The sequence below is a fragment of the Crassostrea angulata genome, chromosome 2 (assembly GCF_025612915.1).
Source record: "Crassostrea angulata isolate pt1a10 chromosome 2, ASM2561291v2, whole genome shotgun sequence".
NCBI classification, from domain to species: domain Eukaryota; kingdom Metazoa; phylum Mollusca; class Bivalvia; order Ostreida; family Ostreidae; genus Magallana; species Magallana angulata.
In genome coordinates this window covers 10,014,965-10,087,053 of record NC_069112.1, presented here as the reverse complement: position 1 = coordinate 10,087,053, position 72,089 = coordinate 10,014,965, and the positions used below count along the sequence as shown (strand labels likewise).

General features: G+C 31.2%; 4 protein-coding genes and 1 long non-coding RNA gene across 6 annotated transcripts in view; 3 read left to right on the top strand and 2 right to left on the bottom strand.

Annotated features, from left to right (window-relative positions):
• Positions 1–8,627, top strand: part of LOC128172990 (multiple epidermal growth factor-like domains protein 10) — an 8,917-nt gene extending 290 nt beyond the window's left edge. Inside the window, exons 2-9 of the mRNA XM_052838739.1 lie at positions 748–957; positions 1,812–2,048; positions 5,122–5,262; positions 5,454–5,594; positions 5,896–6,033; positions 6,226–6,363; positions 7,131–7,268; positions 7,647–8,627. Coding sequence (XP_052694699.1) covers positions 748–957; positions 1,812–2,048; positions 5,122–5,262; positions 5,454–5,594; positions 5,896–6,033; positions 6,226–6,363; positions 7,131–7,268; positions 7,647–7,870 — 1,367 coding nt within the window. The 3' untranslated portion in view covers positions 7,871–8,627. The remainder of the gene's footprint in view (positions 1–747; positions 958–1,811; positions 2,049–5,121; positions 5,263–5,453; positions 5,595–5,895; positions 6,034–6,225; positions 6,364–7,130; positions 7,269–7,646) is intronic.
• A 3,566-nt stretch (positions 8,628–12,193) lies between these two features.
• LOC128172995 (multiple epidermal growth factor-like domains protein 10) lies at positions 12,194–39,407 on the top strand. Its single transcript, XM_052838745.1, has 8 exons — positions 12,194–12,296; positions 18,634–18,774; positions 18,918–19,055; positions 19,292–19,429; positions 19,717–19,854; positions 19,943–20,083; positions 38,208–38,345; positions 39,056–39,407. The coding sequence occupies exons 1-8, from the start codon at positions 12,230–12,232 to the stop codon at positions 39,277–39,279; spliced, it is 1,125 nt and encodes a 374-aa protein (XP_052694705.1). The 5' UTR covers positions 12,194–12,229; the 3' UTR covers positions 39,280–39,407.
• Positions 27,520–37,470, bottom strand: LOC128173043 (uncharacterized). Of its 2 annotated transcripts, none has more exons than XR_008242401.1 (5): positions 37,218–37,470; positions 32,152–32,232; positions 31,810–31,892; positions 28,292–28,377; positions 27,520–27,529 (listed from the first exon to the last, which is right to left on the bottom strand). It is a non-coding gene; the product is annotated as an uncharacterized LOC128173043 (long non-coding RNA). The 2 variants fall into 2 exon arrangements; XR_008242400.1 differs by lacking the exon at positions 27,520–27,529 and adding an exon at positions 27,541–27,708.
• A 2,683-nt stretch (positions 39,408–42,090) lies between the features above and the next one.
• LOC128173032 (receptor-type tyrosine-protein phosphatase alpha-like) lies at positions 42,091–63,697 on the top strand. Its single transcript, XM_052838785.1, has 28 exons — positions 42,091–42,179; positions 48,859–49,068; positions 49,849–50,067; positions 51,449–51,589; positions 51,727–51,864; positions 52,090–52,227; positions 52,520–52,657; positions 52,746–52,886; positions 53,803–53,940; positions 54,182–54,319; positions 55,159–55,285; positions 55,509–55,573; positions 55,661–55,815; positions 56,356–56,449; positions 56,548–56,615; positions 56,724–56,760; positions 56,863–56,960; positions 57,434–57,565; positions 57,816–57,964; positions 58,128–58,263; positions 58,418–58,567; positions 58,717–58,810; positions 59,023–59,096; positions 59,831–59,965; positions 60,285–60,395; positions 61,055–61,200; positions 61,450–61,585; positions 62,384–63,697. The coding sequence occupies exons 1-28, from the start codon at positions 42,119–42,121 to the stop codon at positions 62,504–62,506; spliced, it is 3,492 nt and encodes a 1,163-aa protein (XP_052694745.1). The 5' UTR covers positions 42,091–42,118; the 3' UTR covers positions 62,507–63,697.
• A 2,879-nt stretch (positions 63,698–66,576) lies between these two features.
• Positions 66,577–69,884, bottom strand: LOC128173881 (uncharacterized). Its single transcript, XM_052839558.1, has 2 exons — positions 66,730–69,884; positions 66,577–66,607 (listed from the first exon to the last, which is right to left on the bottom strand). Exons 1-2 carry the CDS (start codon positions 69,882–69,884, stop codon positions 66,577–66,579), a joined length of 3,186 nt encoding a protein of 1,061 aa, XP_052695518.1.
• Positions 69,885–72,089: the final 2,205 nt, after the last annotated feature.

The window sequence follows — 72,089 nt, the reverse complement described above, 5'->3', positions numbered from 1 at the left end:
TCGGATTGTTCGGGTGTAGTTTTTGGATTCCCAGAAATCGCCCAAACCGACCTAAAGTTAAATAAAATGCATTTTTACCATCTTGAGCATTTTAATGTTATTGTCGCCTGATATAAAGAAACACCTGATTATCCCCGAAGATAGTTTGAACAGCATTTGTAATAAGAATACCGGCATGTAGCATCGTTTTTGAAAGTGGGGTGGGGGGGGGGTAGACTTCTCCAAAAAAAAATCTTGACAAGCCCCCCCCCCCCCCAAAAAAAAAAGGTTATTTTCTGAAATCCTGGAAATCTTAATCCGGGGGAGGGGGTGTGGGTGATTGTTTTATATAGAAAACAAGCACACGATTAAAATTGGTAGGTGTAGAAAATAATCCTATGATAGTTGAATGTAGAAAGTTATAACCATTGTTATATTTTCAACAAATTCCTTACATGAAACTCATGTTTCAATCTTTTTTTATTCATTCACTAACCCTGAAGCTTTGGGTTTTTGTTTTGGTTTAAAAAAAATAATATTGCAAAAGTTAAGTACATGATTACAAGATAAAATCAGAAAAAAAATCAAAATTAACACCCCTTTCTTAAAAGATATCTTAAAAGCCCAGATTAACAGTATCCAATTTACTAGTGCAAGAGGATTGATTTACTATTAGATGAAAATACCATGATTAAGACATTACAATATACTAAGTAAATATAAAATTTAATATTATATGACGTTAATTTAATGACAATCTTTTCCTAGCCCAACTTGTCAATTCCAACACAATCGCTGTAAGCAGTTCAACCTACCGAAGTTACGTGGCATCACGGACTGTGGACGGTAATACCGACCAGAATCACACAAGTTGTTCTCACACCAATGTGGGCAGTAGTATCACAGAGGCGTGGTTACGTATTGACCTTGGTACAGTCTACAGTGTCAAATCAGTCAAGTTCTGGTACAGAGGGGACAGTAAGTATTATGTTGTAGTATTTATTCATATTATGATGAAATATAAGTAATAATATTTGTTTTAATGACCATATATTAAACTGTAATTTAGAAATGTAATTATTCTAATAATAATGACCAAACTTGATTACGTGTTTGAATATATATATATTTATTCAATAAGTTGAAAATAACATAATAAACTATTTCAAACATTCTGCGGGTTAAATATATATTATATAAATAGTGCCTGTTTGGGAGGGTAACAGTTGAAATTGACACCCCGAGAAAACCATTGTCAACCGACGCGAAGCGGAGGTTGACAATGGTTTTTGAGGGGTGTCAATTTCAACTGTTATCCTCCCAAACAGGCACTTTTTATTTTGTTATACTGAATGTTTTTTTTAAAATTTTTAAGAAAATTTTACTGCTTTTATATAGGAATAACGTGAATTCTACAGCGAACCGTACGCGCATAATTTTCGCGCATGTAACATTTTTTAATGTTACCCGTTGCCAAGTGCGTTGCTAACGCTGAGGATAATAGTAAATATTATTAACTGCGTCTTAACCAATCAGATTTCAGTATTTAACATGAAAGTATAACAAAAAAAATTACCTTCATACTTATTTACATAATTAATTACCTCATAAAATTTACTGCATAGTGGTCATTATCATATACTGATATACGTAATCATATTTCGATGAAATATAATTTACTTAAAGAAAAAAATTATCATGTTTTATGGTTTTCTTTTGTGACATAATTATAAACAGATTTAATTAAAATGTTCATGACTTGAATATTTACCCAGGAGCGTCCTTAAAAAAATCATAAAAACTTAAACTCTTTTCATAAAACCATTACATAGGGGGATCAGCGTACTACAACACATTACGACTCCGTGGGTACTCTCTCCGTGTGTCCAATGATACCACTGTACCACCTCCAGAGTCATCATGTTACACAGATCCAGGAAACGTCATACTACCGACCATTGTACAGGAGGACTGTGAGAGGACAGCTCGATACATCTGGATTTATCAGAACAATTACCCAAATAACGACCTGTGTCCAATGCTTGCAATATGTGAAGTCCAGGTTTTCGGTATGTAGCACTTTTCTATAACAGGATAATATGTTAATACTTTTTTCTTATTTGGTTTGTTAATGACTAAGCTTCGGCTTCGCGTCGCCGTCTATGAGCTGGATTAACCCGATATATTTATGTAGCCAGTCACCAACAAACCTATATCAAGTGAAACATTCATTCAGAAATTTCAATGATCTACCCAAATCCATGTAAAAATGGCCTTTACATCTCGTCCAATTTTACACATACTCTCCAAAATATCATTCTCATCTTTCAAAGACTCTTTGAAAATCTGCGCTGCATCTTTGTTAATGAACAATTTTTTGTTGCTTTTCAATTCTAAATGTTTCTCCCTTTCCTCCACAGAGATTCGAGCAAATCTCGACGCCGCATTTTATTCTGCTCCAGGCAAAACAATATGAAATCAATTCAAAGGGCAACTACTCTAATTTGAAAGTAATGTCAAAGGGCAACTACTCCAAATATTTTTTTAAACCTTAAACTTTTATTAAATATCATGAAATGTCCAGATGAGTAGGCTAAGCGAATCGTCAGCCATATTGCAGAATATTGATTCTCACCTGATGGTCATAGAGATATATCCTGCAGTCACGTGTGGTGTATAAACCAATGAAAGTGTGCCATTGTAGTTCATTTTGTTATGATCAGTTGTGTTATAGCGCTTAAGGTACCTCAGTACACCTGCACTCGGTTTGTTCCCGTTTTGCACACATTTGAAAATTAGGTATCGAAAAAATGTGTGCGAAACGGGAATTTGACCAGGTGAGATAATTGCTTAATTGCTATAGTCTATATCACAATTCCTGCGAGGGCAATTGACAAGAAAATAAATAAAACATATCTACTCGCAATTGAAATTTACATGAATTTTATGTTACAATATAACTTGCATAAAAGCACATTTACATAATCATTGACATCCATATTCATGAATTGGATTTCAAACATCAATTTGGTCATGAACAATTTCATCATTTTTATTAAACAAGAAAGATTATTGAAAAAATGTTGAGTATGTAGTGCCTTTGTTTAACTTACTGCCTATATAGGAAGTACATATACATGCTAAAATTTCGAAGAGAAATATCATATGTTAATATTTAATTATTGCTTTTGCTGACATAAATGGAAGAAATGTGTCTAGTGAAAACGCTGCTAAATATTTTTCATTTATGTTGTGTTATATCTTGAATAATCGAAGAAAATAGACAAACTGTATGATGATAAATAGGAAATGCTATATGCATGCTTCAAAAACTGTAAAGATTATTTCACAAAACCTATCAAATGTAGACCTAATTCATGCATTTTCAACCTTTTCAGTTTGAGGTATATTGCATCAATATTAAAATATTATTTTTGTCAGATTTTTTATGTACTTTACCTCTGATTTGAAAAACTAGAAAGTGACCCGCCATATACTAAAGCGGTGATGTCATAAGAACTACTGTAAAGGTCGCTACTTCAAACATTGAAATATTTTGTGATAAAGATCTGTTTTCTTTCATAATATTTTTTCTGTTGATACCAAACAATCAATTATAAACATGCGTTTTACATAATTTGCAACTCAATTGTAAAAATAGACACGGAGTACCCCATATGACTGTCTATGTAGTTTTCTCCTTTATCATATAATAATCCATTGAATCAGCTTCCATTTGGCTTTGGACCAACAATTTTTCCTAATTCATTTGGTTTTATATTTAAGGTAAATGGACAAAAATGTAAAAGTCAATTCATCTAATCTAATCGTTAATTTTTTATCAGACTTTTTAAATATATCATTATCTTTATTTTATCAAACGAAAAAAACGGTGATAGTTATTAGACCTAAAACACAACAAAATATCTGTATTCTTCTTGTTTTATCGTCAAGGCACTGATAAAACACAGGTAAAAATCCAGGTAAAATCTTTGACCGAAAGCAGACTATAATTGCTATCACAACATAAATCACACCTATTGTTCTATACCCAATTATCAAATGTGTGCAAAACGGGAACACACCCTGCACTCATACTTTGTAAGACACTACGTCACAAGATGGCGATTTAAATGTTTTGTTAAACTGTTTATATCGTTTATATCGGTTGTATATCGTATTGTATTGTTTATTAGTCAACAGATGTACAGCTCATAGACATATACAATTAATAAACACATGTTATAATACATATACTGGTCACTTGAAAAAGGCAAGTTTATACATGAAGTTTTCTGATTACAAAAGCATTCTTAATATATTTACCTAAATTGCACAAATCCTTTACATTTTGTGTTGACAATAATAGAATTAATTTAAAGACAGAGGGTTTAATATAATAAAACTTCTTAAGGAATTTTTCTCTTAAGTTACAGTAATAGGGACATTTCAATATAAAATGATATTCATCTTCTATATCTAAAGTACAAAGAGGACATAAACGTCTTTGTAATGGAACATTGTTATATCTGCCAGTTTCGATGGTAAGACAATGGGATGATAATCTTAATTTACATATAAGTTTCTTATATTGTAAAGGAATTCTTTTTGTTAGATATGACTGCAAGGTACAATGATCAACTAGATATCTATAGATTGTACATTTGGAAGAGGCATTTATGTCAGCTAGTAAAGACTGTTTAAAATTATCAAAAATACGTTGCTTGGCGATCGTTAAAATAATTTCTGGCTTTTCAAAATTTAAATTTTTGAAAACGAAATTGTTCATCCAAAATTGCATTTTTTTGTTGCCTATTAGACTTCAGAATCAAATATTTTCAGCTGATTTGAGAAAATATTTCACGGTGTAGTGAGCCACCTTTAATGTTATCATAAACACGTATAAAAGCAAAAAAAAAGTAGGTGACTCGAGCCCCTTTGCTTAATACATATCTTTAAGGAGTTAAAATATCTCAAAGATAACTTGTTCTAACATTTGTATTTTCGTGGCATCCTGTTATGCGTCGTGGTTATTTATATTTTTAAGTGACAATTTCGGGTTTTCATTCACTTAACAGTTATGAAAGAATGACATATTTTTTAAAATACCGCATTTTGTTTTCATGAGATGATTTTTTTAAGGATGTGAAACTGGACATTATGGGGAGAACTGCTCAAGTAATTGTAATCATTGTAAGAACAACGCTACTTGTGGCATACAGAATGGAGAATGTGATAATAATGGATGTGCTAGCCTTGTATACCAGCCTCCGCTTTGTAAAGGTAAATCTCTACCTTATGACACTAGGTTTCAGCCCTTTCCGCGATATTTATAATTTACATCAAGGTAAAGGTACCCACCTACATAACTATATAGACACTCTGTAGGCCTTAAAACTTCGACGAAATATCGATTTTCAGTTTATATCAGATAACCGACATTAGGTGATATTTTCACAAGTTATTTATCCTAGAATGTTATACTGGACATTATGGTGAGGACTGCTCCATGAAATGCGACCATTGTAAAAACAATGCTTCTTGTGAAAAACAGCATGAAGAATGTGATATCCTTGGCTGTGCTTACTCTGGGTATCAGCCTCCTCTATGTAAAGGTAAGATGATAAACAACTTAAGGAAAATAAACTAGATTGCTTTTGAAACCAGTTTTGATATAAAAAAAAAAAAAAAAAGAAATTTCGTTTTATTTGTAGTGCTTGGTAAAAATTTGGTCAAAGTATATATATGAAATAAAATCTAAATATTATTTATATAATTTTCATGAAAAACACAGCATTTTCCATACATTAAATCAACGTCACAAAGATAAACAAATAAAATACCTGGGTATAGGACAGACTTATAAAGACATCATTTATTTTGTAAGGACTATATAAACAATAATTGTATTAACAGGTTGTATTCTTGGGATGTACGGTCTTCATTGTGAGAGGAACTGTAGCCGATACTGTGGGTTCGCTGACTGTGACAGAAAAACGGGCACCTGCTTAGACGGCTGTAAGAGTGGATACATCGGGAGTTTCTGCAACCAAAGTAAGGCCCACTGAAGAAAGAGCACACATTCCTAAGACCATTTATTGTTTATTAGTTTACAAATGTCTTAATGTATACACATATACACTGTCTGCCTATCTGCCGGTCGGTCGCTCCGTCCGTCCATCCATTTATGCATCCATTACTCCATCTACTCTGACATCATACCATTTATATATAAATGATTTTCAGCTTGTCCTATTGGTAAATACGGACCAAACTGCAGAGAAATATGTGGACATTGTTACAACAACTCAGACTGTTACCATGGTAACGGGACATGTCTGGAGGGATGTGATCCCGGTTATTGGAACCATGAATGTAAAACACGTACGTTTTTTTTACTATCAATCTCTAAAACACATGTGTGCTTTTTATGATAATTCAGTTAAATTTTTGGGTGATTTTTTTTACAAAAACAATGCCGAAACTTGTGCATAATTAAACGCTTAAAATAACCAAACTTGTTTGAATTATGGTAATTTTTTTTTCATTGATCAGAGTACATTTATATTAAATATAAATATTGCTTAGTAGCGGGGACAGATCGTATTTATGTTAAACTTTCTTCAGATAAAATTATTTTCAATTCAACAAAATAACCGTATATAATTCAAAACCAAATAGAACAGACAAACATGTTTTTCAAGCGTCTTCTATAACAGCTATGACAGTTTTCGTGCGGTTTATGAGATTTAAGCTTTGGAGTTTTGACTGACTTGATAACGCTAATCCTATTGAAAATAAGCAATGTTTTATCGTTCCACTCTAAAACATCAATTACGAAAAGGGTACATAACAAAAAATCATATATACCCGTTTTCTGGTCTAAATGGAGGAATGTTTATATTCAATTCAGAATTCCCTCCTAAATTCTCATTGGCTGTCCCAAAATAAAAACCGATCATGGTCAGAAAACATGGCGGACAAATTCAACTTGCGTTGTTGACATACAAGAAAATAACAAATACTAGACTATGGACTATACTCTTTATTTGTGGATTATTTCCTGCCATACACAACTACAATGTTTGAACTTAGGTAAGAAACGCAAATTTTATTGTCATTTATACGCGATTTAATACATTTAATTCTAGCCTGCGGCGACGGCAGATATGGTCAGAATTGTCAGTACACATGCAGCGGAAACTGTGTAAATGGAGAGGCGTGTGATAAAACAAACGGAAGTTGTAGGTCCTGTGTCGATGGATTCCAGGGATCTAAATGTGACAGAGGTAGATCATTGAGTTAAAAAAAACAACAGAGATTATGATTCTTTTCTGTTCTTATATATACAGTAGATATCATCTAGTTACTCTGTATCAACGCAATTTATCCTCATGTTATAACACTGTTTAAAGTATATTTTAATTGTAAATGATGTATATACAGACTTGTCACCTGTCATAGTAAGTTATTCAAGTAAAGCACACAACCAAACCAATCTGCTATTTATCACTAGGATTAATGTTTAAAACTTTTTCATCTGATCTAATTTGTATGTTTGAATTTACTGCATTGTTCAACGGATAATTAGCATTTAAGTATGCATTGCTTTTATTTTTAATATAGAATATTTTTAATGCTTAACATATAAATGATGTTAATTGTAGATATTCGCCAGTCACCAACAGATTTAAAGAAGGAAATGGATATAGATCATCTGAAGATGGAAAGAATGATGCTAGAAAATCAGAAAACAGAAAAAGAAATCAAGAGGCTGGAGGCAGAGACAGAGGTTCTACGTGTTAGAAAGAACGTTTTACTAAGACTGCAAGGAATACTAAGCGAACTCTCTGAAGTTGTTGTTCAGTTGCTAAATGACAGTAACATTTGACCGGTCAATATCTTTCATACTAAATTTATTACATTAGTTAATAATTTTTGTGTCTGTTTACGCGTCTGTTAATGCAGGATATGACATGTTATGATTTAATAGAGTTTAATTCACTATAATGGCAGATCAAGTAGTGAAAACGAATCAATGCATTTATTGCTACTCAATATATCTCCAAAATATGTATTTCAGAGCCCTTGCATTTCATATTCACCTCTGAAATCAACTTATTACGCAGATTAAAATGAGTGACCATTTCTTCGTTAAAATGTAAAGGATTTCTTAAGGAACTTATTTGTTATTAGGAGCTGCTGATTAGGATGGTCTTGAACACACACAATTCGATACCTCGCATGGTTTGGTATCACGGCTTGATAGATTTTGTCATTCTTCGCATTTATCTTATTTATAAGAATAAAAAATCAAACGACTCAGCTATAAAATACTCCCTGGTGTTTTAATTTCTTTGATTAGAATATATGCTCCTGTGTGTTAGGAAAATGACACTATAATCCACACAATTTGTCTACCATGTAACTGTGATATGATGTATCGTAAAGCATGCTTTATTTTTTTTGAGTTATCTGAAAAAGTCATGTATTTACCTACATTTTTATACTTCATTCTATCGTCCACATTTTTAACAGCGTAATGTCTTTCAGGATATACAGTGTTTAAGTACTGCATGCTTTCATAATGGTGCATGCTATTTTTTGTTGTTGTATTTTACAGTTATCTTAAAAGGGAATACAATTACTGACATTGTTACCATTCATTTTGTCGCCCACGTCTAAAACAGCACTTTGTCGTTTAAGATGTAGAGTGGGTAAAGTACTGCGCACGTTGAACACTCAGCGTCCACTTTAACGGGGATCTTATAAGAGGTAATTGGGACAAATTTAGATAAGTGACCGTGTTTTGTACTAGTTTACAGAAACAAAAACTAAACACTGGGCAACATTTGAAAGTTCATTCTTATTTAGATTTGATGAGGTTCTGAATCCTAATGGAAGTATTAACTAATGATTAAATAAAGAAATTGCAAGATAAAAAATGTTATAATTTTGACATTAACCATCCAGTTACTCCCCCTTAATTTATTCGATCTGAAAAATGTTTTTTTTTAATTCATGACCACTCAGTTTTTCTTAATGAAGACAAATTATTTGTTTCAACTATTGATGGCTATATTGAGATATCGTTTATCATAATACTAGAGATAAAAAAGCAACAAATAATGTGTATAATTATACACCTTTTGATATATATTATAAATAAAAAAAGCCATGTTAATTGCCACATTATACATTTTAATTCTTTTTCATATTTATCATACTGTTCAGATGTAACTCTCATTTATTAAGACTGTGTCATGCAGGTTTTTAAATGCATACAATGTATGGCTGACATAGGATTTATGGCCATCGTTAAGCTCTTCTTAAAATTGCTTTAAGGTGCAAAAAGGTAGCTTAAATACGATATATAAGCCACATTTAAGCTATATATGATGCTTTAAGGGGGGCTTAAAGGGGGCTTAAAGAAAGCGTAAAGATGACTTAAAAGTGGCTTTAAGCAGCTTTAAGACTATCGTTAAATCAATATTATGCCACCTTCAAGCCATTTGATAATGAATAAAGTCTTTCTTCAATTTTTATTCATTTAATTTTATGATTATAAACAAAATTGAATTTGATACCCTATAAAATGACTGATTTTTGTATTTCTAGTAAATGAGATTCACAAAATTCTATCTAGTACCAAAAATTGATTTAAAATGAATTTGTTGAAGATTAAAGGAGAACTGGACACTGATCACTTGACTATCATTACAATGATGCTTTGATGTGCTTACTCTAGTATGACGTCACAATTGATTTGATTGTATGATGATATGATATCATATCAGGCATGGGCACGATTACTTGAAAATGTATTCGATTTATAATCGATTACATAGTGGAATTTTGTGTAATCAATTATTAATCGATTGCACTCATTTTTGTCCTGTAATCAATTGTAATCGATTACTTAAAAACCGGTAATCGATTAATAATCGATTACTTCTATTATTTTTCACTTAAATGTAAATGATACCTCTTCTAAACAAAGTATATAAACTCTTCAAGTTGATTTGAATTTAGAGTTATATAGGGATTTTCATTAAGAATGATATAAAAATTTTAGATTTCAATTTCAATCTTATTAAGATAACATTTTATTATTTCTACTGCTTATTCAAATTCAAATGTCAAAGTATCAAAATGGAGAGATCAGTAAGTAAACAAGGTTTATTTGTATGGTTTAGATGGAATCTTGACATTGCACCTTTAACTATTTTAATTATTATGTTATTGGTTTCTTGAAAATTAGAATTTGATTGAAATTTGATAATTAAAATATTATTGGTAATATGCAAAAATAATTGAGGGAACCTTTCTTCTTGATTTGGATTAATTGTTTTTAGAGCTTGTAATTGTTCTAATTAAAATTTAAATCCTTATATGGGCCATAGTTTAATTGTGATCTAAACATAAGGGTGGTCATACCTCATTAACTCCATTATTGTGGATTCCTTAACTGACCAGTACAAACACCCTTAGTGACACTTACACACCCCATTCTCTCTTTCTCTGGCAAAATAGACACAAAATACATGTATACCCCCTGTCCCTCTCTGTTTCTCTCTCAATAATGGTCAATCATTAAGCAGTTATACTGAGTACTCTCTCTCTCCTCTCTCTCTTTCTCTCTCTCTCTCTCTCTCAGAGTAACTCTTATGGTCAATTCTCTCTCTCTCTCTCTCTCTCTGTCTCTCTCTCTCTCTCTCTCTCTCTCTCTCTCTCTCTCTCAGATTAACTCTTATGGTCAATCAATATGTAGTTCTAGTGATTTTTTCTCTAAATAATGAAAAAATGGCAAGGCAGAGTGAATGCATATTGAACAACTGACTATCTGATTATATACTCAAGTTAACCAATAGTTCTATTTTAAGTGAAGAAGGAAAATCATACTTACTACATAAATATTATCAAATTTATTCTAATTATAATATTATAAATCACACTTGTAGAGTATTTTTTCTTTTAATATGTGCATCACAAAATATTTATGCGAAGAGTAATCGAAAAAGTAATTATAATTACACTGAAACTTTTAGCTGTTATCGATTAAAATACGATTACAAGTAATCGAAAATCTCTTCGATTACAGATTACTGTCGATTACTTGAAAAAGAGTAATCACTACAATCGATTACGATTACTCGATTACGCTTACCCCATGCTTGTGTCATATATCCATTAAAACATCATACAGGATTTGATAGATCTTTTTTCTTTACTTAACAGCTCTAAAATAGTCATTGTCACAATATGAGCTGGGGACATTTAACATTTTAATTTTAGAAACGTTAATGTATAATATCATATACGGTTAATATAATCAGATATATATTCTGATAATAATCGGTTCATGTTAATTGATACATCTAAATAATGCATTACTTTTTTGATAGTTCAAAACAGAATTTGTCACAAAAAGGTCATAATTCCAAAATAAGGGTTAGTATTGATTCCTATTGTTGCATCTCTTTTAAATGCCAAGGAAGTATCCATGGACATTTTATAAGTAATAAAGCACGTTGACAAATTTTTATGTGCCATCACATTTTTTTAAAATTAAGAATCAGAAACTTAAAAAATTGAAGGGCTGATTTCAGCAAAATATTGATAAAATTAAAATATTGCTTTGTAAAAAAGCCAATTTTATTTAAAAAAAAAATGAAATTTGTTTTCTTTCTCAAAAGTAATGAATGTAAAAATAAGTTCCATCAAATAAACAATTAGCGCAGAAAATTGAAAGCCTTAAACAAATTAATATAGCCAAAAAAAAAAGGGGGGGATAAGTCCTATCAATATATCTTTCTAAGGTAGGCAAGTAGTCATGAGAATAAGATATGTTGTAGTGGACATCTTGCTGTATATATTTTTAAAAAAGCCCAAAAAAAATTCATCGACAAATAAATTCACACTGCAACGTTCTGATCCCCCTTAAATTACAAATATGAAGGAAAACAAGAATCACATTAGATATCAAGGAGTTCACCCTGGCAATTCGATATAACATTTCAAACAAACACATATATCTATGATTTAATAGTTATTTTTTTAATCATGAATATCAGTTTTTAAAATATAGATCATTTAATTACTGATCAAAACAAAATAGCAAGACACACTGCCTGGAATATCGACTGCTGCGGCTATTCTTAGTTCTATTTTTAGAATACTGCACAGTCTGCTTACAATGGAGATGCAATGGAGATGCAATGCCACTGTGTGTGAAGTCATGTAGCAGGGGATGAAAATGGCCGCAATACTCAATGTATTCCTGTTATCTCTATCTGTTTCCAAGACTGTGACGTACGGTGAGTAACTTGAATTAACTCTTTACTTTGTGGACTTGATATAATTGAATCGGTCAAGTTAAAGTTTTACTCCGTGTCATCTGTCACTCATGCCTATATTGCTAATAACTATTGTTTGCTATTCTTATTTATATCGATCATTTGTTCATTATTATCATTAGTCAAGAATTAGGCTTCTGATTGTTCGGGTGTAGTTTTTGGATTCCCAGAAATCGCCCACACCGACCTAAAGTTCAAATAAAATGCATTTTTACCATCTAGAGCATTTTAGTGTCTTATTGTCGCCGGATATAAAGAAACACCTTATTAACCCCGCTGATAGCTTGAACAGCATTTGTAATAAGAATACCGGAATGTAGCATCGTTTTTGAAAGTGGGGTGGGGGTAGACTTATCCCAAAAAATCTTGACAAGCCCCCCCCCCCCCCAAAAAGCTTACTTTCCGAAATCCTGGAAATCTTAATCCGGGGTGGGGGTGGGGGTGATTGTTTTATATAGAAAACAAGCACACGATTAAAATTGGTAGATATAAAAAATATACCTATGATAGTTAAATGTAGAAAGTTTTAACCATTGTTATATTTTCAACAGATTCCTAAAATGAAACTCATGTTTTAATCTTTTTCTTTTATTTATTCACAAAGCCGAAGCTTTGGACTTTTGTTATGGTAAAAAAATAAAACTCTTTTAATTATAGTTTCGTATTATTCTTCAAAATATAATGCTGCCATGTATAATATTTACCCGAATAAAATAAAATCCTGAGATCTATTCACCCATTGTTACCCTGACGGATCCGGTTCTTCTAATCGAAATTTTTGCAAGGTAATTCATAGGTAACAATTTAGTTCATACATTTCTATACATAAATTCCCATTTAAGGCATGCCTATAACATGTACATTGACATTGGTTGCCATTGATAACAAACACTATATACTTATTCCATCTACAAATATACATCTATAAAAATGCATGTTTATTTCATCCATGTATGTACTCATAAAGATAATGACAAAATAACACACACAATCTCTCCGTCATGTAACTGTGGTATGATGTATAATGGCGCAATCTTTTTTAATTGTTTTTTTTCTTGAGATCAATCTTATCTTAAGAGACGTGTATTTTCACCATGCAGTCTATCGCCCACGTCTTTATCAGTGCCATGTTTTTCAAGATGCACAATTCACTACTCGGCGTGCGCTTAAGAAAGGATCTTACAAGAAGCAATTAAAACAAAGGAAGATAAGCGTACAAGCTTTACTTTATGCGCGTTTTACCGAAATAACAGCAAACAATAGAACACACAGAAGTATGACCGTTCAGTTCATTGGTCATATTTACTGACAATAATTTTTTTATTACTCGTGACGTCATGTAAACTCTACCAGTTATATAATTGAGGTCATTCTGTCTTTCAGATGAAAAAAAAACAAGATTTGGTTGATGATTCATATACTTTACTTAAGCCAGAACAAAGAAAATAAAACATCAAATGGTATGCGCTAATGCCAAATAAACTGGAAAATCCCCCAAAATCGCTTTACAAAGTTAAGAGCACACAACAACACATTTCACTTTGTATACTCTATGTATCACATCGAAAATATTATGAATTCTTTTTTATGTGTGTTTTTATGAATACTTATAGTTTTGAATGATTCACATTTTGTTCTTTAACACCACAAGAATTAACAATTTATTCCCGTCAATTCTTCCAGATTTAATATGTTAAGATTAATTGTCCCCATTAAATTATATACTATTATTCACATCTTAATAAAGAGAATTAATCTTTAATCTTAATCATTATAACATTTAAAGTATTCAAAAATGGATTTCATTGGTTATTTTTTAATCTTTGAATCGATTTAGTTGTTTATTTTTTTAAAGTATCAACCCAATGCACTCCTGATTATACAAACGTTGCTTTATACATTTGACAATATATAAACTAATAAAGAATGTTTTATTTCTCCCTCAAGAAGCGAATTTGATTTCAATCAAACAAAGGTAACCCTCGCCCACTAGAAAATGAGGCTTTTTTTAAAATATCGCGTCTCAGTTGTTTAACTGAAGATCAAATGACAAACAATAAAAGTAAAATAGACTCCATGTGTTTTAAATTAAAGATTGCGTACAATACAAAATAGTTTTGAAGAATTATTAGAGAAATAAATAGTTCCTATCATTAAGTATAATCCATGACACAAAAGTCTAGAAAATAGCAGTCCATACATATTAATTTTATCTAATTTTTTTTCTTCATTGCAAAATCGATTTTTATCTTTTCGTTTTTGAGGTTGGAGTAATCATGTACGTTTAATATACATATGGTCTAATGACACAGCTAAATAAATGTACATGTAAAATTCAAATTCCAATTTATGTTCCATCAAAAGCATTCGGACCAATTTTTGTTGAAATATGTTTTTTGATTTTTAAAACTGGTCTCATTTACCTCAAATAATAGCAATTGTATTACCTGTATATATTCGTTCCCATTTTATTATTGCCCCTTTCGCACCGTTGTAAGCGGGCAAATTTAGGACTGTTCCATTTCCACTATTTCAAACATCTCTTCTTAAACACAGTTGTGACTGCAATTTCAAGACAATGCTACTCTGTTTGCAAGTAAGGAAGGGCAAAAATGACACGGGGCGAACATAGCCCTGTATACAATATTAACATACAGCCAATTTATGACCGGCACGTAGAAAATAAAACTTTATAATCCGTATTTATAATGAGAATAATGTTACAAAATGAATGAATGAATAAGTGGATGATAGGGATCCATCGTACGTATACGATGCTGCAACTCCTTAGTCATCAATTTTCACAACACTGATTTCGTTTATCTAGTTTATGCAATGTTTGTTAATTTAAAAACATAAACTTAGCTAACTATCAGGTATTTATCCGTCAACATTTTGTATTTAAAACAGATACCTTTTTAAGAGGAAGAGTTCTATTTATTATCTTAAAATGAAATAATGTTATTTAGGTTCATCTTTAATAAAGCGCTTTCACATTTTATTGTAATATATACTGACTTAATAATTTTATTCATGTTGGACTATTAGAACCTTTGATGACAGGACACTTCAATGAAAAACATCTTTACAACAACAGTTGATGTAACACTAAATACAAACACCAATACGAATATAGCTGGGTTTTTTTTACACAATGTAACCCGGAAGAATTTGACTTTTGTCGGGAATGTAAACGAAAAGATATACTATTATGTCGTTTGATATGGATCAGAACTAGTTGGGAATGGCTGGGTTGTTCAGTGCTTGTTTTCTTTGTCTGTTTGTTGTCCATGTCCGAGCATATTGTAAGTACAAATCAACTTGATATGGAATTAGCAGTTAGTAAGGTACTGAAAGATAAAACGACTAATAAATATAAAAAATAAGTTCAAGAAATGCTGAACATCTGTTTTCCCACATTATTTTTGGGTTCCTTTTTTATATATTTGTAGAAATATTCTTACCAACAGTGTGCAAGTACTGTTAATTTATTTTAGAAGTTTTAATAGGAGCTTCTAAAATATGATTTTCGTTACGGTTTGAATGTAAATGTGGAATTAAAAAAAAACCCACGTACATTATTACATGTATCTTGAAGATTTATTTATAGAGCTTAGTTGAATATAATGTTTCCAAAATATTAACGGCAGAAAAAAAATCATAAATGTATAGATTAAACTTGACAGCTGAGCATTTTTGAATTAGTATAATGGGATGATTATAAATGCTATTCAATTGTATTCTTAACCTAAAATTAAAAATATGCTGGAGTTTAATGAAATCCCTTATTTTTTACTATCTATTTGGAACACAACTAGTAAATAAGAATAAATCACAGTAAATACTAAAACTTGCAGGACTATAAATTAAAAAAAAAATGCTACAGATACATTTATGTAAGATTGCAATATTTAGTTCGTCATAGCGTAAAAGTGTTACAAAAAATCATATGTAAGTATAAATGGCACGTTCATGTACGAGTGGTATTATTTAGCAAAAGTCATCCTTACCAATTTTTATATCTATCAATTATTACTGTTTTAACTGTTACGTTTGCATCATTAATATCCAGCAGATTATATTTTTTATTCGAAAGCAACAGTATGTTTTTAGTACAATAAATTAAAAGTATTTTTTCCTTTTAATATTAGCTCCATTTGTGAATAAACAGACAGTAGTAAACATCAGTTCAACATACTCAGATTATTCTGTGTCTCGAACTGTCGACGGAAATCTTGACCAGAGTGTCTCAAGTTGTTCTCATACTAGTAATTTTGGAAGTATTAAAAAAGCGTGGTTACGTATAGATCTGGGACGAGTCTACAGTGTCAAGTCTGTCAAGATCTGGTACAGGGATGATAGTGAGTATCTACTAAAAGATGGTTGAATTATGAAAAAAAATGTTGAATATAATCTGTTCATTTAATATCATCTTCGAAAATGTCATTCGAATCCAATTTAAAAAAAAGAAGAAGCACCTTTTTGAAAAAAATGTTTTGATTGTAACTGTGATATTTAGTTAGTGCAAAAATGTACATATAAATAACTGTATAATATAAACAGTACACCGAAAATATTCATTGTAAAAATCACCTCCACGTTCAAAATTAAATCAAAAATAGAGAAGTTATGAATTTATTTCAGTTGAATGCTACATGTAAAAGAATATTAAAATGTATATATATGTTAAAATTTTGGAATTAAAATATGTATTAAAAACGCTCTATCGATCGATATTCATCGAGTGCTTTTTTTGTATTTTTAATTTTAAACTTGATATTGAAAAAAAAATTATTCCATGGTATTTTATTATATAAAACCGACCTTTTTCCAATTGAAAACTTACTATCATAGAAGGATCACCTTACGAAAACACTGTACGACTCCGTGGGTACTCTCTCCGTGTGTCCAATGATACCTCTGTACCACCACCAGAGTCCTCGTGTTACAATGACCCAGGAATCGTCACACTACCCACCATTGTAGAGGAGGACTGTAAAAGAACAACTCGTTACATCTGGATATATCAGTCCAATACACCAAACGAAGAGCCTCCAATGCTAGAAATATGCGAAGTGCAAGTGTTTGGAAAGTAGCATGTATTGTTGCTTAATTTAAGAATAATACACCCATCCTACTATATTTCCTTTACCAAATATTACGATGTAAAACCGTTGAAAACAACCAAACTTGTTCACAAAAATGTGAATTTTATAAAATGAAATAAGTTACGGTTTTAATCTTAGAAACAAAATCATACTATCTCTGTTACGTTAATGCAGACAGATGTACAGTAGTGTTGTGTAATAGTATGTAGTACTGTAAGGATGAAAAACACCATTAAAACCCCAAAATTTGAATGCTTCACTCACAAATTGTAACAACTGGTCTTGTAGTTTCAACGAGGAATTTAAAAATGTAAAATTGTCAACGTACGTGGACGATGCATGACTCAGGATTCAAGACACGACAGTCAAAAACCATTTATAATTGGTCCGTCGTGCGTCATAAGTTTTCATTCGTCGTCTTGCATAGACTCTTTAACAATCCATTACCAGAGTTATGGTACCAAGGGGATCATTATGGCCTGCGTGCCTCTTGTTTTTATTATGAAAGTACATAATATAGTTATCATTTTTAATTACTTTAAGTAACAGCAATTTAGTTGTTTTGTGAATTTAATTGTTTCAAATATGACAGTTTCATTTTTCTAAATTAAAAAAAATTCCAAGGATGTTCCAGAATGTTTAAAATGTTTTTACATGTAAAAAATGGGGTGGGGAAGATATCTTCACCTTCATACTTTTTTACAAGGGTTCTCAATGACAAAATATTGTCTTAAGATGGACTTTAGTCATATTGAGGTATAATATTTATTATGCTTAGGTTATACGATGAAAATAAAAATGAAAAAAAACCCCAAAAAACAAAAACAAAAAATCCTGTCAAAAAATGTTTTAAAATCAAAGTATTTAGTATTTGATAATTGTGGTTTGATCTCTGACCGACACATATCAATTAACTTGATTTTGATCGTTGTGATTCTCGTTTCCTTGGTATATGACTATATTATTTTATGATATTTTGAATACTGTTTAAAGAAAGATTTGTGGTAAACCGGGTATGAATATATGGTCTCTAGAAAAGTTTAATGGCTATTTCTAAGTCAGTTGCAACCGACGTAAGCGTAACATTAAATTGAAACATAATTTGACTATTGTTAAATAAATGGAAATAAAATTAACAAATATCAGTACCTTATAATCAATTAGCACTGTATTCGGTATATTTTATCTAGGTTGTGAAGTGGGATATTATGGTAGAAATTGCACAAACAAATGTGACCACTGCAAGAATAGTGTAACTTGTGGAGTACAGAATGGGGAATGTGATGCTCTAGGCTGTATAAACGATGGATACCAACCTCCATTATGTAAAGGTAAGATTAAATGTATTATTTTTTTTTTCAAATACAATATCAGATAATACTTATTCATTCAATACGTACATGTATATGTAATTTTTACTAACTCAGTTATATTTGTTTCATTTTTTTGAGCAGTTTGATTGTTATTTATTTAGAGTGTAAACGCGGTAGGTATGGACTTAATTGTATAAAACAGTGCAGTCAATTTTGTATCGACGATGACTGCCAAAAAAATGAAGGAACCTGTATAAAGGGCTGTGAGAGAGGTTACAGTGGAAATCTTTGTAATGAAAGTAAAGTGTTCATCTATCTATCTATCTATCTATCTATCTATCTATCTATCTATCTATCTATCTATCTATCTATCTATCTATCTATCTATCTATCATCTCCTTTCTTTCTTTTATTCTTTTTTTTAAAAAGATGGATATTCGCATCATGCATTTCATGAATTTTGGGGGGTTTTTAAATGCATTTTATTTATTGAAATGAGTTTTATAAATTTTAACTTTGCTATATATTTTCTTAGCATGCCAGAAACAATGGTACGGACTTAACTGCTCTGAAACGTGCGGAAACTGTTTAAAAGATACTATATGCCATCATGTTACCGGGACTTGTCTTGAAGGATGTGCTGCGGGTTATAAGACACAAACTTGTAAAACCTGTAAGACGACTATTCACTTAAACGTTGTATAGCAATGATTTTATAGAAATACACCAAATATATAAAATATAAGAGAACTTGATATAACATATACTGCCAATACCTTAGAAATTCCGGTAAAGATTCCGAAAATTGATTTGAATCGAATCTTAATTATCTTGGTTTAAAAGGAAAAATATTAATAATTGTAATATTATAATCTCCATTATCACTATTTTAGAGCATCATAAAACTTTGCATATTATTTGAAATAGTTTATCGAAACATTTTTATTGATCAAATTGAAGCTTGCGACGATGGAAAATACGGAATGAATTGTCGGTTCGACTGTAGCAGACACTGTTTGAATGACAAGGTGTGCAACAAAATAGACGGTAGTTGCCGGTCCTGTGCAGATGGATATAAAGGACTAAAATGCAACACAAGTAGGTTACATTTATAACAAACGTTGATCTAAATTGCAAAGTTAATTTTGTATAAAATATTTTATTGATATTTTTTTATTTCCGGAAGCATGTGAAACTGGAAAGTATGGTAAAGGTTGTTCTCAGAACTGTGGAGCCTGTCTCAATTCCACTATCTGTAATCACATAACTGGAGATTGTGGACTTGGATGTGAGCCAGGATGGCAAAAAACAGATACATGTACAACAGGTAGTTCTTACAATCGTCTTTTTAAATTATATTATTTTGTAAAACATAAAGTAATGGAATTCATGAATGTTATCTAATAAACACAATGATAAGACAATTGCTTATATTTGGTTGACACGTTATGCGTATTAAATCTAAATTAATCGTTTTCAATGTGAACCAAATATTATAAATATTCAAAGAACATGGTGTAATTGTGTAAGTTTATACTGTAAGTCGTTTTAATTCCATGGTGTTAAAATTTCACGAATTTTCAAAAAGTACCAATTGCGATGGTTTTAATTTCACGCTCTAAGAAAAACGGTTGATCAAAGTACAAGCAATAAAACGTTTAAAAAAAACTAATGGTAATATTTACGATGAGTTTATTTTAGCGAAAGAACGGTAAATCGCGAACATAGTGAAAATAAAACCAACGTGATTATTTACCAATCTACAATATATCAAACGTTATGAACTTTGTACATTTCATACCAATACGTTATCAATTTGTTAAATGTGTTATATATTTCGCATAGCCTCCTAACTCCGTCACTATCCTAACTCCGTTACTTTCGGGAAACTCCTCGCCGTTTGAAATCAATTGCGATTATGACGTCATTTTTCGCATGTCAAAAACTTTCAACCAAATGTCAACAATTTACAACGGTTAAATTTAAGAATGTGTTCAAACATAACAAAATTACACATGTTCATTTTATGCAACAATAATTGCGATAATCAGCTTACACTTTTTCACGGGTGCACTGAAATAACGATTTTTATGACATTCGGGCCCATTTGATGATTTACAATGGTCAGTCATTTTAAGAGAGGTCAAGAGAAAGCATTTCACATGTAATTTATTTATTATTAGGTTATGAATACATTTTCTCCGTCTGCAATAGCGTTTATGCACTACACTTGATGATGACGTCAAATCCCTTATGCCGTAATTTTTGCCTTATACATGGTTACAGATATATACGGCATGTCGGTATTTAGAATATGCTACATTTAACAAATATGTAATAAATGAATAATATAATCATTAATATATTCAAAATTGATATGATTTTATTGACTGAGCATTACTAGGAACATAATAACATTTTTAAAAAAATATTTTGGATAAAGTTTTTCTATGCCATTATATAGACAATGTGACAAATTTTTGGAGTAAGAATCATTTTTTACATATTCTACCGGGTTCAAAGTTAGAGGTTAATTGTATTTATATGCCACCATTTGGTGACTTTTAACAAGGTTTCGTGTATTTAAAAAAATACCATAGGACAAAAATGCAAAAACTAGACAAAAATGTGACTAATTAGCACTTTTTCAACAACAGAATTCTTTCTACCATGATATCACTTGTTATACCTAAATATTAATTATTTATGGATAAAAAAAGGTTAATTAATTAACCACCCCGATTCTTGGAGGTTTCTTGAAGGGTACTACGTGACTCAATAATAATTCGTTGAAAACGGGCTAAATAGTAAATGCGTAAATCTCACAGATTTTTTGATGTCGGCCTCATTAGAGGTGTAAGATACATATTTTCTAAAGATGATTACAGGTTCGCTATTATTCATAGCTTGTTTAAATGGCACGTTTGGACTTAACTGCCAATACAACTGCAGTGGAAACTGTCTAGATGAAGAAACTTGCAATTCAACAGACGGAACGTGTACATCCTGCTCCCCGGGATGGGACACTGTGTGGTGTAACAAAAGTAAAACGAATCTTAAGAGATTTGTATTAATTAGTATTGCTGAAAGTTGAAAGAAAAACATTCTTGTTGGTTCGGTAATGGAAATGTCACCTTTCTATGTATGGCTAAGAACAGTTTTTTTAACTTATAAAAAGTTTGATTACTCTAATAATCTTAACGGTCAAATCATGCTGTTATGAAGAACTTAGAATTACCTTATGATGTCAACTTTTATAGACATATATAAATTTCATGTATCTAGCATGCGATGCCGCTTGGTATGGAGCTGGCTGTAAGTTTCAATGCGGGTACTGCTTCGGTGAGGATAATTGTCACCACGTCAACGGCATCTGTCTCTTTGGCTGTCAAAAGGGTTTCACTGGAGACTTATGTTTCAATCATAACTGGTGTATTTACGTAATGATTTAATACAACATCATGGAAAATCATATAATAATTATTTGCACTTTTAACATTATTTTAAAGTATGATTTAAACAAATGTTACGTATTTAATTTTAAGCTCACCTGAGCTGAAAGCTCAAGTGAGCTGTTCTGATCACATTTTGTCCGTCGTTCGTCTGTCCGTCCGTCTGTAAACTTTTCACATTTTGAACTTCTTCTCTAAAACTACTGGGCCAATTTCAACCACATTTGGCACAAAGCATCCCTATAGGGAGCTGATTATAAATTGCAGAATTGAAAGACCGATCTTTATGTAAAACGGAGAAAACCTCGAAACTGTAGAAAAAGGGGGGGGGGTGCATTTTAAAAGATCTTTTTCTGAAGAACTACTGAGTCAAATTCAACGTTATTTTGCATGAATAATCCTTTTGGAAAGGAAAATATAAATTTCAAAAATTACCGGCGAATTCTGTTTAAATTAAAGTAATTTACGAAAATAAAAATAGAGATAATCGCGTTCAATCAGTTTATAACTTCGGGTTCTGTATTCCATATCGAAAGTGAAAGTTCTTTGTATAAAGCAGTCATGTTTGAATGTTGACGCATGACAAACGGGTCAAACTGACAAAGATGTAATTGCTTGTTGTGCAACAGTTTACGTGCGAAGGGATACTTGAAACGTGCTAAACATATTCATGCCGATTTCCTGAAGTAAATTGAGGGTAAATCTTTCAATGCGTTAACATTTTCACTCGTGACGGTGGTCTTACGTTGTTTTGAATATCGTTTATGCTTTTTAACTTGAGGGGAAATATCGCCTGTATTTTGGAATTTTTACGTATCGAATCAAATATAGACTTCAGTAAATCAGACAGTTAATTGTTTACCTGCACAAAATGAGCAAAATTTGATGCACATACAACATATTATATTACAAATACTATACATTCTATTGGTAATTTGGTACGATCTCTACGTAATGGTTGATTATAATGCAACGTGCTTTGTTAAGATGCTGTGCATTTTCAGTCAAAACAGAGATTGTTTTTGCTGCTAGAAATATATATATATATATATATATATATATATATATATATATATATATATATATATATATATATATATATATATATAATATGAAAAATAAATTGTGCTCTTTCTTTGTTTTAGTGTATGTTTCTTCTGTTTTAATTGTTTACGGTTTTCTCTTTACAAACCATATTCAGCTGTGTTAAGTTTCGAATTATAGGCAAGACACAGAGCTTTGCTCACAGAACTGAGACCATGCTTTTGTTCATTCTGAATAGGAAATACCTATAAAAAATCTAAGGTGGCTTCGCGGCTAAGTTAAGGCTGCCCGATTAATTTCACAGCGATATGTAGAAAGTCACTTGTCTGTACTTCATAAGATATGACGTCATAGTTAACTTTGACGTCACCATCTGCATTCCTTTCGATCGTTCTTAGGGAATGTATCGTAACGTAATAAGTGATATTCATTGTGCATAATAAAATCGCTTCATTCCTCTACATAGACAATGTTGTAAATACTAGTGATACTAAATTCAATATCACCGATATGGAGTATAAAAAAATCAACAGTTTTAAAGCTTCGTAATAGGTAAATAACTATTCATAAATTAATGGTTTTGAGACTCCCCCTGCTACGTGTAATCTAATGAATGGTGATATGTATGTGCATATAAAAAACGGCTTGGCACAAGTGAAAGATAAAAACAATCTTAGTATATTTTACGTGAAATCGGGAGAGAAAATAAGTACCACTGTGAATCTTGCTGGGGGAAACCTACCGATTGACCCGATATTGTGTAAATCGAGCCTAAAAGGTAAAAATGTGCCTAATTTCGATGGCGGTGCGAAATGTTTTGACAATATTTCAAATAAACGAAATATTTATATGAACCCCCAGCAAGAACTGCAAAATACATTACTTGTCGAAGGATTTTTCATAAAAATATTTTTGATTTAATGTCATTATTCACTTGTGGCGATGCGATTTTTATAGATTATTTACCGTGTTAGAATACACCCGTCACGTGCTTAAGAAAAATATATGACGTCACAAAAATACATCAAATATAGTGTTGGATGCCACTGTTAACTTATGTAATAAAAGTTTAAAGAAACTCGCTCGGTTAAAGCATTTTTCGATAATTAAAATAGTATCATTTTTCGATATATATTTAGCTTCGGACAGCCTTAACATAGCCGCGTACGGTTTTCTCTTTACAAACCATATTCAACTGTGTCAAGTTTCGAATCATAGGCAAGACACAGAGCTTTGCTCACAGAACTGAGGCCATGCTTTTGTTCATTCTGAATAGGAAATACCAAGTTTTAAAAATCTTAATTTGAATATAATTATAATTGAACAATAAAATAACTCAAACCAAGCAGAATTGTGAGTTCTGTATCTTGCTTATAATTCTGCGACTGACGCTGAAATTTCGATTTATGACTAGAAATGTCTCAGTAAACGTTAAATACTTGTACAGAAAAATGAAAAGGATGATATGCTGTAACAACTTTTTTGAACCCCCTCCTTATACGAGGAATCTACACCAACTTTGTTGGCTTTTCAGACACAATTAAATAAAAACGACCTCTTTAAAACAGTTTAAAACATTACTGTTACGGGGATAAATGTATTATCGCTTTTAAGAAAAAAATTACAGCAGAAAATCATCTCGATTTGTAGCCATTTGTTAATGTTGATTAACATTTGTTTATGTTGAATTTGAATAAAGAGTAAAATAAAGGATGGGCCTTAGTAAAATAGAGCGATATGGCTGTCAATACCTTGCAGTCTGAGGTTCATTGAGGGGGGTTGGCTAGACCTTATCAGAAATCTTGACAAACAAAGAAAAAAACGATTTTGAATACGGCTATATCTGAAAAAAAGGGGGGGGGACCCCTCCACCCAGTTCCGACGCCTATGCATTGATTATACATGTAATAGCTCTTCAACATATCACATGATTACATTTTTCATTCGAGTGTATTCATCGATCAAGTGAGTAAGGTAACCGTTATAAAACGTACCACGAGTTCACGCCTGGTAAACAACAATCGTTTATAATGCAGAAGACCAATCAAATCGTTTGATGTTCTTAATTTAAGCGCCTTGAGATACAATTATTTTCTATCACATGTAGGAATTTTTTAAATCAAATACAATAACTATCTAGTACAATGTAGTTGAAGATGAATATGTACACACACACACACACACACACATACTCGTAAAGACATGAAACTCACTACACATGACTTTTCACCAGAAAGTCACTACACTATTTTCTAAGGGTCGTGAAGAAAAAATTTGAGCAAATTTATAAAAGACTGTCTACTCTTATTAGCCTAGGGGGCTGATAATTCGTAAATTCATTATATTAAAAATTTGGGTTTTCCCCTGAACTCCACTACATCAGACCACGTGACCCACCAGTTAGACACACATGATTCTCACTACATTGTCAGGTTTGAAATACACACATGAAACTGACTACTTACATTAATTTTACTTATTTATCCCATCTTCTCATTATGAAATGATTTGATACACCATACATTCTTTGTACAGTTTCTAAAGAATTATAGCACACAAGTTTTGTGATTTATAGTGGATTTTAAATAACGTGTGTGGCAACGCACTTTGAGAAAAGTACACACTTAAAAAAAAATAAAACGCGTTTAACTTAGGACTAAGCTAACGCAGTTTGAAAAAAAAATTCAAGGTGCGTTATGAAGGAACTTCAACATTTTTTATTATCGAAACACTTAACGCACTTTAAAAAAATATGTTAAAATAGAAAAATCTGGAATTGAATTTCTAATTTGCTGATTGTATGATGAAATGTTAACACTAGTAAATCTCATTTACCGTCTTTGAAAACGGGGGTGGGTGTGGGTTAACCAATCATACAGTGCATCATTTACTAGTAATTGATTTCAGGAAGAATGTTGCCTACCCCTTATCTTTCTATCCAAAACGTATGATATTCAGCAACTTGAAGTAAACGTTTCTGACATAGCCCAATGTATCAGATAAGAAGTACATTAATTTTGCTGCATAGACAAAAAAAGGAAAAAGGCAATTGCTACGCGATGCAGTTTATGTCATATTTGGATAATTTAAAACTCCTAATTTGTTCCTGTGTAAATTGTCAACTACGTAAGCTTATGAGAAAAAAATTCTAATCGAGAAACTGTTTATAAAGTAAGCTGAGAATGCATTGGGTTCTTTTTTTTTTAAATATATCCCATTAAGCTAAACAATATCAAACCAAGGTTAAAACAATCAGTTATTGTTTGTCAATAAAAGTATTAATTATTTGGACCAAATCCTGAACAGTTTTTTTATAATATCGACGATATCAACGCACTTTAAAAAAAAAATAAAAGCGCGTTTAACTGGTTCCAAAATTACTAGTAACACACTTTGAATTTTTTTCAAAGTGCGAAATATTTCAAAGTGCATGTAACAAACCTATAAATCTTTGAATAAACCCAATTATTTGTTTTTCAATTATTTTTTTGATTTTTGAATAGCTAAAACCGAATGTTGTTATTAGAACAACTAATGGACCGTGGCAGTTTAGTTATTGAAAGAGAAATCCTATCACAGGCCCCTTCTACCTACATGTACATGTATATCACACGCATATACAAGCATCCATCATCTTTCATTTTCAGCCAAAGCTGTATGGTTATTTAAAGACAGAATGACGGCACAACTTCTGAGTAGAGCACTAGTTTTAATGATATAAAAATTCATGCAATTATTCACACCAAAATGCTCAATCACATTGATTATTTCTACATAATATTGCAAGGCATATACAAAAACAAGATCATGCATTAGCTAAGCTTATTTCATGCTAGGATCTAGAAGGAGGTCAGGGGAGGGGGGGTCTGAACCCCCCCCCCCCCTTGCAAAATTAAAATTTCTTTAAATTACATTATAAAATTACCAAAAATATGCCTCGGACCCCCCCCCCCCCCCCCCCACAAACTCAAATAACCGTCCGACCCCCCCCCCCCCTGGAATTCTTTTTGGATCCGCGCATGTATTTTTTGACGTAGTGATGTTGATACATTAAATAAAAATGAATATCAATGATTATGAAAGTAATTAAGACATTACATTAGACTCTGACTTTTTATTGAGTATTACTAAAACATTTAGATATTAATATGAACAAGGCAATATGATCGTTTAGGAACATGAAAACAGCAAAATATGTACATTGTATAACCCAACTTTCAATGCTACTGAATTTACACGTACATGTACACGTAAACAGTTTATTAATTCTCTCATATCTTCATTTTTGGGAGAATACATGAAAACCACACGATCAATAAAAAATGTACCAGAGTTTCATTCTCATTTCTAAACCAGTATTGATTAAAGCAATATTCATGGCGTAGATTTTTTTCCGTTGACACTATTGGTCCTCAATCGTCTATCTAGGAAGTTAACCTATGTCTGATCACTGGTGCTGCAACACAAAAATACTTGTCAAAATATAAATTCTGAGAATGTGTTTCATCTCTGTAAAGCAAGACTTTTAAATGTACTTTTTTCAGATTTTATGCAATACTAAAAGGTATCACTACTCACTCTTTCTATCTGTCTCTCTCTCTGTATCTCTGTCTCCCTCTCTCTCTCTCTGTCTGTCTGTCTGTCTGTCTCTCTCTCTCTCTCTCTCTCTCTCTCTCTCTCTCATAACTATCAATGAAAAACACATGTAGAGGCATTAAGTTAAAAATTCACTTTAAACTTTAAATTCACATACTATCTCCCTCTCTATCTATTTTAACTTTTCCCTATCTCTCAATTTTTTTTAATGTCTTATCTTAGTTTCATGCTGTTATCCCTTTTTTACACACATCTAGTGACATTCAGGAAAAGTGTATCAATGATGAAAACCTCATATTGATGAAAACTAAAAGCAGTTTTCTCTGTATTCTCTTTCTCTTTTTTTTTTTATTTCTCCCCTCTCTCTTCATCTCTCTCTCTCTCTCTCTCTCTCTCTCATGCTTATTTCTTTTTAAGAAATAACATTTAATTTATACATTTACCTTAATATGTATAATCTTAGACAATGGCTTTTCCATGTGAGACAAACACCTTTCTCAGGAAACCTCATTTATCTTGGATATTTTTCCTGAAAGCATAAGACAACAATAAACATAAAAAACCCATTTTGTTTACTTTGTTTTACTCTTTATAAAAAAAGGTTATGTTTTGTTATACAAGGAAGTTTTTAGAAATGTATAATTGACCTTTATAAAAGTGTTCAAATATTGCTGCTGTTGTTATGTTCTACATGATCTCTCTCTCTCTCTCTCTCTCTCTCTCTCTCTCTCTCTCTCTCTCTCTCTCTCTCTCTCTCTCATTTGAACACATTTCTTTTATAAGTCCTCTCACTCCCTCTCTACCTTCTGCAAAATGTCTTTGTCTCTAACTTTGTTTCAATTTCACTGACTCTCTCTCTCTCTCTCTCTCTCTCTCTCTCTCTCTCTCTCTCTCTCTCTCTCTCTCTCTCTCTCTCTCTCTCTCTCTAATTGCCATCACATTTAGTTATTTACACACATGTAGTGACATTCAGGTAAAGTATCTCAATAGAACAAAAATCCCTTGATTTAAACAAAATGTTTTAATAAGTCCTCTAACTTCTTCTCTCTCTTCCGCTTTAATTTCTTTATCTTTAACTTATTTTCTATCAACTTCTTTCTCTCTTTTAAATGAACATTACTTTTAATTATTTACAAACACATAGTGAAATTCAGGTAAAGTATCTCAATAAATAAAAAGGAAATTAGCTCCTTTGAAGAAAAAGCTGTATAAAGTCTTCTCACTTCCTCTCTCCCTTTCAATCTAATTAGTTTATCTCTTAATTTCTATCAATTTCTCTGACTTTTTCAAACAGACATCACATTTCGCTATTTACACCCATGTAGTGACATTCAGGTCAAATATCTAAATTGAAAAACATGTTTTACTTAAACAAAATGTTAATAATTCCTCTCTCTTCCTCTCTCCCTTTTGATATAATTCCTTTAAATCTAACTTAGTCTCTCTCTCTCTCTCTCTCTCTCTCTCTCTCTCTCTCTCTCTCTCAAATTGACATCACATTTAGTTATTTACACGCATGTAGTGACATTCAGGTAAAATATTTAAATAGAAAAATTACTTCATTTATACAACTTAGTTGTATTAAGTCATCTCACTTCCTATCTTTCCTCCACTCTGATTTCTTTATCTTATATTTCCTCTCTCTCTCTCTCTCTCTCTCTCTCTCTCTCTCTCACTCTCTCTCTCTCTCTCATATTAACATCACATTTAGTAATTAACACTCATGTAGTGACATTCAGGCAAAAAAAATTCAAAAGAAAAAATTGCTTCATTTGAACAAAAAGTTCTAATACTTCCTCTATCTTTCTCTTTCTCTACCGAACTGATTTCTTTCTCTCTTATTTTCTATTAAATTCTCCCTCTCTATTTTCCAATTGACATTACATTTAGTTATAAACACACATGTACTGACATTCAGTAAAAGTATCTCAATTAACAACAAAAAATTAACTCCTTTGAAGAAAAAGTTGTAATAAGTCCTCTCACTTCCTCTCTCCCTTTCGATCTAATTCCTTTATCTCTAAATTTATATCTATTTCTCTGACTTTTTTCAAAAAGACATCACATTTAGTTATTTACACACATGTAGTGACATTCAGGTCAAATATCTAAATTGAAAAACATGCTTTATTAAAACAAAATGTTAATAATTCCTCTCCCTTCCTCTCTCCCTTTTGATCTAATTCCTTTAAATCTAACTTAGTGTCTATCAACCTCTCTCTCTCTCTCTCTTTCAAATTGACATCACATTTAGTTATTTACACGTGTGTAGTGACATTCAGGTAAAGTATCTAAATAGAAAAATTACTTCATTTATACAAAAAGTTGCATTAAGTCATCTCACTTCCTTTCTTCCCTCCACTCTGACTTTTTTTATCTTCTATTTCTTATTGACGTCTCTCTCATTCTCTCTCTCTCTCTCTCTCTCTCTCTCTCTCTCTCTCTTTCTCTCTCTCTCTCTTTCTCTCTCTCTCTCTCTCTCTCATATTAACATCACATTTAGTAATTTACACTCATGTAGTGACATTCAGGCTAAAAATGTCAAATGAAAAAAATTGCTTCATTTGAGTAAAAAGTTTTAATACATCCTCTATCTATCTCTCTCTCTCTCTACCGAACTGATTTCTTTCTCTCTTATTTTCTATTAAGCTCTCTCTCTCTCTCTCTCTCTCTCTCTCTCTCTCTCTCTCTCTCTCTCTCTCATTAACATCACATTTAGTAATTTACACTCATGTAGTGACATTCAGGCTAAAAATGTCAAATGAAAAAAATTGCTTCATTTGAGTAAAAAGTTTTAATACATCCTCTATCTATCTCTCTCTCTCTCTACCGAACTGATTTCTTTCTCTCTTATTTTCTATTAAGCTCTCTCTCTCTCTCTCTCTCTCTCTCTCTCTCTCTCTCTCTCTCTCTCTCTCTCTCTCTCTCAAATTGCCATTCCATTTAGTTATTAACACACATGTAGTGACATTCAGGTAAAGTATCTCCATAGAAAAAAAGTGCTTCACTTAAACAAAAAGTTGTAATAAGTCCTCTCACTTTCTCTCTCTCTTCTGATCTAATTCTTCTATCTCTAAATTTATATCTATTTCTCTGACTTTTTCAAATACACTTCACATTTACTTATTTACACACATGTAGTGAAATTTAGGTAAAATATCTAAATTGAAAAAAAAAAATGCTTTATTTTAACAAAATGTTAATAATTCCTCTTCCTTTCTCTCTCCCTTCTGATCTAATTCCTTTAGATCAAGCTTAGTTTCTATCAACTTCTCTCTCTCTCTCTTTCTCTCTCTCTCTCTCTCTCTCTCTCTCTCTCTCTCTCTCTCTCAAATTGACATCACATTAACTTATTTACACACATGTAGTGACATTCAGGTAAAGTATCTAAATAGAAAAATTACTTTATTTATACAAAAAGTTGAAATTTGTCATCTCACTTCCTATCTTAATCCCTGTACTCTACTTTTTTCAACTTTTATTTCCTATCAACTTTTCAAATAGACATTACATTTAGGTATTTACACATATGTAGTAACATTCATGTATTATATCCAAATATAAAAAATGCTTCAGTTTTTTTAATAATAATAATAATTCCTCTCTCTCTCTCTCTCTCTTCTTCTCTCTCTTCCAATCTAATTCCTTTAAATCAAACTTAGTGTCTATCGACTTCTCTCTCTCTTTCAAATTGACATCACATTTAGTTATTTACACGCATGTAGTGACATTCAGGTAAAATATTTAAATAGAAAAATTACTTCATTTATACAAATTAGTTGTATTAAGTCATCTCACTATTTCTCCCCTTCAATCTAATCCTCTCTCTCTCTCTCTCTCTCTCTCTCTCTCTCTCTCTCTCTCTCTCACACACGCACACACACACATAGCATTTCTCTTTTTCTGTTATTATTTGTAATAGTTAATTGTTTACAATATGTAACAAAAATTATACTGATACCTTCAAAAGCATCATTTTAAACATCTGCATCAAAAAACATATCAGTCATTGTCTGCAGATGCTTTCCATTTTGGGCCATTTCTCTTAAAAGAAAATGTAGAAAAATTTCAGATATGCATAGTATCATTCACAATTAATTGTTCATTCTTAATTTCTTAATAATCATATATATTGTATACAGTAATATATAATTATATAAAGAATTTAATTCAGCTCACTTAGATCAAATGTAAAAGTATTACTCATAGACACTAACGTACAAATAAAGCTTCTTTCTCTTCCTCTTTCTTTTTTTCCCTTAAGCATGTGTTTGTTTACAGTAAGAAAAAAATTGTTCATTACCTGGAAAAGCACAATATCCAACATCTACATCATAAGGCACATCAGTCACTATTTGCAAACAAAATTTTTGGTTTTGAGTCTCTAAAAGAAAATGTAAAAAAGAATAATAATATTGGTTACATGTTGAGTTCATTAATGCAACGAAATAATCACCGTGAGTATATAAAATAATCCTTTTGTAAAGTATTGGACCCCCATGAGGAAACCAATATCTTTTGCTTTTAACTTGAAAAAATCAGTATACATTATGTACATGTAATTGATTATTAAAAAAAAACCTATATCACCATTATAGTTTAAATAAAAATCCTTTCCTATTGAACTAAATAGACCTCCATGAGGACACCCATGCTTTTCATTTCAACGTTAAAAATTCAGTTTACTTATTCACTCCAAAAACCTCATAAATATTCTTGGATCTTTACTTCTACCCTGATTTGTCTTAAGTTACATTAACACTAAGAAATATTCACCATTAGTTTAAGTAAAAATCCTTTCCTGTTGAACTTAGACCCCCATGAGTAAATTTATACTTTTAATTTTAACGCTATAAATTCAGTATACTTGATCACTAAGGAAACTCCCTAAATTTATTTAAATCAATATTTGTACCCTTATTTATCCTAAATTACACAAATACTATGTAATAATTACCATTAGTTTAAGTAAAAATCCTTTCCTATTGAACTTACACACCCATGAGGAAAATCATTCTTTTCATTTTAACGTTATAAAATCAGTAAACTAAATCACTTAGGAAACCCCTTAAATCATTTTCAATCAATATTTGTATCCTAATTAATCCTAAATTACACTAATACTAAGAAAAATTAACCATTAGTGTAAGTAAAAATCCTTTCCTGTTGAACTTAGACCCCCATTAAGAAACCCACACTTTTCATTTTAACGTTCTAAAATCAGTATACTTAATCACATAGGAAACCCCTTAAATTTTTTTCAATCAATATTTGTACCCTAATTTATCTTTAATTACACTAATGCTAAAAAATTATCACCACTAGTTTAGGTAAAATCCTTTTCTGTTAAATTTAGACTCCCATGAGAAAACCCATAATTTTCATTCAACGTTCTAAAATCAGTATACTTATTCACTTCGGAAACCCCCTAAATATTTTTCAGTCAATATTTATTCCCTAATTTATACTTTATTACATAAACACCAAGAAAAAATAACCATTGGTTTAAGTCAAAATCCATTCCTGTTGAACTTGGACTCCCATGAGGAAACTCATACTTTTCATTTTAATGTTATAAAATCAGTATACATAATCACTAAGGTAACCCTTAATTCTTTTTCAATCAATATTTGTACCCTAATTTATCCTAAACTACATTAACACTTAGAAATATTCACCAATAGTTTAAGTAAAAGTTCTTTCCTATTGAACTTAGACTTCCATAAGGAAACCCTTAATTTTCATTTTTACGTTCTAAAATCAGTATGTTTTTACTTAGGAAACCCCTTAATTTTTTTTTCAATCAATTTTTGTACCCTAATTTATTCTAAATTACACTAATGCTAAGAAATATTCATCATTTGTTTAAGTAAAAATTTTTAATTATTGACCTTGGCTCCATTGAGGAAACCCATAATTTTCATTTTAACGTTCTAAAATAAGTATACAGCTTATTCACTTAGGAAACCCCTAAAATCTTTCTCAATCAATATTTGTACCCTAATTTATCCTAAACTACATTAACACTAAGAAATAATCACCATTAGTTTAAGTAAAAGTTCTTTCCTATTGAACTTAGACCCCCATGAGGAAAACCATATACTTTTTATTTTAACGTTCTAAAATCAGTATGTTTTCACTTAGGAAACCCCTTAAACTTTTTTTCAGTCAATATTTGTACTCTAATTTATCCTAAATTACACAAATGGTAAGAAATATTCATCATTAGTATAAGTAAAAATCCTTTCCTATTAAACTTAGACTCCCATGAGGAAACCCATAATTTTAATTTAAACGTTATGAATTCAGTATAGTTATTCACTTAGGAAACCCCTTAAATCTTTTTCAACCAATATTTGTACCCTAATTTATCCTAAACTACACTAATGTTAAGAAATAATCATCATTAGTTTAAGTAAAAATCCTTTCCTATTGAACTTAGACCCCTATGAGGAAACTCATACTTTTCATTTTAACACTCTTAAATCAGTATACCAAATCACTTAGGAAACCGTCCAAATCTTTTTCAATCAATATTTGTACCCTTATTTATTCTAAATTACACTAATACTAAGAAATAATCACCATTAGTGTAAGATAAATCCTTTTCTGTTACATTTAGACTCCCATGAGGAAACCCATAATTTTCATTTTAAAGTTATAAAATCAGTATACTTGATCACTTAGGACACCCCCTAAATCTTTTTCAATCAATGTTTGTGCCCTAATTTATCTTAAATTACACTTATACTATGCATTTATCACCATTAGTGTAAGTTAAATCCTTTTCTGTTATATTTAGACTCCCATGAGGAATCCATAATTTTCATTTTAAAGTTATAAAATCAGTATACTTGATCACTTAGGACACCCCTTAAATCTTTTTCAATCAATGTTTGTGCCCTAATTTATCCTAAATTACACTAATACTATGCATTCATCATCATTAGTTTAAGTAAAAATCCTTTCCTATTGAACTTAGACTTCCATAAGGAAACCCTTAATTTTCATTTTAACGTTCTAAACTCAGTATAGTATTTATTTAGGAAACCCCCCTAAAATTTTTTAAATCAATATCTGTACCCTAATTTATCTTAAATTACACTAATACTAAGAAATAATCACCATTAGTTGAAGTAAAAATCCTTTTTTATTGAACTTAGACTCCCAATAAGAAACCCATAATTTTAATTTAAACGTTATAAATTCAGTATACTTATTCACTTAGGAAACTGTCTAAATCTTTTTCAATCAATATTTGTACCCTAATTTATCCTAAACTACACTAATGTTAAGAAATAATTATCATTAGTTTAAGTAAAAATCCTCTCCTATTGAACTTAGACCCTGATGAGGAAACTTATATTTTTCATTTTAATGCTCTTAAATCAGTATACTAAATCACTTAGGAAACCCCTTAAATCTTTTTCGATCACTATTTGTACCCTAATTTATTCTAAATTACACTAATAATAAGAAATAATCATCATTAGTGTAAGTTAAATCCTTTTCTGTTTTATTTCGACTCCCATGAGGAAACCCATAATTTTCATTTTAAAGTTATAAAATCAGTATACTTGATCACTTAGGAAACCCCCTAAATATTTTTCAATCAATGTTTGTGCCCTAATCTATCTTAAATAACACTAATACTATGAATTAGTCATCATTAGTTTAAGTAAAAATCCTTTCCTATTGAACTTAGACTTCCATAAGGAAACCCCTAATTTTCATTTTAACGTTCTAAAATCAGTATAGTATTTATTTAGGAAACCCCCCCCCCCCCCCTAAATTGTTTGAATCAATATTTGTATCCTAATTTATCTTAAATTACACAAATACTAAGAAATAATCGCCATTAGTTTAAGTAAAAATCCTTTCCTATTGAACCTAGACCCTGATGAGGAAACATATTTTTCATTTAACGCTCTTAAATCAGTATACTAAATCACTTAGGAAACCCCTTAAATCTTTTTCAATCAATATTTGTACCCTAATTTATCCTAAATTACACTAATACTAAGAAATAATCACCATTAGTGTAAGTTAAATCCTTTTCTGTTAAATTTAGAATCCCATGAGGAAACCCATAATTTTCATTTTAATGTTATACAATCAGTATACTTGATCACTTAGGACACCCCCTAAATCTTTTTCAATCAATGTTTGTACCCTAATTTATCCTAAATTACACTAATACTATGAATTAATCACCATTAGTTTAAGTAAAAATCCTTTTTTATTGAACTTAAACTCCCATGAAGAAACCCATAATTTTAATTTAAACGTTATGAATTCAGTATAGTTATTCACTTAGGAAAACATCTAAATCTTTTTCAATCAATAGTTGTACCCTAATTTATCCTAAACTACACTAATGTTAAGAAATAATCATCAATAGTTTAAGTAAAAATCATCTCCTATAGAACTTAGAACCCCAATGAGGAAACCTGTACTTTTCATTTTAACGTTCTAAAATCAATCTGTACACTTAATCACTTAGGAAACCCTCTAAATCTTTTTGGATCATTATCTGTACCCAAATTTATCTCAGATCGTACTAATATTAAGAAATAATCACCATTAGCTTAAGTAAATATCATTTATTTTGAAATTTAACCCCATGAGAAAACTCATACTTTTCATTTTAATGATAAAAATCAGTATTTCCTACTAAATCACTTTTTTAAAGTAACTTTTCCTAATATGTTTGTATTAATATAATTATGTAACGTAATTCATCCGTATTTTTAATGAAATTGTACAATTGAAAAGGTATATCAATCAAGTACATGTATGTGGAAACAGCATAACGATTCCACAGAACACAGCATTATGATTTTTAGAAAGATAGAGGAAATTAGGATTAAAAGTTGGCATTGTTTACAGAATGTTTTTGAACAGGTATTATGATAAAAGCTATGCTGATTGAGGTTAAAAGATAACATATTTTGCTTTTAATACATATTATTTATTTAAAAGAATTAAATATAGACTCAGTGTTAACCAGTTGGGAAAAAATACCGCTAAATTGAGGAAATATCACCTATTTCTGATTAGGAATGGGGCCGAATTTCGGCTACTAAGAAGGTACTGATATATCCCTTAAAATATAAGTAAAAATCTGTTCCATAATTAAATACATCTTGAAATAAAATAGACACATTTTAATTCTAAATAAGTTACGATCCCTTCTTTGATTATGAATATGGCATTCGCATGATGTCAAAATTAGATCTCGTGTTCTCTAATCGGTGAAAAACTTAACAGGAAAGACAATGCCTGACCTTGTTATAGTCGTTTACCAGATTTATCTATTAGAATAGAATGATATAATTCCCTAGATATCGAAGAAAAAATGATACTTACTGTAAACAATTATTTCCATCTTCGAGTAGAAAGTTCCGATTGCGCATGCGCTATTTATATCCAATGGAGGAAAGTGTGTAAAGTACTCTTATGGACTCCACGATGCGTGTCAAAAAATTCACATACACACCGGAAACCCAAACATAGTACGATTTTATATTTTTTGAATCAAGTACGATGAGAAATAACGTTTCCGAACGATTTTACTTCCCACTACACGGGTGCATGTAGTGGGAAGAAAAAATGTAGTGGAATAAAACGTGTGTATTCATACTCGTGTAGTGGTATTCAGGTGCTTACAAACACACACACACACACACACACACATATATATATATATATATTTATATATATATATATATATATATATATATATATATATATATATATATATATATATATATATATATATATATATATATATATTCTCATACATTATTTGATCGTTTAATAAAGTAAGGGGGCAAAACTAAAATGAAGGGGATTGGAGTTAACAGTATAGTGAGTGTACCCCTACCAAAAATCTTGCATAGGATCTTATTTTTGGTAAAAATGGTATTTCATAAGGGTAAAATGTCAAAGATTAAGTGTAGGAAAATAAGTGTTAAATTTGGATACAGTTTATTTTTTGTAATTCTTTTTTTTTCTACCGACGGGCCATAGGGGACAATATCCTTTGTACACCCATATAAAGCCATTGCTGCTCAGGTGAGCGATGTGGCCCCATGGGCCTCTTGCTGTTTTGTTATTATAGCCAGTGTGTATGCTCATTGAAGTTTAATGATTGAGCAATGTAAGCGATGTTTTTTTTCCATTCTGTGTAATAAATTCCTTAATTTTGCAAAGAAGCGGGACAGACAATGAACTTTGTTTGTTCATCATGCTACAATTTCTGTTTATGATTCTTACTGTTATAGATTTTTATATCGAACCATAGTTTTTAGTTAAACTTAACTCCTGTATATAAAACTTAGTAACATTTATTTATAGCCTGCAGCGCCGGCAGATATGGACATAATTGTGGGTACACATGCAGCGGAAACTGTGTAAATGGGGAGGCATGTGATAAAACAAACGGAAGTTGCAGATCCTGTACCGATGGATTCCAAGGATTTAAATGTGACAGAGGTAGATTTCTTGGTGAAAAAAAACCCCTTAAAATTGAGCTTCTATCCTGTTTTTATATACATTAAATATCTTCTAGTCACTTTGTACCGCCGTGATTAACTATCCTCATGTTAACACACTATTTAAAGTCTATTTTCATTTTAAATGATGTGTAAACAAACCAGTCATCCGGAATAGTATGTGATTCAAGTAAGGCACACAACAAAACCAGCTTGCAATTTATCATCAGAGTAATGTTTGAAACTATTTTATCTGATCAAATTTTAAAGTTTGAATTTACTGCATTATTCGACGGAAAATTAGTGTTAAAGTATGCATTTCATATATAATTTTTTGCATATATATATATATATATATATATATATATATATATATATATATATATATATATATATATATATATAAATATATATATAAATATATATATATATATATATATATATATATATATATATATATATATATATATATATATATATATATATATATTGAAACACAATAAAATCCACAGTGGTCGGCGAGTTATAAATAAAAATTAAATAAGAAAACACGTTTTTCGTGTTTTCTTATTTCTCTCTTTCTCTCTCTCTCTGTCTCTCTCTCTCTCTCTTTCTCTCTCTCTCTCTCTCTCTCTCTCTCTCTCTCTCTCTCTCTCTCTCTCTCTCTCTCTCTCTATATATATATATTGCTTATGAATAATATAACTGTAGATATTCGCCCGTCACCAACGGATTTCAAAAAGAAAATGGACCTAGAAGACCTGAAGATAGAGAAAATGATGCTTGAAAATAAGAAGACACAAAAAGAAATCCAGAGGCTGGAGGTTGAGACAGAGGTTCTACGTGTTAGAAAGAACGTGTTATTAAGATTGCAAGGGATACTTAGCGAACTCTCTAAAGTTGTGGTTCAACTGCTCAATGACAGTAAAGAATAATCGGCTAATATATTTAATACTCAATTTATAACATTGGTGTTTTAATGTTTGAGACTAAGCGTCTTAAATGCAGTATATGGCTTTTTCTGGTTGTTGTTTTTTTCAACGACAATAATATGTTAAAAAGCATGTTTGATATTTTATATGTTTCCAATAAATGCATTTGATGGCTCTTAAATTGTATATTTTCTTTTAATAAAACATACATATCTAAGCAGATAAAAACGAGTAATAATTTTCCTAATCATGCTTTTCGTTTGAGTGCAATGAAGATAGTCATTTTTTACAATACCTCTTTTACTATACGAAGCTGCTAATTATGATGTTCGCGCAATTTTTTGAACACAACAAATTGCATACCTCTTTTAAAAATGGTTTCGTATTATCCTTTGAAATATAATATTTACCCGAATAAAAAAAATCCAGAAATCTATTCACCCATAGTTATCCTGACCGGATCGGTTCTTCTAATCGAAATTTTAGCAAGGTAATTCATAGGTTACAATTTAGCTCACAATTTTCTATTCATAAATTCTGATTTAAAGCATACCTATAACATTTATAGGTACATTGGTTGTCCTTGATAATGGACACTATAAACTTCTTCCATCTACAAGTATTAATATTTATAAATGTTGACATTAGTAAACGGCAATCTTTCTAAGGTCGCAGCAATGTTAAGGCGTCCCGATGCTAAAATACGGCTGGAAAACGATATTATTTGAATCATCGCAAAAATACTTTGACCGGGAGTATTTCTTAAAATCTCTGTTACATTTATTGACACCGATGTTAAACATTATATTTGTTGCATTTTGTGACGTCATATGTTCTTTGTAATCACGTGACGGGCGAATCCTAATATTGCAAATAATCTTTTTAAATCGCATCGGCGCAGGTGATTAATGACAATAAATCATTCATATTTTTAAGAAAAATTCTTTGTTTAGTCATATACTTTGAAGTTCTTGCTCAGGAAAGATATAGAAATTTCGTTTATGGAAGATATTGTTAAAACATTCCACAAAATCATCAAAATAATGCACATTTTTACTTATCAAAAGCGATTTACAAAAAATTGGGGTTAATCCGTAGGTTTCCGTAGCACGATTCACATTGGTACTTATATTCCCTACCAATTTTACATAAAATATTCTAAAATTGTGTTGATCTTTCACCTGCGCCAAGCTAGTTTAACATGCATTAAAATTTCTTCATTCAGTTGTTTACACGTAGCAGGGTTGGTCTCCAAACCACTAGTTTATAAATAGTCTTTTACTTATAACGAAGCTTTACAATTGTCGATTATTTGATACTGGTTTTTAATATGAATGAATTCTGTACGTCCAGCATTAACGGCAGCATCTATGTAAAGGAAACATGCGGTTTTATAGGGATTTGATGTAATTCACTTTTAACGTTGAGATACATTCCCTGAGAACTATCGACAGGAATGCAGATCGTGACGCGAAATTATATTATGACGTCATATCGTATGAAGTACAGACAAGTGACTTTCTACACATCGCTGTAAAATCCATCGGGAAGCCTTAACATGCCCGCGGTGTATCTATAAAAATGCATGTTTATTTCATCTGAGTATGTTCACACTCCAATGTGTAAAGATAATGACTAAATAACACAGGCAATCTTTCCATCGTGTAACTGTGGTATGATATAAAATGGTGGAAGCATTTTTGTCGGTTTTGTTTTCTTAAGAGTGATCTGAAGATAGAATAAAGAGACGTACATTTTCACCACTCATTCTATCGCCCACGTCTCTATCAGTGCCATGTCTTTCGAGATGAACAGTGTAAAAAGTAGGGAACACTTAGACCACTCAGTGTCCACTTAACGGGGATCTAACAAGAGGTAATTAAAACAAATGTAGATAAGTGTATTTGTTTTTTGCTAGACTTATTACACAGAAATAATAGCAAAATTTTACTAGTATTTTAATAAACATGTTAAACGATTATTAAAAGTGACCTTAAAATAAGTGTTTTATCAAACGTATTTCTTACATATTTTGTTACAATAAACGTAATACATGAATTTTTTGTTATATATATTTCAAAATTGATCTCGATGGTAAATAAATTTTCCTCAAATAATGTTAAAAGAAATAGAACATGTAATATACGTGTATTCCGACTGACCGCTAACAAGTTTTAATAATAAAAAACCAGGTCTGGTATGGATCAAATATATGTAAATGAAGGAAGGAATTAACGATTTGGTGTATCCTGCAATTGATCAATTTGGCTCAAACATTAATCCTTCACACAATTTTCACTTATACTTTCGTTTTTACACATAATTGAGCAGTTCGATATGAAGGCAATTTTGAACTCACTTTTCATCATGACAATCTTTTAGCCTAGTACATTGAATGTTCAAATTCCTTTTCACAAACGTCTTCAAAATTATATTTAAAAACAAATGTTTGAACTATATGCGTGTCAACATTTTTCATTCAATGATAAGTATTATTTGACAGAGACGGATTTTAAATATTATCTCATATTAAAAGTACGTTCATTTTGTCGAGTTTATCTTTGAAACGGTGTTTTACCTTTTTTTAAACAATAGTGACTTTAATAAGTTCATTTAAATTTTACTATACAAATAACCGTATACATTCTTTGAAGCATGTTGCTTTATCAAATACTTATGTGACAAAACATATCTTAACAAAACAGTTGATGTGGCATTAGATATAAGCACACATATAGTTTTATTTAGTGTCAATGTAAACCCGGAAGAATTTGCCTTTGATGGGATGTAAACGAAGAGACACACTGTTTTTTCCCTTGTTATAAATTAAAAATAGTTGAAAATGGATGTATTGACCAAGACTTGTTTCTTCTTGCTGTTTGTTGGACATGTTCTGGCATATTGTAAGTACATTTTTTAAAAATATAAAAGTAGCAGTCAGAAGGGCAGAGAACGATTAAACAATTCGTAAAAGTATGCTAAAAATTAAAAACAATGTGGTGGATAATTCTGTCAGTGCCAAAGTGAAGCAGTGTTCACCCACTTAACAAGGCCGGGTCTAATTTGTACTGCCCTAGATTTTTGGATGAAATTTTTTACATGAATTTCTACTGATCTAATTATTATTTTAAGATTAAAAAATAAGACAATTACCACACCGTTTGTTTAGGGGGTCATCTCAAGTTTTTTAATCTTATACATAGGACCCTATGGGGTTTTGCTTGAAATGTATCAATTTTACACATTTTTTTTTTTTACATTTTTTAAAAACTTTTGCCTTTTTTATTTCTTTTTCTGTTCTACATATTAAAGTTATTGCTAAAAGGCATCTACTGGTCAACTAAAAAAAGCCTTTTACCTCCTGGTTTGTTCCAGGGGTCTTGTCAATGTTGGTTTTTGTTTGCCAAATTTCCCAAATTTGTCGGATAATGGCTATTTTTTATTTGACAAAGGCGGTAAAGGTGATCTATATAGTATTATTAAAACATTCAGACATATTTAAGTAATAAAAACATATATAACATCACATATTAAGAGTGATTAATATAAAATACATGCTTACTGTCTTGAAATATAAGAATTAAGTTATATTAAGGCGGGTTAAGAAAACATGACGGGGGGGGGGGGGGGCTAGGCTTGCTGAACCCTCTTCACGTGTTCGACCCGAGCCCAATTATAGTTTATACTTCGAGACATTTATGTTTATTCCACAATATAACATTAATTTTACACGTCAAACGCGCTATTTTCAAAAACTTTTGCTGAATATCTGCAGTTAAAACTATCACGCCATGGCGTCAACCAAGCAAAAAGATGACGTCACAATACAAATGAACGCTGCGTGAAAACGTGCCTACTCGTCTTGTACTCGGCCTCGTTAAGACGCAGGTTTGTAAAAATCCTAGATATTAAACAATAAAGATCATTGTCTAGAGATACTATAACCACTTTAATTTTAGTGTGTCTCACCTGAAAGGTCATCTATTTACCTTTAAAGGTTAATATCCCATATGTAAATAATTACTTCCATTGGAGAAATACTTTTCCTCTTGAAAATACTATACGATTTTTACAATTCCTTGAGAGAATAATTTTTTTTTTATTGGAGAAAAGTATTTTCTGTAGGAATTTAATAAAAACCAGTAGTTTTACTATTGGAAATTAAGATTTCCTCTCGGGTTTTAAAATCTAATAGGAGTTTTGTTCAAATCCTATATGATTTTAAATTCTTGACGAAGTTCTTTATGCTGGTAGGAATACAAAATACCTCATGGGATACATTAACAACGGTGGTTGTAAACTCTTAAAAGCAATGGTCTGTCATGTTGCATATTTGAATTTTTCGACACATGTAACTTACACTGGTGCAAAAATGTCATTTTTGGCACTGGTTTAATTATCCGGCACAATATTCAGTATATTCTAGCAATAAGGTACCTCTTTGTATGTAAAAAAGTATAACAATTTTGATAGTACAAGTTTGTGTGCCAATAAAGGAACTATTGAAGTAAAGAGTTACATTTTATAAGTTTTATCAACAAAGCATATTCGTTTAGACCCGTAGACTTGCCATTTGTTTACATGTTTTTCCTGCTCAACAGCGCCTAACTTTTCAAAGAGAAAAATATTTCTACAATTAATGGCTGATAACTTTGCGACGGATATATTATTGTCTCTTCATGGGTTAAAAAAATCAAACCCCTTTCAAAAATGAATAAATAAACAAAAATGAATAAATAAAAACCTAATTAAAAAGACTCCATAGCCATTATGGAGATTCCATGATATATATGGCAATTGTGTCTTTGATTTTGTATGATCGCTTAAGATTTAAATAGTGTGTGTAATATTGCACAGTGGTTTTAAATTGAATGAAATCAATCATGAGTAAACATATTGAGGACAAATGAGCTGTGAAACAGAAGGAAATCATAAATGATATTCTTTAAAATAACCCAAACATCATTTATAGATTTATTTTATATAATGCTATTTACTATGTATCGAAAAAAAAAAAAAACAAAGTTAATTGCAATGAATTCATCAATATGTTTGTTTATGACGAACTGTTTAATACAAATTCACGCAATCGTCTCAAATTGATATTGTTTCCTAAATCTTCATAAACCACCTTTGAGACAATTTTTACAGAAACATTTCATTTAAAACCATAAAAAACTTGCAAGTGAGCAAAAATGCAAAGGTTTTTCAAAATGGATAAGACATAAGAAAAGTATTTAAAAACAAAATAATATTTATAACTTAAAAAAAATGAGCGGATGCCTTTATTACTTGTTTTAACTATATGAAATATAAATCTTAATTCTAAAGGCTAGAAAACAACTAAGAACTCTGGAACAAAAATGACTGTTTATATTTAACATAAATCTTAATTCTGTTTAAATAATTAAAATTGTGAAAAAAAATATTCAAACTGTTGTCTCTAGTCCTAAAATTAGGTATATAATTTTAACAATTTGTAAATATTTATTTACATAATATTATCATTTTTGTCAGACTCAAAGGTGATTTTAGTTGTAATGTTTTATAATATTATGCCATATACATGTAATGATTGCATTAAATGATTGCATTAAATAATTGCCTTAAAAAAAATAAATATGCAAGGTAAAAAAGTAAGTGTACATATGAGGCATAAGTATAAATAATTATGCATTCTTTGAATTATCTATCTTCATATAATTAAACCTTTGCATTTTGACTATTGTTCTCAATTGTAAAAATGATATTGTATGGTGTAAAATGTTCAGAATTGATAACACTGTAAAAAAAAAAAACTATGCAAAAGGAAACAGATGAGCTGTTGTATTTTGTGGAGCTACATTTAGTACATATACTGTAGAAACTAATTCATTGTTGTACTTATTATAACTATATATGATATATAACGTTGCTAAGTGACAAGTTAAATTGGTAACCATGGAAATTGTTATTTAATCCATTATATCAAATATTTAGTACATTATATAAAACAGGTAACTTTTGAAAGAAAAAATCATTGTGTTTGAAATAATAGTCATTAGTGTAAACACTCACATGTATCTATAAATATATATATGAATGATGATTTAATCTATGGTTGTCATGGTAACCTTAACAATTAATAAACTTGTTAAAAAGTTGAATGCAGACTTTTTCTTCTGAGTATTATTGACAGGAAACCATCATTTATAAATGAGTTAAAGATAAACCAACTAATTTCAATTCAGCATGCAGTATGCCTTCATTGCAATAATACAGCTATTTAGCAGACTGGTGAGCTATTTTTAGAAACCTTCGGGACACTTAAATATTGAGATAATTTAACAATTTTAATTTCTTGAGGAAGGTAACCCCATGAACATTCTTTAAGTATGAAATAAACAATTTTGGTCACAGGGCCGTTTTTTGTAGTTAGTGAACCAAGTTCTTTGAATTCAGCAAGATTAAGCCAATTATCACAAATATAAATGTGAAGTAGGTAGTGGTCATTCAGTAAGAATTAATCAATCTTATCGACTGTCTTCTTTTACGTGAGATTTAACCAAAAATATTATTTTCTTTGAAAACATTTTTTTTTTACTTTTAATGTAAAATTATTCACAATTTACAGACAAAATACAAAATACCGATCTTAAAATAATTGTACACAAAATAAAAAGAAAGAAGATGGTGTGTAAAAAATGCACTAGAAATAAGATATGTTTGGCGATTATGAAATGAATTCTGTTTGTAATCACTTGTAAAACTATACAAAAACTTCCAAAAGCATAATAATCACCGAACCGAATAAGAGATGATTATTGTATTTCTTGGGTATCCAAATCATCGTAGTTGTAAACAAGTATTCTTTTTAAAGAAATGATAGGCATTTCATTATATCATTAGACAGCTCTCTAAATGTATTGCATAAACATGCAATAGACATAAAAAAAAAATAGGATTTGTCCCACTGTTTTGTCGATTTTTGAAATAGCAAGACATAAAATTACTTTACTCTTAGTAAACGAAATATATACCCAATTGATATTCTTACGCATGAAAAGAAAAAAACCCAGGATTTTTCTTATCAAGTAAGTGTGTTGAAGTTTTACTTTTAAGACAATAACAAATTTTTTTTACGGGCCGCCAGAAGGCGGTCCCTTATTTGATATACATTCAAATATTGCAACTGCGTTTCTGCGGGATAGTTCTTTTTAACAGAATTAATATTTTGCTTATTTTTATGAATTAAAAGTAAATTTGCACGTAGACATAGGTTTTACACCTTTTTAAAAATATCACATCTTTCTGTTTTACTCGCAAATGTAAAGTAGGTCATACTTAGTAGATTGTCGTGTTTGGTGGGTTTTTATCGAGACTATAATCTAATCGAAAAAAAGGTCTTCATTCTTTTCAAAACAATGCATCGGGATCGGTATGCGGGGCATACTAAAGACCTGAATTATACATAAAATCTTATATAAATGATATATTTGAATTTTTATGTACAGCGTCAAATAAAATGACTTTGTGTGTGTATTTATAATACATGTATTTCCAGATAAATTGTGATAGAAAAATATCATGAAATGACATCCATATCAATTATCTATGCTAAGATATGAAAGAACTGTAAATTTGATTTGAATGGAAAATTTGAATTAACGTGATTTATTTTTAATTCTTTTGAGAACCCCGTGCAATTAAATAACCATATGTGTGAAATGTAGATACGATTTATAATTCCATTTAGGAAAAAATTATCCGTTTTTTTTTTTTACCTATACATGTATGTACCTTTAAAATAATCCATATAAACTAGCCTAATGCATTAAGTTTTAATGCAATGAAACAAAAAAAAATCAAAATAGTTTGAAATGCATAAACTCCAAGAGAAAAATGAAGAGTTGAACTTTGTATTAGAATAATGTACAAATCAATGTGTTCTCTATTACTTCAATACTATACTATGGCAATAATCATACAATTACTTAAGAAATGCTTATAGTGACGAACTCGATTCTTAATAATAATAGCAATAATAGTAAAAAGTTAAACTTCAAAACAAGTTGCTGAAAGTATATTACAATTTACCAAAAAATTAGTACAACCAACTCGTTATTTTCTTCTTTGTGGTGTGTTTTTATGTAAACAACCAATGATGATTCATACAACGTACAATTATATTTTTGCGGCCCATTTGACGCTTGCGTCAATGTTATTTCTTTTTAGTAATTGACATGCACATTAATATTTACATAAAGCTGTCACTGCATAGAAAATAAAGTAGTGCAAGGCGCAATGCGTGCACAAATAGTTTAATTTGCCGGATGCATCATATAGATATAACTGTGATTGACCAAAGCCGATAGCAAAAAACAGCAATAAATGTTTAATTATATGGTTAAGCGAATAATTGATACATACTTTGTGCAAACTTTAATGTTACCTTTATTATCGTCGATTGTAATCATCTCTTGCACCCATCCCCCACCCATTTTACCTAAATTAATGTGTTTTATTAACACAAAAGTAACAGTCAGATGAGTGTCATAGTGGAGTTTGGACTTCTAAATAAAGCTAGAAACGCAAACATAGGACTCTGACATGTTAATGATAACCGTCAGTGTCTGTGCAGTATCCCATTCATCACACAGTGTTTATACTTCAGTACAAGTATCTACAACACAAAATAATAGAATCTCGTGCACGAAAATTATAAAAATTGCAAATTCAAGCAAAACATCTCAACAAAAGTAACGCAGACAAAAATGTACATCACAGAAAATGTTATTGTTCCGATAAAATAAAACCTCATCGTGTAAATACTCATCTCGAAGAAATGAGAACAATTTAGGGTCACAGTGACAATTTTTGAGGACTAAATTATTAAAAATGAATGGTTGCGCTGTTCAATGTTTGTTTCCTACCGATTTCCAAAGTCGTGGTCCTTACAGACAGTAAGAATTCAGTTAAGTTTAAACTAATATTTAACGAGCAAAGGATATGTAGAGTAATAAAAAAATTCAAAACCTCATGGTAATAATCCTCTATTATGTTCTCTCTCTCTCTCTCTCTCTCTCTCTCTCTCTCTCTCTCTCTCTCTCTCTCCTTTGAACAGATAATTGACCGTATGAAAAAAAAAATTGGGAACGGGTTGGGGGATTCGAGGCAATACTCTAACGAATACGTGTCCAAAATAAGGATGGTTTTATTAGTAATTTGAAAATTTTGATTTATATAAAAGTTGAATTATATAATAAAATGTATAATCAAGGTTTGATTTTACTTTTTGACCGAAAACTATATATTTTAATTTTAATTATGTTGAACTTTCATTATCTGTACATGAAAAAAATGGATATTAATATCATTATTCGAACAGCATTGTTCTTATGAACAATACATTTATAATGTTTTGTTGACTTTATCAACGAGACACAACAACTTTGATGTTTCGTCTTTGTTTACTTTAGCTTATTCTTTTTGTCATTAATTAATAATTACATTATTTGCACAGTCCAACATGTAAAAAAAAATGATATGCTTTTACTTTTAATATTAAGATGTCATGAATTTTTAATAATATATCTATTTCAGCCCAATTTGTCAACAAAAGAACAATAGCAGTGGGTAGCTCAACATACGAAAAATACTTTGCATTACAAGCTGTGGACGGTGATTTTGATCAGAGTGTGTCACGTTGCTTTCATAGTGATGTTAAGACAGATATTACAGAGGCATGGCTACGTATAGATCTGGGAGGAGTTTACAGTGTCAAGTCTGTCAAGTTCTGGTATAGGGATGACAGTAAGCATCATTTAATACCGTCATCGTTTTCACATGTTTACTACAAATAATAAAATCAAAATAGGTATTGTAGCATGTAGTTGATACATTAAAACATCCATCTAACATTTATTTGCCGGATAGTAGTATCGATTTACATTCATATACTGCCAGACACTATTTACAAATCCCCAAGATAATTTATGACTAACAATAATACAATGGAGCTAACAATTATGTAAAATGTTATAAGGTTATCAGAATAAAAATTGAAGTATTTACATGTACTACAGTTTTATTCAAAATGAGACCATATCATACTTAGTAGTTAATTAAACTTTATCATATTTTTAACTTGAAACAGTTGGTTATATTCCGATGTAAAGGATAATCTATATGTCCAAAATATATGGGTGCCTATATCATGCATTATTTATCTATATTTAATTTCAATAAAATGCTATCAAAATGCTATATTTTTATAAATGTTGATATCTTAAAAATAAACTGTTCTAAATTATTTACTTGAAATTTTTTTTCGTATTTATTCTTTTCCTATATATAATTCAAATCTTACAACTTGAATAAAAACTAAAGTATGTCTCCGTCTGTCCAATGATACTACTGTACAACCTCAGGAGTCCTCTTGTTACACAGATCCAAAAAAAATAATAAAATAAAAAATAGCAAAAAACACACGCAGTCATACACTACTTATAAAAACTTTATATCATAGAGAGATATCTCTTTTGTGTGTCCGAAAACTATATTTTAATAATTGTTTATCGACTTTCTTTTAAGGAAAACCGACAAGACTCCATGGACACTCTCTCCGTGTGTCCAATGATACCAATGTACCACCTGTAGAGTCATGTTACATAGACCCAGGAAACATCATACTACCCACCATTGTACAGGAGGACTGTGAGAGGACAGCTCGATACATCTGGATTTATCAGAACAACAACCCTGGTGGTGATATGAGCCCTATTGTAGAAATATGTGAAGTCCAGGTTTTTGGTACGTAACATGTAGTTTTGATTCAAAACAGCATTGTATAACACTATTAATTTTCATCTACCAATCAAAAGGATTTAAAAGAAAGAATAGCTAAACCCTTTAAAACATCGTTAAAAAACAAAATGAAATAAGTTTGGAATTCAGATATTGAAAAAATCCAGCAACCAGTTAAATACATATTCCGTTTCTTTTATTTAGAGAAATATATAGTAATGTTGTTTAATAGAATAAAGTTAGAGAGAAACAAGTATATATTCATATTTCCTTTACCAAATATTACAATGTAAAACCGTTGAAAACAACCCAACTTTTTCACAAAAATGTTAATTTTATGAAATAAAATAAGTTACGGTTTTAATCTTAGAAAAAAATAATCATACTATCTCTGTTAATGCAGACTGATGTACAGTAGTGTTGTGTAATAGTATGTAGTACTGTAAGGATGAAAAACTACATTAAAACCCCCAAAATTTGGATGCTCCACGCAAAAATTGTAACAATTGGTCTTGTAGTTTTAACGAAGAATTTATAAATGTAAAATTGTCAACTCACGTGGACGATGCTTGACTCAGGACGCACGACAACAACCAAAAACCATTTATAATTGGTCCGTCGTGCGTCATTAGTTTTCATTCGTCGTCTTGCGTAGGCTCTTTAAATCCAAAACCAGAGTTATGGTACTCAGGGGATCATCATGGCCTGCTTGCCTCTTGTTGAAATTATGAAAGTACACAATATTGTTAATTTTTTTAAATATAACAGTTTAATTATTCTTAATTTTAGAATTTTCCAGGATGTTCCCTGTTATAAAATTCTACTGATACCAGAAGTTTAAAATGTTCCGAATGCTGGTTTTTATATGTAAAAAATGGAGTGGTGAAGTAATCTCGACTTCATACTTTCTACAAGGGATCTTAATGACAAAATGTTGTGTTAAGATGAAATTTAGTCATAAAGTAAGCTTAAAGTATTAATATCCATTATGCTAAGGTTATACGATAAACAAAAATGAAAATAAAAATCACAAAGCCTGTAAACAAAAAATTGTTTTAAAATCAAAATATTGATATATTTGGTTTAATCTCTGACTGAAACATAATAATTAACTTGATTTTGATCGTTGTGATTTACGTTTCCTTGGTATATAACTATATTTGTTTAGGATATTTTGAATACTATTTAAAGAAAGATTTGTGATTTTCCGGGTATGAATGTTTGATAACTAGAGAAGTTCAATGGATATGTTTAGGTCAGTTGCAACCGACGTAAGCGTAGCATAAAATAAAATCATAAGTTGACTCTTGTTAAATAAATGGACATAAAATTAACAATATCAGTACCTTATATTCAATAAGCACTGTATTCGGTATATCTTATCTAGGTTGTGAAGTGGGATATTATGGTAGAAATTGCACAAACAAATGTGACCACTGTAAAAATAGTGTAACGTGTGGAGTACAGAATGGGGAATGTGATGCTCTAGGCTGTATAAACGATGGATACCAACCTCCATTATGTAAAGGTAAGACTAAATGTATTATTTATTTTTTCAAATACAATATCAGATATATCTTATTCATTTAATAGGTATATGTACTTTTGACTAACTCAATTATATTTCTTTCATTATTTTGAGCAGTTTGATTGTTATTTATTCAGAGTGTAAACGCGGTAGGTTTGGACTTAATTGTATAAAACAGTGCAGTCAATTTTGTATCGACGATGACTGCCAAAAAATTGAAGGAACCTGCATAAAGGGCTGTGAGGGAGGTTACAGAGGAAATCTCTGTAATGAAAGTAAAGTGTTCATCTATCCATCTATCTATCTATCTATCTATCTATCTATCTATCTATCTATCTATCTATCTATCTATCTATCACTTCCTTTCTTTCTTTTATTCTTTTTTTTTTAAAGATGGATATTCGCATCATGCATTTCATATGAATTTTGGGGGGTGTATAAATGCATTTTATTTTTGGAAATACTTTTATAAATTGTAACTTTGCTATAAATTTACTTAGCATGTCAGAAAGGATCATATGGACTAAACTGTTCTGAAACGTGCGGAAACTGTTTAAACGCTAAGAGATGCCATCATGTTACCGGGAATTGTCTTGAAGGATGTGCTGCGGGTTATAAGACACAAACTTGTAAAACCCGTAAGACGACTATTCACTTAAACGTTATATAGCAATGATTTAATAGAAATACACCAAATATATCAAATACAAGAGAACTTGATATAACATATTTTGCCGATACCTTAGAAATTCCTATACAGATGCCGAAAATTGATTTGAATCGAATCTTAATTATCTTGGTTTAAAAGGAAAACTATTAATGATTGTAATATTATAACCTTCATTATCACTATTTAAGAGCATCATAAACTTATTAATATTATATTATTTGAATTAATTTATTGAAACATTTTTCATGATCAAATGGAAGCTTGCAACGATGGAAAATACGGAATGAATTGTCGGTTCAACTGTAGCAGACACTGTTTAAATGACAAGATGTGCAACAAAATAGACGGTAGTTGCCAGTACTGTGCAGATGGATATAAAGGAATAAAATGCAACACAAGTAGGTTACATCTATAACACACGTTGATCCAAAATGCAAAGTTAATTTCGTATAAAATATTTTATTGATATTTCTTTATTTCCGGAAGCATGCGACACTGGAAAGTATGGTGAAGGTTGTTCTCAGAACTGTGGAGCCTGTCTGAAATCCGCTGCCTGTAATCACATAACTGGAGATTGTGGACTGGGATGTGAACCAGGATGGCAAAAAACAGATACATGTACAACAGGTAGTTCTTACAATCGTTTCTTTAAAAAATTATATTATTTTGTAAAACATAAATTATTATAAATCCATGCATGTTATCTAATAAACACAATGATAAACCAATAAGACAATAGCTTTGGTTGACACTTTATGGGTATTAAATCTAAATTTATCGTTTGTTAACCAAATATTATTAATATTCAAACAACATGATCCTTCACTAAAATTTGTTTACGAATTTAATTAGATGAAGTATAATTCAAGTGAGCATGACTTTGCACATCTTTAAAAAAATGCATCAGTAGGAGCATTGTTACATACATGTATCTAACTTTTCTGTATTGTGTTTTTGTTCTCAAAATTAACATTAAATGTAACGTTTACAAATAAAAAAAAATGTGATATTTTACCTTGATCGTGTAACCTGCTAAAATGCTATTATTGAGAATTGTATATAAAGCCGAAGAAAAATGAATAGCTCGTTCGTCTATTCGAGGTGGACATGGACTTTTCCAATAGCATTTTATTGACTGAGCATTATTAGGAACATAATAATATTTTTTTAAATTGTTTTAGTAAAAGTAAGTTTTTCTATGCCAGTATATACACAATATGACATTTTTGGAGTAAAAATCAACTTTTATATACAGCTTGGTCCAAAGTTAGAGCTCAATTTTAATCATAGATAGATAGATCTTTTGATGATATCACTTGTTATACCTATATGTTAATTTTTTATAGAGATAAAAAAAGTTGATTAATTAACCACCCAGATTCTTGGAGGTTTCTTGAAGGGTACTACGTGACTCAATAATAATTTGTTGATAATGGGCTAAATAGTAAATACATATATCTCACAAATTTATCGCTGTCGGCCTCATTAGAGGTGTAAGATTCATATTTTTTAAAGATGACTACAGTTTCGCTATTATTCATAGCTTGTTTGAAAGGCACATTTGGACTAAACTGCCAATTCAACTGTAGTGGAAATTGTCAAGATGGAGAACCTTGCAATTCAACAGACGGAACATGTACATCCTGCTCCCCGGGATGGGACACTGTGTGGTGTAACAAAAGTAAAACGAATCTTAAGAGATTTGTATTAATTAGTATTGCTGAAAATTGAAAGAAAAACAAATTTGATGGTTCGGTGTGAAAATGTCACCTTTTTATGTATGGCTAAGAACAGTTTTTTTTTATTTATTAAAAGTTTGATTACTCTTAAAATCTGAACGGTCAAATTATGCTGTTATGAAGAAATTAGAATTACCTTATGAAGTCAAATTTTATAGACACATATAAATTTCATGTATCTAGCATGCGATGCCACTTGGTATGGAGCTGGCTGTAAGTTTCAATGCGGACACTGCTTCGGTGAGAATAATTGTCACCACGTCAACGGCAGCTGTCTCTTGGGCTGTCAAAAGGGGTTCACTGGAGACTTATGTTTCAATCGTAAGTGTTGTATTTGCGTAATGTTGATAATCGTTTACTTAATACAAAATCATGGAAAATCATATAATAATTATTTGCACTTACAACGATTTTTCAAGTATGGTTCAAACAAATGTTACATATTTAATTTCTTTTTGTTATTATAGCAAGTTTATATGCTTTTCATCTACATAGTCTTATATTCCGTTAATAACAAGTTTTTTTTACGTACACAATGGATAATGTTTAACAATTCATAAACCAAACGTGTTATTTACAACTTCACTTTTCTATATGTATTAGGGTTAATATAGTAATGTAAGAACAACCATTATAATAATTCTTCTGTCCTCGTTACTCAGAGGTCTGGCATAGGACTGAAACCTACTAAAACAATAAACTATGCAGTGAAATAAAAGAAAAATATCAAGAATGCCTAAAATATTTAAAAATGGTATATTGAATATTTTTGAACTCTTTTTTTAGACGATATTAACAATTACGTGAACATAGGTATCGCAGATACTTAAAAAAAACTTCAAATGGAATGTCAAAAATGTATTTATTTTCGTTGTAATTCCCCTATATTCATTGAGTATGGGGATTTATGTAAAAATAATTTTGACATTATAATAGATACACCACAAAAATAAACACTCTGATTATTCTACTTGATCGTGACCTTAGCATTCGTTCTCTTGATATTGTGACCAGTGACTGATATAGACCGAATTTATGATGCCAATAAACACTGTTGATGTCAATGTTTTATAATCCTTTTGGTATTTGATAATTATTTTGACATACATATGGTAACAAACAAGTCGAACTTCTTAATAGTTGGTTTTGTCTTGCTCAAGGCACACTACGGATAAACGTTACTCCCCCTGGTACACTGGATTTAACAGTCGTTCTCCTGATAGTGTGCCCTGTGGCCGGTCTTTTATTCATTGCACTGTGTGTCGTCACAATGGTGTTCCTCTCACGGTATCGCATATTTTATTATTATTTTCTAATTTCTGTCGTAAATTGTTATTTTCATGACATAATATATTTAATTAGTTTAACGTTTTTTCTGTAATTTTTATAAACATCATTGTAAAATCATAAAATTCAGTTTCTACACTTACTACCTTCAATACTTGATATTCTTAATTTGTTACATCTGTAGATTATCTTCATCTAGATGTACAATGTTGACATGATTGAGTTTTTCTTATCATTTATTAATAAACAACATTTCATTTCAAGAATTTCACAAGATTGAAGAACAAGGTTTGATATACATTTTCTCATTGTAATCAAAAGAGAATGTGATTGTTTTATTTTCCTTTTATACTCGTATTTTTTTTTAAATGCTAGATAATGAAGATGAAGAGTCTCCAGAAACTTTAGATGACACCATACTTTACACAACAGTACAAATCCGTTCTAAAAGCATAAAGACAACTGATCTTCCCTCTGTCATCAAGTCGATGGGTGATGATACAGATAAAGGCTTTACTGAAGAGTTTAATGTACGAACAAAAAACTAAGTATCAGGAGCATTGCACATCCTCTTCTGGATATCAATCAGATGAACGTAGTTCATAGAAATAATGATGCAGAATACCTATTCAATTTTTTTAATTCCATTGCCCCTGGATCAGGGGTTCTGGTGTTGTTCGCTGTCTTTAATTATAATATTGGGTAGGACGGTGTGATTTCGACCGATTATTTTTTGCACCTGATTTATTTAATCATGTCACTGTATGTTATGATACAATTTGTTCATATTTGTTTTAGAATTAAGAAAAATTGTGGGATTAAAAAATCCCGGAATATTAAAAATGATTGCATTAGCCCTGTAATTATAATGCACATGAATATGCATTTCAAAAGCCACAGTGCAGTTACTTAAGTGGCCGATAAGGCCTATGGGCCTCTTGTTAGATGATTTTGTTTGACTATCTTTAAGTAAAAATAATATCACATCATGTGGTAAATATTAACTCCATGTACGCATTTAAGGACATTATTACATTTATATTTCCCTTTCTTATTCACATTTTATAAAGTCCATTCCCTACGGAGAACAGTCTGACATACTTTGCACCGTTGGAAAACTGCCAGAAAATATTCCGAAAAACAGGTTCAAGACAACATTTCCTTGTAAGAATTAATATTCAGTCACAACTTTCAAAAGTATTGCTGTTAGTCAGTTTGCTAATGTTTCATTCGATTTATTTAATTAAATTAAATAATTTCAGATGACCACTCTAGAGTTGTATTACAATCCTCAAAGAATGGAGATTACATAAATGCAAATTTTATAAAGGTATATATATTACAAAATAATACTTATTTATAACAAAACCCTTTATTTATTTTGTGACTTGCAGTCACCTCTTAATGAAATAGAAATAATACATTTCTATACTTTTAGAATACTGATGGTGATGCAGTGTACATAGCATCCCAAGGTAAAATAAATTATGCATTTGCCATATGATCTACATTTGGTATGGACACAATTTAAAGAAAAAAAATAGCAAAATCTATCTTATGTTTATCTTATCAAACAGGACCTAAACCAAAAACGGTTGGAGACTTTTGGCAAATGATATGGCAGGAATACGTATTTGTTATTGCCATGGTAACTAACCTAAAAGAAGGAGACAAGGTTTGTTATGAGAGTTGAATTTAAAAAAAAAATGATGTTCTTTGTTAAATTGTGTACTGTTCTAGGATTCTTTGAGATATTTCTTTAAAATTATTCCATAATTGTCATAAAATGCCTTTGTAAAAATCAAACAATTTAAATTTTATTTTAACTGCTTTGCACGATTAGACAGATGTGTCCAATTTCACCGGTTGCAAAAATAGATTTAACCCCGCCTTTTTCTACAGACGAGGATGATTCATCCACGATTTCTTAATGTTTTGCGATAGTTGCAATGCAAGTCTTATATTCTCTTTGTTTCAAATTGGCTCAAAGTCAATGTACTTTTCAGACGAACACATATTAATTCGTTATTAGTCTATTGTTTTCTAGATAACATGTTAGAATCCTAATTCTAAGAAAATATTTAGGTTACTGCTTAACTTACTGGTTGACTTCAGTTTCATCTTCATGGTATTCTGTTTTGTATTTAGATCAAATGCGAGAGATACTGGCCAACGTCAGGGGACAGTAAAATGGTGCTGGAAATATTTACCGTCCAACTGTTTTCAGAGAGAATATACGCCAATTTCTCAACCCATAACTTGAAGTTATTTAACAGAGAGGTAGCATAAATTAATGTTGAAGTGGTCACATATGTTCATGCAATATGAATTTTATTGTTTTTTTTAAAAATCTGTTAAAAAAAAAATACTGAATTCATTCAGATATTAATGTGGAAAATTATTACAAAATCTTTTGATTCTTAAAGAAATTGAATGATTTTTTTTAGGAAAAAAAATCATGTTTAAGAAAATTAAAAAATAATAGATTTGGGCTAAAACCGCATTCGCTATTCTTTTTTTTATTCTTAAGACCCAGGAAACCCGCCAAATAACACATCTACAGTACACATCATGGCCCGACCATGGTACGCCTAACCCTCTGGAACTCCTCTCGTTTTACCACTATGTATCAAAGGCTATGGAACAACATCCCGAACAGAAACTCGTTGTTCACTGCAGGTTTAATGTTAAATACATTGAAAGCTTTTCTATGCACAACATACAATTATATTTTGTATTCGGGTTAAAAAATAGCAATCTCCTTTTTCCTATCAAATTACTTTAACTCGTTCCTTTTTTATGCATTTTTTTGTATCGTTTTTTGTTTATGTACGAATTTAAGCGCTGGTATAGGACGTACCGGGACATTTATCGCCCTTGATGCTCTACACAGACAAGGGGTCAAGAAAGGCAAAATAAACATTGTGGAGTATGTGCATACCATGAGAGAAGACCGAATGAACATGATTCAAAATACGGTTCGTCGTATGAAAAATAGCATTACACATATATGATACAGTTTACAAATGTGGCATTAACAGTTGATACAATTTACATTTTTTACGAATGTATACAATTTTAAATATACTTAATTGGTATAACTCATTCTTGTTTGGATTTATTTATGTACAGAATCAATACAAGTTCCTATACCATGCATTGTATGAGAGTTTCCGAACTGGATGTCATGTTCTAAAGAAGGATGTCTTTGTGGAAGAAATGGACGCACAGATGCAATCGGATAAAGCTACAAATCTGTCAAATTTCCGGACTGAGTTCAAAGTGAATCTATTGTATTATTTTGTTCTTTTTTTTCCTTTCGATATTCCATGTATAAGCAGACGTTACTTTTATTTTACTAATTGGTTCCAGACGAAGTGGGTAAATCTTATGCATATACATGTATACATTGTATGATGTATTTTTCACAGGAGCTTGATTCTATGAGGAGAATTTTTGATGAAAATGAGAAGCAGATAGGACTTCAAAATCTCAAATTAAATATGACGGAAAACGTTTTACCTGGTAAGAACCAATGGATGTGAACATCATTGTACCCGCTGCGTATTTTTTTTTTTTAGAAAATGAAAAGTTTCATCATCGCTTAACTTATTAATATTGATTAATTTCAGCGGACAAAATGATGATTATTCTATCATTTAATTTTTTTTTAAAAAAATGTAAGTTTCATCATCATTACTAATATTGATTAACTTACTACTATTGATCGATTTCAGCGGACAAAATGAGGATTATTCTATCATCCCACGCACAAGAACGAGGAACCTATTATAACGCTGTCCCTATTTCGGTAAACGTTGTGGCATGTTTACGAAATGAGAAAGGCAAATATTGTTGGGCCTTTTTGGAACTCCAAAAAAAAGGATAACATTAAAAATTAAAATACCATGACTATTTATCTTTTATTTCAATACTTCGCAAATAAGACATTTCCTCATTTAGGACAACGGTTGACATGCTTGTGGACATACAGATTTTTAATCATTTCTATTTATCACATATTTATATCAATATACGGTGTAAATCACTCATGGTATAAATATTTGATATTCCACTGTGTGGTCTTAAACCACGTGACGCCATGGTTAAACATGTCGTAGCTTTGAGGGAATGATTGACGTAGAATGAAAACGTAACAGAATAATTCAATTGAAAAGGGTACAGTTATGAAAGTGAAGCATTAAATGATGTTTCATTATTTCTTTTCAGAAACTGATAAAATATGTAAGAAAATAAATATGTTTGTTAATCTTCAGGAAACCCTTTTCCGTGACGCCGTTTAGTAAATGCGTTGTGTGGCTCATAATTAGAGAAAGTTTACCAAAATATTGAGGTCTAACAAAACACGTGGAGAACAGTGATAAAAAGAATTCTTAGGAATAGAAGAAACACAACTCGTTTGAAAAAAAAATCGTAAAATAGGGGAGACCCTATATATGCACGTGACAGTTGATGTACATAACATCACTTTTGTTCGTTAGAAATTGATTATTTATGAGGCTCTACATTATTTTTTTCTGACAGACGTTTACAACAAAAGATTGCATCATAGCCGGTCAGTACCCGGTCCAAGGGGCGGGGATTGATTTGATCCGCCTCCTTGTTGACCAAGACTGCAGTTCTCTGGTCTTAACACACCCACTATCTGAAATACCACACGTAAGATCATGCGTTGTCTTTATTTTATATATTTTATTAACAATTTGATCTTGAAAATATAACCTGTTATATATTACGTTAGTCGAATAGTTCATTTTTGCATTTTAAATTTTTTCAATTTACCGTTCAAAAATTGTTTGGTTGATATGATTCTATAAAATGTAGGTTACTTTCTACTACATTGTTTAATCTGATTTTATAAATTCTACATTCGAAGAAGGTTGTCGTTTCATTTTTATTTACTTATAATTTGCTATTTTGAAATCTATAGCATGCCTTAGCTCCGTTATGTCCATATTCGTTGTATTTCTTTTATCAGAGCGGTGGGTGGTTTTCGGATCCATCGTTCAATTATCGTGTGGAAGTCGGTGCAGTGACCAAAATGTCCGCAAATGTCAACAAGTGTAATGTTCGAATAAAGCCACCATCGGTATGTTTTATATATTTTTTTCCTTAAGGGGTTAGGGTATACACTAAAATGCGTTTGGTATGTGACCAAAATTGTACACAATCAGCTATTTCGCTAAATGGTTTACCACACTTTACAGTTTAACGATTTGTTATTTTACTTCTGCAACTCTGGCAAACAATGCTAATAAGAAACTGTTAACTGATAATTAATTTTTGGCAGACCTTTCCGTTGTTGATTTGCAACTGTTGTCACTCTTTTAAGATCGTATATCAAATATAAAAAAAAATATAATTCGTAAAACATATTACTCATAATAAATGACAATATTTAATGAGAAAATTATTAATGATTTATTTTGTGAGGTCATCTCAGTTATCTATTTAAATGAAGTAAAGATCCATTTATAGTGTGCATTAGGTAACTTTATATCTATATATGTGCTAACTATTCGCAAAAAAAAAAGCAAAGCCTAACAGTCACCGACTTCAGACAATTAGAGACGATGTGAAAATGATAAATAAATAGTATTTTAGGTTCAAGATAAAACATTGCACTATACTAAGTATTAGTTTCATTTTATGTAATATGTTAGGCATCTTATTATTTATTTTAGCATAAGAAGTTAACCTTAACACATAGTACATTTATTGAACGAGTTATTAATCTTTTTTTTTTAGAGTAAGGGGTGGCACAAAGTATCTATGTACGAGATAAAAACTTGGAATCCCACTGAAAACCTACCACAAGTATTACTGGACGCTGTAAAACGTATACAGTTATGTGAACTAGTCGACCCTGAGCATAAACTGGCCATTTTATCTAGGTACACTGTCAATCGGCGTATGTTTTTAATGAAAACTATTTCTTACAATAGACAATAAATTCCATTTCAATATGCAACATATTTATAACTCTTAATCCAGTGATTATTTTTATGTGCTTTGAATTTTAATTTCAAATTAGAGCTCTCAATAACTTTTCAATATAGCCCAAAAATAACATACTTTGGATATGAATACACTTTAAATGATCGAACCATCTTTATTTTACAACTGCTTAACATTGCATACAGGGATGGTGCGTCCAGATGTGGAGAGTTCTGTGCTGTGTATAACGCCATACAACAACTACAACAGGATCAGGAGGTGGACATGTTCACCATTGTCAGACAGCTACAGAGTCGACGACCGGAAATGATCTCAGACTTGGTATAGTTTTAAACAACTGTTTTTTACCTGTTTTTTTTTTTTATAACATTCGGTATTCAGATTAACATTTTCATGTGTTATAACAATTTCACATTTCATAAGACAAAGTAGGCAAAACAGGGAGGGGTGGAATGATAGGGTTAAACATTCCAATATAAAAAAGACAGAAGTACAGAAGATCTTTTAAGGTTGCTGTAATACTTTTGTGTACTTTAACGTTGCTTTACATATCAGCCAGTAAGTTTTAGTGGAGTTAAACGTTTAACTACAGTGTTAGATTAAGTCATTATTATTTTTTATAACAACGAAATTGTGGGGAAAAGTGATTATTTGTATTTGAAAGTGATATTTTAGATGACAAGAATAAAAAAAAATTGAGATTTTATTATCCCCCTATTTACTTATGATATCCTTTTCTCTGTTTAAATCTCTGTTTATTGAATTAGAAATAATAAGTGGCATCAGTGTGTAAGAGTCATCTTTCAAAAAAAAAGTTATTATCTATTACCTTTTTTTTTTTAACAATTAAGTAGGTTGTTCGTTATCAGAATAATAATTCGCAATCTACGACGAATGAGACTTTATAAAAAATTCAAATATAATACGACGTAAGATAACTCTTGTATAATACTTTTAGGAAAGGAAAAATCGAATTACACAATTACTACTGCAACCGGTTTTTTTTTTTTTTTTTTTTTTGGCTTACAAAAACCTTGAGCTAGGTTATAATATCCACATACAACTAAAGATAACCCTTGCACAAAGTCTGTATTTGTTATAACACGTTGTGTATTTCAGAACGAATACCTGTTATGCTGCCAAGCTGTTGCTGAGTTCATCAAGTCTGACTCAGATGACACGTACATGAACTCTGCCAGTAATACAGTTACTGTTGAGGAGAACATGTATGCTAATACTTAATGCATCAAAAGAAGTCTGGATGATGAGAAAAAAATGAACTATGAGCTCAACTGATATTCATTGATAATATTTGCTTAACAATTTTTGCCTTTGCCTTATTTATATTTTCTCACGTTTTCTTGTTCTTGTTCTTGTTTTATATTGTTTATTTATTATTAAATAATTCATTGTTTTTTCTTTGCTTTGATTTATCATTAGCAATATACATTTTAAATAATATTTTTTAGTATACGGTATTATGTCAATATACTAATTAGTTTCTGCATCGAACATTATTAGTGGCAATATTATTCCCTTAATAAAACCATGTTAGCATATTGTTTGATTTTTGGTTAATTATAGCTGCTATATCATTTTATTGACTATTTACGATATGTTATTCTACAGCAAGCTGTAATTGTTTAAAAGACGGAGGTTTCAAATATGATTTATGGAGTATTGATATTTTCTCTTTATCTAAAAGGTTTGTTAAGTTTCAATGTGTCAAAAATACATTTCTTCAGACATAAAAATACAGTATTTTATCGATAATGCCTAATTTATATTTCTTCCCACGTTTTTTGTTGTTCTTTGTTGTTTTATTTTGTAAATTATTATTCAATCAATCTATAATTTTTCTTTGTTTTTATTATTGATTGCTATTATATATTTTGAATAGTTCTTTTAGTGAAAAGGTATTATGCCAATAAACTAATTAGTTTCTACATTAAGCATTATTAGTAACAATATTCTACCCTTGATTAAACTATGCTAGCATGTTGTATAATATTTTGTTTATTATGTTTGCTATTTCATTTTACTGAATAAATACGACATTTTATTATATAACAAATTGTAATTATTTAAGAGACTTTAAAAAAAAATAAAAGTTAAAAAAAAACATGAGAAGAAAAGGTCATTTACTGTTGTAGAAGATTTATGGGGAAGCGTATTTATATTTTCTCTGAAATGAAAACGTTTGATTTCTACAGACATAAAATCTTATCTATAATGTTATCTACCATGAAACCATAATATGCAATGTTGGAATATGTTATATGTTATCATAATATGTTAAACAACACATAACACAAAAAGTTCGCATAACTTTGATATTTTCGTGAACAACATGGTTAATTTCCAATTTTAAAGTGATAAGCGCAAGGAACGAAGTATTTGCTCTCAAAGTTGCAACCAATGCTATTTCATACAGAAACGATCAAAAATACGTAGAACTTAACGAATCTAGTGAGTATTTTGTGTATTTCTGCACGACTTTAGAACTATTTACCATATGCTCCATGCTTGTCACCTCACCATGTAAGTTAATTTTTATATATTTGTATGCATAAATTATGTGTATTAATTAGCATTATTATTTATGAAGAAATTCAAAGATAAAGTGTTTACTACTGTGAACTGTTGTAAAGAAAATGGCGGCTAATTTGAATTATGTTTTCTAGTCTTTAATTGATGTAATTGAGAGTTTATAAAGTATACTAGTTTATGATTAAAACAAGTTGGACGATTTATTTATCAGTTTATTTATATGAAATTTATTATCTACTGTATTTTTTCTTAGAACTATTTTTTATTATTTTTTTTAGTTATTTACCAAATGATCATAGACATTCTCTACCCAACATATGAAATAAAACAGTAGAAATTGTGAAGTCTGCTTGGTGTACGTGGCACTAAACACATATTTACTTAATATGAAATATGTTTGCCTGTTTAATTCTATATTAAATGGCTTTAGATGGCGGCCAAGGGAAAATCAAATCAAAACTTCTTGTTGAATTAGACATAATTAGTGGCATCAGTGTGAAATGACAATATTTAATGAGAAAATAATTAATGATTTATTCTGTTAGTAATCTCAGTTATCTTTTAAAATAAAGTAAAGATTCGTTTATTATATGCATTACGTAGCTGTATATCTATATACATGTATGTGCGCTATCTATTCGGCAGAAAGGAATAAGCAAAACTTAACAGTCAACAAATTTACACCATTGGATACAAAAATGATACATGGATTATATATTTGATCCAAGACATAAAATCGCACATTCATAAGTATAAGTCTCATTTCATAGGTTATGCAAGGCATCATATAATTTATTTAATCATAAGAAGCTGACCATAATACACAATACGTGTATTGAAGAAGTTATTAACTGCTTTTTTTTTAGAGTAAGGGATGGCACAAGGTATCTATGTACGAGACAAAATCTTGGAATCCCACTGAAAACCTACCACACGTATTACTGGACGCTGTAAAACGTATACAGTTATGCGAAATAGTCGATCCGGAGCGTAAACAGGTACACGGTGCATTCGAGGTTTGATTTTTATGTAAACTAATTCTTACAATAGACTATAAATTATCTTTAAATATGTAACATATTTACATGTTTAAATCTTAATTATTTTTCTAGCAAATTAATTTGGTTTTTTTTTATTCTTATTTCGATTTAGAAATCTCAATGACTTTTCAATATAGCCTAAATGACGCCGGGTGGCGTTGCGGCTCCAAAATAATAACGTTCAATAGGTTTACGTAGCTTTTATTCAGGTGATAATTTACAGATAAATTTCCAATTCTTCAACAGACTTGAGATTAAGGTACAAAAAGGGATCTGAAATATAAATGAAATGATAAATACACATACTTTTACTTAATAGTTTCCGTATGAGCAAATACTCATTATCACACATTACTTCGAAATACTTCCAAATTACTCACGGAAAATATAAAGCAAGATTATCTGGCCATTTTAGGAATAAATACGGCATTAAATCCGTTTCATTAAAATAAAAACAAACTTACCCAGAATAGTTGGACTCTGGTCAGAAATACTTATACATTACATGTAGGATGAAATGTGGGAGCTGGTAGAAAACGTCCGCTCTCTCCAATTGCTACGCCCAGACTGAATTCTTAAATGCACGGGATTAGAACCCGCCTAGTAAAACCGGCTGAGTGAGCTTTAAACTATGGAAAGCAACTCTAACAATAAATTAGTAACATTATGAACGTATCACAAAATGTATGGAAAGTAATTAGGTGCGTAAATTGTGACATACCTCCCCCCTTTAATAAAAAAAAAATATATACATTTTTTTTTTATACACAACAATTTATGTACATGAACTATGTTTTTACGTATTTTTTTTTTTTTTATAAAAAAACAAGATAAAACTGTTCATTTCCTCATTTTATTTACACTGAAACACTCACTTCTACTCTTACTCACGTCTGACGACTTAAATAGTCCGCTCCAACATTGTCTTTTCCTCTAATTGCAATAATGCGGAATCGATATGGCTGTAACAGCAATGCCCAGCGCATCAATCTAGAATTTACTAACTTTGTTTTGTTCAGATACATGAGAGGATGATGATCAGTCTCTAAGATGAACTCTTTTCCATAAAGATATCTATGAAACTTTTGCACTGACCATATGATGCCCAGACATTCCTTCTCGATGGTTGAGTAATGTTCCTCACTTGTCTTGAGTTTGCGACTAGCGTAAGCCACTGGGAGTTTGAGATCACCTTCTTCCTGTAGAAGCACTGCTCCGAGTCCTCTATCCGATGCGTCTGTCTGCACTATAAAAACCTTAGAAAGATCTGGCAATTTCAAAATCGGAGATGTGGTAATTGAGGATTTTAAAGTTTGAAAAGCTAGCTCTTGAGCTTCCGTCCACTGAAGTTTGCTTGGTGAGAACTTCCGGGTGAGATCTGTTAAAGGAAGTGCAATTTGAGCAAAAATCGGAATAAATTTTCTATAGAAATTTACCAATCCTAGAAAAGACCGTAACTGTTTTTTCGTTGCAGGATGATTTGCCTCTCGAATAGCTTTGACTTTGTCGGGATGAGGGTGCAGTTTATTGTCTCCCACTACATGTCCTAGACATTCCAGCTTTGGGTACGCCAATGAACACTTTGTTGGCCTTGCTGTGAGATTTGCTGAACGTAGACGCTGTAACACTTCAGAAAGCACAGACATGTGATGATCAAAAGTATCAGTAAAGATCAAAATATCATCGATGAAATTGTCCACATTTGATACATTTTGCAACCCATCACGCATGAGACGACAAAAAGTTGCTGGTGCTGTGACCAACCCAAAAGGCATTTTAGTGAACTGGAAAAGACCTAAAGGAGTCTGAAAAGCTGTCAAAGGACGGGCAGAATGAGTCAATGGAACCTGCCAATACCCCTTAGACAAATCTAACCGAGAAAAATACTTATCACCTGATAGTTTAGCAAACATTGCATCGACATCTGGCATTGGTTCAGCGTCAAACACAGTGATACGATTGAGAGCCCTAAAATCAACACAAAAGCGATAAGTGTGGTCTTTCTTGACTACAAGGACTATTGGGGATGAATAGGGACTATCTAAAGGTTCTATGACCCCAAATTCTAGCATCTTGCTCACCTCATCTTTAACAGTGTCCATCATAGCGAACGGGATTTGTCTTGGACTTACTCTTACAGGTCTATCTGTTGTCGTCCGTATCTCATGTTCGAGTACATGCGTATGCCCTGGTACGTCTGACAAAACATCACTATACCTGTACAGAAGTTCTTTCATTTTCTGCTTTTCCTCTCTACTAAGCTCTGGATTTACATCTACATCAACGTGTGTTTCTCGAGACTGAACTTCCAAGAAATCTGTTTCTTGACTACACTCAACATCTGAGTCATCAATCTGTTCTGAATCTACAACTGACATAACACAATCCACAACTGGTTCACATCTTTCTACATATTTCTTCAACATGTGTGCATGATATGTCTTTACTTTGCCCTTTACTTCTAACTGATAGTCTACTTTACCTAATCTTTTCACTATTTGGTATGGACCTTGCCACTGCATTAGGAGCTTGTTACTATCAGATGGTAAAAGAACCAAAACTTTCTCACCTGGTTTCATATTCCGCACTCTAGCCTTCTTGTCAAAGTACACTTTATGTCTATGTGTTGCTTTCTTCAGATTCTCCTGCGCTAACTCCCATGTTGATTCTAACCGCTCTCGGAGATCTAAAACGTATTGGTATGTAGACTTTACCTGCCGATCTTGGATTTCTTTTGTCCACAATTCTTTCAGAATTGTCATTGGTCCCCGAACAGTACGGCCATACAATAACTCAAAGGGAGCAAACCCGAGGCTTTCTTGGGGAACCTCCCGATATGCAAAAAGCACAGTGGGTAAATATTTATCCCAATCTTTCGGTCTATCTATACACATACGCTTCAGCATTTGTTTGAGTGTACCGTTGAAACGTTCCACTAGCCCGTTACACATAGGGTGATATGGCGTAGTGGTCAGCTGTTTCAATGAAATGAGCATACTTACCTCCTTCATAAGCCCTGAAGTAAACTGACTTCCCATGTCTGTCAAGATTTCCTCTGGTATGCCTGTATAAGAAAACATTTCGAGAAGAGCTTCAGCTACCCGCTCTGTATCTATTCCAGGAAGAGCCTTGGCTTGTGGAAACCTTGTAGCGTAATCTACTAACGTTAAAATAAAGCGATTACCTTTATCAGTAGGAGGATGTAATGGACTCACAATGTCGACTGCAACTCTTTTGAAAGGTACATCTATCAAAGGCATGCTATCTAACGGAACTTTACTCACCTTTCCTTTTGACACTGTCCTTTGACAGGTATCACAAGATTGACAGAACCGTTTGATCTCGGACTGCATACCTGGCCAAAAGAATTCTGACAAAATTCTAGAAATCGTTCTCTGTATTGCTAAGTGCCCTGACATAATTGATTCATGAGCCAACTTCATTACAATATGGCGAAACGTTGCAGGAACAATGAGCTGACAATAGGTTTTACCTCTATCTTTTTCTAATCCTTCATATTCACGGTACAGTAAACCTTTCCTTTCAATCCATTTTACTTTGCCATCACGTGATGTTCGACCTTCTCTTGCATACTGACGTGCTGTTTCTAGCGAAGGATCTGCTTGTTGTTCTCGCAGTATGTCCTCAGGACTGATTTCCTCTTTGACGATTTCAGGAACCTTGAGTGGTGGGTATGCTTTCTGTTTGTCTTTTACCTGCTTTCGCGTCTCCACAGTAGACACAGTGTTTGGTTTCCATTCTGGATCTGGATCATGTGGTTTTCTTGCATTATCTACTTCACCTATGATCAAACCAAATACAGGGTTATCCATACACCAAACTTCATATTCACCAGATGCATAAGGAGAATCAATAATAACTTTTGCCACTGGGACCACTATCCTTGTACTATCTGCTAGAATACAAGTTTCTTGTTTACCTGTAAAGTGGTCATCTCTAACAAGACTTTTCCGTACTACAATGTTCCGACAACCAGAATCTCTAAGTAACGTTACTGGTTGACCATCAACGTAACCCGCTGAGAGTGGCATTGGTTTTTTCACAGAGTGACAAGCAGATGTTAAGACAGGTGTTATGTCACTTACTTGAGTATAAATTGATGGACTTTGGGTGTAGATAAGAGCAGCGCAATTCTTTGCAGTAGCTTGACAAGTGGCTTGTTTGTCTTGGTCGTCCTGCGCATATACTGATGCACTAGAATTTCTGTTTCTGAATTTGCATTGTGGTGCTATATGACCGTGTTTATTACAAATATAACACTTTCTCTCATTTATTGGAACAAACCTTGACTTCTGTGGTTGTTGAAGGTGTCCTTCTTTTGGTTTCTCTGGTATTTTGTTTACTTCAGCTGGTTTCCGCATGACCTTTGAACATAGGTTTATAGCACTTGTATTCCTTGCTTCCCTGAACTGATCGGCCAGTGTACACATCTCATCAGCTGTCTTTGGAACGTTTTGCTTAAGAAAGACTGACAATTCAAATTTTCGCTTGAAACCATCTTCGGTCATTTCGTACCTTCGAAGTAAAGCTGCTTTGAGCTCATCGTAATCACTGACTTTTGCTGTAGACATGAGAGCATAGACATCCAAAGCTCGTCCTTTCAACAGAGCACTTAAATGTGTAGACCACAACGATTTGTCCCAACCCATAGCGGTCGCATATCTCTCAAACCTTCTCAAATAGCTATCAATCTCATCTTTATTCTCTTCGAATGGAGGAATTTTGGGAAAATTGGGTTTAACCATTGCGTCAACAGCCGTACCTCTAGCAGTTCTCTCTGTCATTTCTAACTCGTGTTCCTCTTCTAACTCCTTCATTTTCATTTCGTAGTACAAACGTTCCATCATAAGTTGATGTTCTCTTTCATCTTTTTCTTTCTGACGAATTCCTGCTCTCTCTTCTCTCTGAAATTTCTGTTGATCACTAACATATTTTTTCAACTCATCATCTTTGTAACCTAACCTTTCACCTGCAGCTATTAACTCTTGTACTGAATCCATATTAGACATTTTGCAAGACACAAATACTTTACTAACACATTGGTTTTGATACAAATTTTGCAGTACTTCTTTGTAATCTACTAACTTTTTATTTCTACCACTTTTTTCAGCAATTGACTTTTCAGAATGGGCGACACAATTGTACTTTGTTTTATTTACTTTAATACAATTACCCTGACCAGTTTCCACACACTCTGAGGAAGTCCAACCAACACCCTTTCTAGAGATCTGGATCCCAAATGACCAAATGACCGTGTCTCCTACAAAGACATACAAGACAGCCAAATAGATTAACAAATGTGCATACATTCATAAACAATGACAGAACACACAGCAAATTTAGATAAATATTGTATAAACTAATTCATCTGCTTTGTTTCAAAAGAAAACTTTTTTAGTCAAAATTCTGTTTCAGATTAGTTTTCAAGACACAATCATTTTTTTTTTTCAATTCACATAAAGTTTTGTTTTCAGAAACAGTAAAACTTGTTTAAGGAATTGTTGTATTACGTTCCTGGGTTTCAATCAGGACATCGTTGAGGAGTGTAGTAATTCTGTAGGTATCTGGTCTGCGGAGATATTTTCTCTTGGAGGATAACTTCAAAGATAGTCGATATGAGTAGTTGTTCCCATAGGATCCTGAATCAGTTGAATAGAGATCTGATGTAGCTCCTGAAATCTTTGATTTGGTATCCTTGGAGACGTATCCCTGGATGGGTATCTCTCTGGTGTAGGTATTTTATACGAAATGATGCAAGATCATTGGATAGGTATCTTTGTAAACATATTGCTGGATCCTTGAAGAGGTATTTTTGGATAGGCACTGCAGAATCCCACTTCTGACACCATTTGACGCCGGGTGGCGTTGCGGCTCCCCTCCCCCCTTTAATAAAAAAAAAATATATTTTTTTGTTTCTACCAGCTCCCTCATTTCATCCTACTTCCGACACCATTTGACGCCGGGTGGCGTTGCGGCTCCAAAATAATAACGTTCAATAGGTTTACGTAGCTTTTATTCAGGTGATAATTTACAGATAAATTTCCAATTCTTCAACAGACTTGAGATTAAGGTACAAAAAGGGATCTGAAATATAAATGAAATGATAAATACACATACTTTTACTTAATAGTTTCCGTATGAGCAAATACTCATTATCACACATTACTTCGAAATACTTCCAAATTACTCACGGAAAATATAAAGCAAGATTATCTGGCCATTTTAGGAATAAATACGGCATTAAATCCGTTTCATTAAAATAAAAACAAACTTACCCAGAATAGTTGGACTCTGGTCAGAAATACTTATACATTACATGTAGGATGAAATGAGGGAGCTGGTAGAAAACGTCCGCTCTCTCCAATTGCTACGCCCAGACTGAATTCTTAAATGCATGGGATTAGAACCCGCCTAGTAAAACCGGCTGAGTGAGCTTTAAACTATGGAAAGCAACTCTAACAATAAATTAGTAACATTATGAACGTATCACAAAATGTATGGAAAGTAATTAGGGACGTAAATTGTGACACTAAAAATAACATACTTTGGATGTGAATATACTTTGAAGGATCAAAAACTCTTTATTTTCAAACTAATTAACATGCAGGAACGGTACATACAGATGTGGAGAGTTCTGTGCTGTGTATAACGCCATACAACAACTACAACAGGATCAGGAGGTGGACATGTTCACTATTGTCAGACAGCTACGGAGTCGACGATCGGAAATGTACTCAGACTTGGTATAGTTTTAAACAAAAACGGGGTTTTTTTCCTGTTTTTTTCTGTGACGTTCACTAATCAGATTTACAAGTTCAAAGGTTTTAAAAATGCCTTGTCTTATAAGACAAGTAGGCAAAACAGTGAGGAGTTGAATAATATGATTAGTACAGACGATCTCTTAAGATGACTGTTATACTTTCGTATACTTCAATTTTGTGTAACATATCAGTCAATCAGTTTTAGCTGAGTTATACATTTTATTACAGTATTAGATTAAGTCAATAATATGTTTTATAACATTATAACCGTAAAAAAGTTATAGTTTGTATTTGAAACTGATGTTTGTCATAAGAATAAAATAAATTTTGAGATTTTATCATCTACCAATTTACTTATGATCTATTTTTTTCTGGTTACATAACGGCAAAAGGAAAATCAAGTCAAAACTTAACGTTATTGTTGAATAAATTTATAAACAAAAAAAAAACATG

Bases quoted from the DNA above. Each gene is read 5' to 3' on its own strand.
- LOC128173032 (XM_052838785.1), top strand. From the start codon at position 42,119: ATGGATGTATTGACCAAGACTTGTTTCTTCTTGCTGTTTGTTGGACAT. The intron at 42,180-48,858 runs GTAAGTACATTT...TATCTATTTCAG, and splicing joins TGGACATGTTCTGGCATATT to CCCAATTTGTCAACAAAAGA. The intron at 52,658-52,745 runs GTAGGTTACATC...TATTTCCGGAAG, and splicing joins AGGAATAAAATGCAACACAA to CATGCGACACTGGAAAGTAT.
- LOC128173881 (XM_052839558.1), bottom strand. From the start codon at position 69,884: ATGTCTAATATGGATTCAGTACAAGAGTTAATAGCTGCAGGTGAAAGG. The intron at 66,608-66,729 runs GTTAGATTTGTC...GGTTGGTCACAG, and splicing joins GGTGATAAGTATTTTTCTCG to CACCAGCAACTTTTTGTCGT.
- LOC128172995 (XM_052838745.1), top strand. From the start codon at position 12,230: ATGAAAATGGCCGCAATACTCAATGTATTCCTGTTATCTCTATCTGTT. The intron at 19,056-19,291 runs GTAAAGTGTTCA...ATATTTTCTTAG, and splicing joins TGGAAATCTTTGTAATGAAA to CATGCCAGAAACAATGGTAC. The intron at 38,346-39,055 runs GTAGATTTCTTG...ATATAACTGTAG, and splicing joins AGGATTTAAATGTGACAGAG to ATATTCGCCCGTCACCAACG.